The sequence below is a fragment of the Sander lucioperca genome, chromosome 17, assembly GCF_008315115.2.
Source record: "Sander lucioperca isolate FBNREF2018 chromosome 17, SLUC_FBN_1.2, whole genome shotgun sequence".
NCBI classification, from domain to species: domain Eukaryota; kingdom Metazoa; phylum Chordata; class Actinopteri; order Perciformes; family Percidae; genus Sander; species Sander lucioperca.
The window spans coordinates 12,567,554-12,638,262 of NC_050189.1; the positions used below are offsets into that span (position 1 = coordinate 12,567,554).

At 37.6% G+C, this 70,709-nt stretch overlaps 6 protein-coding genes and 1 long non-coding RNA gene across 22 annotated transcripts in view; 5 read left to right on the plus strand and 2 right to left on the minus strand.

Moving 5' to 3' along the window:
* Positions 1-5,273, plus strand: part of LOC116045163 (low affinity immunoglobulin gamma Fc region receptor II-like) — a 20,105-nt gene extending 14,832 nt beyond the window's left edge. Inside the window, exons 3-6 of the mRNA XM_035994249.1 lie at positions 3,210-3,473; positions 3,554-3,802; positions 4,053-4,112; positions 5,071-5,273. Of these exons, the coding sequence (XP_035850142.1) occupies positions 3,210-3,473; positions 3,554-3,802; positions 4,053-4,112; positions 5,071-5,273 (776 nt within the window). The remainder of the gene's footprint in view (positions 1-3,209; positions 3,474-3,553; positions 3,803-4,052; positions 4,113-5,070) is intronic.
* An 89-nt stretch (positions 5,274-5,362) lies between these two features.
* On the plus strand, positions 5,363-8,964 carry LOC116045165. Its single transcript, XR_004103868.2, has 6 exons — positions 5,363-5,441; positions 5,624-5,701; positions 5,999-6,073; positions 6,180-6,254; positions 7,824-7,887; positions 8,090-8,964. It is a non-coding gene; the product is annotated as an uncharacterized LOC116045165 (long non-coding RNA).
* Positions 8,965-10,941: 1,977 nt separating this feature from the next.
* Positions 10,942-17,469, plus strand: LOC116045164 (protein IWS1 homolog A-like). The gene is made up of 4 exons (XM_035994359.1): positions 10,942-11,043; positions 12,278-12,619; positions 13,533-13,658; positions 14,368-17,469. The coding sequence occupies exons 1-4, from the start codon at positions 10,950-10,952 to the stop codon at positions 15,912-15,914; spliced, it is 2,109 nt and encodes a 702-aa protein (XP_035850252.1). The 5' UTR covers positions 10,942-10,949; the 3' UTR covers positions 15,915-17,469.
* Positions 17,470-22,030: 4,561 nt separating this feature from the next.
* On the plus strand, positions 22,031-25,484 carry LOC116052100 (low affinity immunoglobulin gamma Fc region receptor II-b-like). Its single transcript, XM_035994250.1, has 5 exons — positions 22,031-22,061; positions 22,357-22,581; positions 22,914-23,177; positions 24,475-24,720; positions 25,036-25,484. Exons 1-5 carry the CDS (start codon positions 22,031-22,033, stop codon positions 25,149-25,151), a joined length of 882 nt encoding a protein of 293 aa, XP_035850143.1. The 3' UTR covers positions 25,152-25,484.
* Positions 25,485-26,965: 1,481 nt separating this feature from the next.
* On the minus strand, positions 26,966-32,705 carry LOC116052135 (low affinity immunoglobulin gamma Fc region receptor II-c-like). Its single transcript, XM_031302666.2, has 9 exons — positions 32,675-32,705; positions 30,724-30,969; positions 29,852-30,004; positions 29,661-29,696; positions 29,360-29,437; positions 28,983-29,057; positions 28,802-28,876; positions 27,437-27,495; positions 26,966-27,235 (listed from the first exon to the last, which is right to left on the minus strand). The coding sequence occupies exons 1-9, from the start codon at positions 32,703-32,705 to the stop codon at positions 27,212-27,214; spliced, it is 777 nt and encodes a 258-aa protein (XP_031158526.1). The 3' UTR covers positions 26,966-27,211.
* Positions 32,706-34,277: 1,572 nt separating this feature from the next.
* On the plus strand, positions 34,278-54,902 carry LOC116052086 (lamin-B1-like). Of its 16 annotated transcripts, XM_031302583.2 has the most exons (33): positions 34,278-34,307; positions 35,313-35,412; positions 36,088-36,429; positions 36,981-37,268; positions 37,862-37,996; positions 38,176-38,294; positions 38,999-39,071; positions 39,378-39,496; positions 39,724-39,750; positions 41,913-41,990; positions 42,712-42,744; positions 43,029-43,112; positions 43,260-43,376; positions 43,604-43,630; positions 43,842-43,919; positions 44,520-44,552; positions 44,820-44,927; positions 45,457-45,606; positions 45,882-45,989; positions 46,310-46,429; positions 47,682-47,840; positions 48,630-48,737; positions 49,042-49,161; positions 49,540-49,632; positions 49,919-50,026; positions 50,291-50,410; positions 50,724-50,816; positions 51,103-51,210; positions 51,475-51,594; positions 52,465-52,611; positions 53,032-53,139; positions 53,256-53,324; positions 54,291-54,902. In XM_031302583.2, exons 1-33 carry the CDS (start codon positions 34,287-34,289, stop codon positions 54,318-54,320), a joined length of 3,543 nt encoding a protein of 1,180 aa, XP_031158443.1. In that variant the 5' UTR covers positions 34,278-34,286; the 3' UTR covers positions 54,321-54,902. The 16 variants fall into 16 exon arrangements, with proteins under 16 accessions (XP_031158443.1, XP_031158436.1, XP_031158433.1 ...); XM_031302576.2 differs by lacking the exons at positions 41,913-41,990; positions 42,712-42,744; positions 43,029-43,112 and adding exons at positions 39,940-40,104; positions 40,731-40,847 and having other exon boundaries at positions 44,844-44,927; XM_031302573.2 differs by lacking the exons at positions 41,913-41,990; positions 42,712-42,744; positions 43,029-43,112 and adding exons at positions 39,940-40,104; positions 40,731-40,847 and having other exon boundaries at positions 43,260-43,361.
* Positions 54,903-61,862: 6,960 nt separating this feature from the next.
* Positions 61,863-70,709, minus strand: part of LOC116052092 — a 17,584-nt gene continuing 8,737 nt past the window's right edge. The window contains exons 7-12 of the mRNA XM_035994251.1: positions 69,009-69,028; positions 65,679-65,772; positions 64,336-64,677; positions 62,843-63,130; positions 62,647-62,766; positions 61,863-62,526 (exon numbers count right to left, since the gene is read on the minus strand). Of these exons, the coding sequence (XP_035850144.1) occupies positions 61,958-62,526; positions 62,647-62,766; positions 62,843-63,130; positions 64,336-64,677; positions 65,679-65,772; positions 69,009-69,028 (1,433 nt within the window). The 3' untranslated portion in view covers positions 61,863-61,957. The remainder of the gene's footprint in view (positions 62,527-62,646; positions 62,767-62,842; positions 63,131-64,335; positions 64,678-65,678; positions 65,773-69,008; positions 69,029-70,709) is intronic.

Consider the following 70,709-nt stretch of genomic DNA (forward strand, 5'->3'; position numbering starts at 1 on the left):
AAGAAAAAGGGACAGATAAAACAGGACTTCTCCATCAAACAGAGGGAGAAACACAAGAAAAGCAGTCTGTTAAAGATCAGCCAGAGAAGCAGGAGAAGAGAGATGGAGAGGAAGGCACATCATCTGCAAATAGCAAAAGAGAACATCATCTAGACGTTAACATGTGGCAGGAAGAGACACAAAATGGTGTGAATAAAGGAAAGAGAGAGAATGAGACTCCATCTGTGACAGAAGAAACAGGAAGAGAAGGAAAGAGTGATCAAGATAGCAAAAAAGAAGATTCACGGAGAAACGACAGAAATCAAAATACCACAGGAGTAGAAGGAGAAAATGATCCGAATAAAAGAGATGGTTCTAATTCTTCTTCTCCAAGGGACCTCAGATCCTCAGCATGTGAGGAAGGGACAAACAGACCAAGATTGAAGACAGTGGAGTAAAAATAATATAAAAGCAAGTCAAAGCCGCAGAAGAGGAGACAGCACTGACAAATCTAAAAAAAAAACTAGAGAAGAGAAACAAAATACAAAAATGAAATGTAAAGAAAATTTAAACTGCAGCTGGGGGAGGTATGTTAGATATCATGACAGGAAGCTTCAGTTAGGGAATACAGAGGTAGAAAAGATAGACCCTGAGACAGAGAAAGAAGCAGAGAAAGAGAAATAAATGATTTTTTTCTGGACTGTAGGGATTTTTTTCATTCTTATATCTAAAAGAAGAGAAAACAGACCTTTAGGACACAGCAAGAAGCAGCAGGGAGAGAAAACCAAGAGCTGCAAGAAGAGAGGAGCAGAAATCTAAAATAAAGAGAGGCTTTTTTATTGAGAAACTGACACTGATCAAACTCCAAAGAAAAGTAACTTTGAGTTGACTTGTTTATTCAACAATAGTTCCATCTTTCATTTCACATGACAATGATCTTTCTCTGTTTCACACATTCACATTCTAGGGTGTATACAAGTATAGAATTTTGCTTTTTGTACATTTTTGATTGATAAGAATTCACAAATCTTTATTGAATGTTTTCTGTATTGTGTCAGATGTCTTTTATTTGCTATTTCTACAGTATATGTATGTGAATGGATCCACTCGTTATTAGAAGGACTCCCTTTAAAACATTTAAAATGTCTGCTCGGTTTGAGTTGTTCTCAAAATGTTGCCGTATTCCTTGAAAACATTTATTGAAGACTGGATTTTCCATCAGCTGAGGTGTGTAGGTGCATTAGGTTTTCTTTTAACATTTTGGATGTTATAACGTTGAATTGTCTGATTTCCCTGTAAATAAAGACACGCCTGTTGCTGAGGTAAAAAAATGCTCTGACTGCACTCTTTCATTACCAGTTTTTTAGGGCAACGATTCTTTCCGATTAACCCTTCAGTGAATCCTCAACTGTGCTGTATGTCCTTTATGAAATAAACCCAAATATCACAGTCTGTCCAGCTAATATTCTGCAGTACTATAAATGTTTACACTAATAATTCCATCAAAGTTTAATGATATGTTATAAATAATGTCCAATGAGCAGGGACAGAGCCAGACGTTGTAAACATCTGGGCTAAGCCCATACCTAGGGCGGGTCTGGGGTATGCCTCATTTACAGCAGCTTTATGCACTATTTTTCATGCCATTTGATAATAGAATATCTAAAAATAATTTGGGAAAAATACAAGTGTTGCAACGATCCTATTTTGTATCAATTTGTTTTTCCAACTGTTAATTTCTGAAGTTCTTGTTTCATTATTTTTATTTTTTTTTTAAAAAATTTTTAACCTTTATTTATCCAGGTAGGTTGATTGAGAACAACTTCTCATTTGAAATGACGACCTGTCACATTCACACAGTTCCACATTCATACCTTGAAGCTGCCCAGTACAACCACAGTCTGATCTGCTGGCCACTGGGCAGCTCCACTGGAGCCGTTGGGGTTAAGGGCCTTGCTCAAGGGCCTTCTTAACCTCTAGGCCACCGCTGCAGTCAGTTCATTATTTTCATTGTAGAATAATCTGTCGATTATATTCTTGATAAATCAATCAGTTAAAAATAGTGAAAAATGTGGATCAGTGTTTCCCAAAGCCCAAGATGACGTCCTCAAATGTCTTGTTTTGTCCACAACAACAAAAATATTCAGTTTACTGTCACAGAGGAGAGAAGGAACTAGAAACATACTCACATTTAACAAGCTGGAAGAAAAGAGAGAAGTTTGCAACCTAATTAGCACCAGAAGTACTCGACACAGGAAGAGGAAGTTCTTACCTACATCACACAGTCAATGTGCTTCTCAGACAGTCAGCAGCAAGACACCATGGAGGTTACAGCTTTCTGCATCACACTGAGTGAGTACTACATTTGTCTGTTTTCCCCATTTATTGTTGCTCTACAAGTAACAGTACACACAACAGAAATAAAAAGGATAGCAACATAAACGTTTTAGAGATAAATGTTGACAAAAGTTTAACATATTTCTATTTTTGTGTGATGTCTGGATCCATCTATACATGTGGCATTAAAGAACTTCCTCTTCAGGAATTGGGTTTCAGCAAAGAGCCTATTATTTGTCTTTGATCTGTATTTGTTGAGACACCAACATTATCTGTATTTGTATTCAATTAAGTGTGGAAATAGGTGTAACAATCCTGGTTTTATGTTTATTACAATTATTATTTTAGAATATGTTTTGTTAGTATAGGTGTTCTTCAATAAATTAAATAGAATATTAATGAACTACAATGATAACTTTCCACTAGTTATATTTAGCATTTAAAGTTTAACAAGATAACAATGTTATATGACTTAGTGATTGAATATTAATTCTACGTACAGTAAAAGCATCTTTTCACATATCTCTCCTTTTTGTGTCTCTAGTGATGAATGCGTTGATGTTTGCCCATATTCAGCATGGTTATCCTCAGACACCTGGTAGGTAGAAGTTACCTGTTCCCAACCCTAACCCTAAACCCTAACCCCGCCGATCATCTGGGTAATTTCTGGCTCCATGGTGGCTTCATGCGCTACTGAGCAACTCTGATAGAAATAAACGGGGGTCCGCCTTTATTGCTGCATCCAGTTCTTATAATACATCTATGGCATAGACAAGGTCTTCTTTAGAGCCGTAGATTCTTCAATTGTTTTTTGATTTCCCTCTTATTATAGAATGCACCTTGTATTTGTCTGGGAATCAAGTTCTTCCTTAATTGTGTTCTCCATTTTTCAGTTTCAGACGCAGCTTTTCGTATTGTTCCAACCAGACTGCAGCTTTTTGAATACGAGTCTGTCCACTTTACCTGTGAGGGGTTTAATGTCCTAGCTGGGTGCAGAGTGAGAACCATCAAGGAATTAATTCCAGCATGTTCAAATGATATAGTAAAGTCAACAGTGACCTGCACCATTGACTTTGCCTTTCCATCAGACAGCGGAGAATACTGGTGTGAAGCTGGAGGAGGAAAGAGAAGCAACACTGTCATCATCACTGTCACCGGTAGGTTGATTGTGTGTAGATATCATCACACTCATGTTTAGCATTTATTCTGCTTCTAAACATTTTGTAATGCTGTTCAGCTGGTTCTGTGATTCTGGAGAGTCCTGCTCTTCCTGTGATGGAGGGAGAAGCTGTAACTCTGAGCTGTAGAACCAAGTTGACTTCCTTCTCCAGTCTCATCACCAATTTCTATAAAAATGGCCTCCTCATCGGGAGCAGTCCTACAGGAAACCTGACCATTGAAAGTGTTTTCAAGTCTCATGACGGCCACTACAAGTGCAACATCCCTGGAGCTGGAGAATCACCAGAGAGTTGGCTGGCTGTCAGAGGTAAATGTAAAAAAGAAATATATATATAACTTTCAGCCTTTCAGACATATCAATCAGTTAACTGCACACATGAACAAACTGCTAAATTGTTCAATGATTCAGTGGGCTATCGTTAGCCATGTGGTAGACTGGTGCATTCAATGCAATCACCTGCTCATCTTATCAGCATTTCTAGACTCTGGGTGAGTCAGTACAAATTCATCTAACGCAGCCAAACACTGAACTCACAGAACTTTATTTTAAATTCTAGAAGAGAAGTATGATGGCTCAGTGACACAAAGTGAGGACTCACAATGCGCAGACAGAACAGGTAAGGTAAAACTAAAGTTTACCAGGTCGTTCATCATAATAGTATTGGACAAAAGGTACGCAGTCAGAGCAGGCAACCTAAACCCAAAGGGTATAAGCAGGCAGGCAAGAATCTGGTATGAACAATTTTGTCTTTAGACGTGGTTGAACTAGGGCTGCAAAAATCCATTGAACAACTAATCGTGGAAGCTCTAAACCAGGGGCCTTCAATGTTTTTTAAGCCAAGGACCACTTAACTGAAAGAGAGTTGGAGCAGGGAGCGTGTACTACATATATTGTATAAAATGAAGTTGCATATTAAAATGGGCTTACAATAACGTATATGGTGGCCTAAAGCCTTTCTACATACCTTTTTAGTGCATGGATTACTAAGCTATTAAAATAGTGATTGTCGGCATGATTTTATGAGTCATCTTTTAATGTTACACATACATGTGACACAGTGAATCCTTAGAGATGAACTGTATCTGTGGATGCCCTTAGTGACTACCTTACCTATAGGCCAGTAAGCCTATCCTCTGTGGGGATTTATATTTGCTAATAATGTGTTGGTTTCATGTTAAGACATTTTCATTTTTTTAAAAAACTTTCAAAAATTGAAAATAATTTGGAATCCCCCCTGCAGAGAATCTGAGGACCCCCTAGGGGTCCCGGACCTCCTATTGAAGATCTCTGCTCTAAAACCTAAATAGGTCAGGCAAAATATTTAGGGAAATGTGTATACAATGATGCACAAGACATTTAAAATGTTTCCTTTGGATCAAATGGTACAGCATATATAACAAACAGTGTTACAAAACAACGTAAAGATACAATATTGCAAGTTTTGTGCAATTTTTCTGTTGCATATCTTTCATATTTACAAGTGTTTGTTAATTGTTTAAACATTTAAATAGGTTTTTCAAGTGTCTTATGTTTAAAAAATGTTTATTTAATTTTGATTTTCTAATATGTTGCAGCAAAAACCGCTTCTACCATCTCTCAATCACCAAATGAGGAGTCCCTCTCCGATGACTCTGACTCGCCTCCTCCCCAATCACCTAAAAACCGCCCTCGTGCCGTCATCCCGCTGTGGATCACTTTAATGGTGTTAATGTTGGCGTTGGTGCTGCTGGTGGTGGTATACCTTCATATGAGGAGAAGCAAAGGTGCAGAAAAGTAACTACCTCAACATTAGCTGTATGCCAAAAAAACAGTAACCAGTAAGCAGTAAAACCCAAAGTAACTGAACATAACTTTATGTTGCCTTCAACAAGCTCAACCTATCAAATACTTTTGCTTTTCTATCAAACAGCTTCCTTAAAGACAACAGCAGCAGCATCACATTCAGGTGAGGTGTTGTAGTTATTACATTTTTTCCTACTTTTATTTTTTAAGACCGTAGAACTAAGACTAAATATCATCCTAAAATCTGAATGCATAAAAAGGATCTTTGGGTAATATAATCATGCAAAACATGTGTACCTATCAACCGGTCAACCTTCTGCTTCTTTGCATGAAAAAATGTTTCAGTCTGTGGAGAGGACGCTGAAGACGATCCAGACGGTGTGACGTATGCAGTCGTCGTCACAAAACTGAAACAGGACAAAGGTTTACTTACTTATTAAGTTTTTTCTTTAATTTAACGTGATGTGAGTAACACAAGACTGTAATGAATAACTTGTGCATTCATTATTGGTGAGTCATATAAGCACATACGCTCCCTACTTTGAGAGATAAAGTGTTACTTTAACATCTTTAAGAAGGTTAACCACTGAGAAACGTTGCTGTTCCGCATGTTGAAGCTGTCAGTTGAGGTTATGGTTAAGACGTGTTGCACAGCAGGACTGAGGTGTGAATTATTTTGGCATCCTCTCAGCGTGTCACATACACTGTGTTTGGTTTTAGACACTGGAGACGCTGCTGATAATTTGAACATCTGCCTCGAGTCAAACCACAGCACCAAACCACAGAGTGAAAGAGGTAAGAGGCCTTTTGACCCCCTTCAGTCTGTCAATATGAGTATTTATAACGTGTTCTTTTAGGTTTATCAGACTGACTCTTACTTGCTGATGTTTCTCCCCTTCAGAAGAAGACGAATCCTCTTTACAACTGGTTTACTCTGCTGTGACCATACGTAAAACTCCACAAGCTCTCCAACGGGGTTTGTATTTCAGTTATTTGTCCCCAGCAAAGTAGGCTATCACCACTAATGGTCATGTACATTTACAACTAATTTAAAATATTTGCAGTGACTGTAAAAAAATCACAGAAGATTTAAAAACTATGGATATAGTACTGAGACAAATGAATATTTTAGGAACATTAACACAATGTAAGATCACATTTACCGGAATACTTTTTCATCATTGTATTTAGAAAAGTTAATGACACTCTAAAACCTACACCTTACAGCATCATTTACTGTAGAGGCTTTAATATTTGGTCCACCTCAATATACAAAAGTTATTTTAGATATATTAGTATTTTTTTAAGCTATCCAGTTGTGTTCAGATAAAAGGTCAGGGCAGTCTTCAATACAAAAAAGGGATTACCCTCGAGAATTGTGAATATGAATAACTTTAGATCATTCTTTTAAAAAAACTACATTATCATCATTTGGATCCAAATTTGTGAGTTTGTGTCTAAAAATGACCATAAGATTAAAAGCTTGCCTTAATCTTTTCTTGAAATCTTTTCCGAATAAATTCAGATTTTCATTTTCAACTATACTAGACAGTCAGGGCACCTTCATCCATAAATTTCACAAGGCACATCTGCGCTGCGTTTGGGTGCACCCCAAGTATATTTTTGACGGAGCAACAGGGCGTTCAATAGGCAGAGCAGGTAGTGGAACGGCTAGAACATCTGACTAATTTTCAAAATAAAAGCCTTGTGAAGATTCTTGATCAATATCACATCACTACACTATTTCAACAACTGAAACACAGCCATAAATATTTCTGGATGTTCATAACTGGACTAAATGGAAGAATCCATTTAACTATGTAAACTACTTACTTTTTTGTGCGATCAATTTTTTATTATTATTTTTATATTTTACAACATAGAACATACAGAACAAACAAATACAATCAAACAAGAACCAAAACCCTCTCCCACCCCCCACCCTCTGCGGTCTCAGGAAAAACAAAACAAACCAATATACAAGAAAACAAAAATCAGACCTTGCTTAGTCGCTCTCCTCTAACTCTTGTGGTGTTGAGGTCATTAGGACTGATACTTGAGCTGCTGCATTTTTCCATAGGTCTATAGTCGATGACTTGGCTTTGTTCATTCTTGCTGTAGAGAGCTCCAGTAAACTACTTACTTTTATGGTACAGTAGAAGCACCAATAACCAGGATAAATAAGCAAAAAACAACTAAATTTGTGAGTCGGGCAGCCGGACCGCAGCACACCTGTGCCTAGTTGAATTCTAGGGTCACATTCCCCATGTAAATTCTGTGTAAAGTATTTAGGATCCATACTGTGGAACAACATTAATCAGCGCCCCGGTCAGTCCCTACCAGTGTTTAAAAGGCAATTCAAAAACACAGTTTTGTCAGAATTGGCATTTGGGTAAGGTTTAGTCATTGTTCTTTTGTTTTCATTTTTATCGAGTAACTTGGTTGTTTTAATACCTTTTTCATAATGATTCTAAAAATGACTATGAAATGAATATTTCTTTTGTCTTACCATAATATATTGTACTTGTTTCTAAATCTGAATCAGAATCCAGCTCCACAGCAGCCAAAGTCTAACAGAGCAGGAACGTCTCTACTCACCTGTCCTGAAGGTAAGACCGACAGCAGCAGCTTCCTTTAATGTCACTAATTACTCTTTCTTAGTGATCGTGAACTCACCACACTGCAGGTGCACGGCTGTGTATGCTAATCTAACTGGGAACTGGACCTGATTCCTCAGACGCTATAAGAAAACGGCTTCAGTGACCCTTGAGTTTTACCACAGATATAATCTTTGTGTACTGTGTCTTACAGGCCACAAACAGCAGAGACGCCTGACTGAAGAAGGGAGGAGAGCCTGCGTGCTAATGTGTGCAAGAGAAGAAATCCTGTTGTGTTTTACAGCTTTGTGTTGAACTTATTTGTGTCTTTCTGAAGTCATTTATTCCATTTAAGTACAGTATGTATTCATATAATTTCACTTTCACTGAAAATGGCAAATAAAAAAACATGTTATCCAATATTATCCTGTAGCTATACGTCAAACCTTTCGTATTTCAAAATGTTTCATTTGTATATACTGTATATGTAATATAAGAAGTGTATAAATATACTAATGAAATAGCTATGTACTTGTGCACTTTGTGAAGCTTTAAACCCAGAATAAAAGATGGCAAAGTTTGTACATTAGATTGGACATATAGTTAAGGGTAGTACATTTTCACAGTTTCAACTTTTGTTTTACTATTTTCACAAATAGAAGAAGTTCAGCTGGATGATCTGGTCAGTCAGACAGTTTTATGTGACTCACAGTTAAAGTGTCTATTTTTATTATAATGTGACAGTTAAACCACATTGATCTCTCTGCTGTGTTCACATGTCTGGAGACGCTGTTTATTAAAAAAAAAGAACTGCTGCTGTTTCTAAAACTCTCACTGTGGTCAACCACCAACGTGATGCTTTTGCAGCAGTTTGACCTTATAAATAATATCTATCTGTATTTCTATATAGATTATCTTTTTTTCCCTAGAGTGGTGTTAACAGCTCCACACCCCGAGGTGGAGCTTGTCTTAATACTTTCTAAATAAGATGAACATAAATGTGAAGTGACTAGGAAGATACAAAAAAATGTATCTGCTCTATTTTACTCCATTGTTTGAAGTTTGTCTTGCAAATATATTAAGTGTTGCCAAAATCAGTTAAACTTACCTATAGTCACATTCAAAAGAACATCTGTTTCCAACAAACACAGCTGTTCAAAATAAAATAATAATACTAACATGACTGCAGTACCCCCCCCCCCCACTGCAGTAAAACAGCACACCTGTTGTCAGTCTCATTAACACTTCCCTTTTTCCATGGTGGAATGATATTACTCATGCTTTTTATGTTTGTTTTTTTTAAATATAGTTTTTATTGGTACAAGTTTAAAGTCTGTACAAATCACCACTTTATACAAAACATGCTCTCTTTAGTAGTATGTGTTAGTTAGTATTTTGTCATATACGCTTCTGTGAAAGATTGTTCCAAGACAAAACATCTACTTACATTTCAATTGCAGGATGGCAAACAAAGCGCAAAGCAGAAAATGTGTTTGTACTTTTGGTGCCTTTGTTTAAGGCATGGTTACAAAAGTAAAAGGTTTCAATGCTTTTGTCTAAGCATTAACTTTCAGTGTGTAAGGCAAAAACTGTATATGTATGATTTACGGCAGCTAGGGAACATCTGCACAGTTTAATGTAGAAAAGTAATTTGTTTGCATAAGTTTGATATCTTATAATTAAATGTACATTTGCTGGATTAGAATATAAAAGTAATGCATATTAAGCTCTGAACACAAATTGCACAACCAGTATCAGTCATTAACAGCAGAGATCAAAGTCTGCTTTTATTGCCTGATAATATAACATTGTTTCTGAGACGAGGTGACTGGCTGCGGAATAGAAACAGGTATGTTCACTTTTCCGAATACATTTCATAGTCATTATGACGTACTATAATTTCACATTAAAGTTTAAGTTGAAATTAAAATTAATGTAACATTAGCTATATAGTTTTCTGCAATAATCTCCATCCTATGTCTTTATTGTTTTAATTTTTTGCCTTTAATTGCATGAATGGATTTTTATTGCACCACAGGCATTGTTTTTTGTTTAAAACATCAATGAGACAAGCTGTTATGCATCTGCATGTCACACACTTTGTAAACTTTAAGCTAGATTATTGAACCACAAAAATCTATAACTGGAACTAAAACAGTGGAAGCTTTAATGTTATGGAAGGGCACAACAGATACTAATGTGCTAAACTAGTGTTAGCATATGAAAGTCTTGTGAAAATTTTTTAAGTACATTGTGCGGATAATGCCTTTTTTTTTACTCTTCACTTTAAAAGGGCTGTACTCGACAGTAACTTAATATTTGCTTTGTAAAGATATAGTGGAGTAATGGCGACAGAGAGTAAAGTCACACTCCCTCTTTGTGTGTTGCGATCCAAACTTCTCTGTTCTTTGTTTTCCTAGCATGTCTGGCTGCGCATCAGATGTGCATGTAAGTTCCTTGTGCATCGATGTCTGATGCAGAGGGCCATAACAAAGTGTCAGTATTTGTCGAGTTGGGGAACAACCTTTGAGAACCATGTGGAGGCAATCCCTACCTGCGTTTTTTGCAGTATTTTGAGTACATGCCTTAAAGTACAAATTGAATGTAGGACCTTTACTGTGCAGAAGTAATAGTTTTATTTTTTTGTACATGTGAAAAATATACTTAGAAGGGGTTACAATTTCCATATCGGCATATTAGTCGCTTGCTTTGGCATAACCACCACGGTTATGAAATAGATGGATTTAATTAGCTTTAACATTATTAGTGTTATAAGTTATTTGGCAAACTTACACAATTTGAGTTGCAATGGCAGTGTGGCACTGTTCCTGTAGGATATGGTCGTTGACTAGAGGAAAGTGAAGAGTTTGGTTGTAATGTAGTTTATCCAGCATCCAGCAGAAAAAGTGAACTGCAGACAATGAGCCTGGGCCAGTGAAGTAGCTCGGAAGAACGGTTCTCTATATATGCAACGGACACACATACAGAAAGACAGATTCCTTGCTTTATATTAAGATGGGCATGAGCTGCAACATTTTACTGCTTTGTGTCCATTTTCAGATCTAAACTCCGACATGATTCACCTGATCTCGACTAAACTCAGTGGCTTCAATGCTGTGGCTGTCTTATTTCTACTAACAGGCTCCTGTGGAGGTAGCATATTAGAAGGTAAAAGGTCCAGTGCTTCTAAAAAAAATTACAGAAATAGACAGAAAAAATGGGGGATTACAGAAACTATGTCCCCTAACATAAAGACTTGAGGAAGCACAGGATACTTATCATCATTGATAGTGATAGAGCCTATCTACTTGTCCAAGCTGATTCCAGTTATTTCTAGATGTAAATGCTCCTCAATCTGAGCTTGTTTTTTGCCACAAATCACAGTGTTTTAACCAAACACCTGTATAAATGGGTTGGCATTAGGGTTGATTTGACATACATCTGAATTGGATTCAATCTTACCTTCTCAAAAGAAGTTTATTCATTGTTAAAGGAACCCCCGGCCTTCCATATGCATCAATTCTAGATCCTCTTCTGTTTTCAATGCATGTTACTTTTGGGACACAGTGAAGCTACTAGTGAAGCATCTGGTTTCCATCAGGTTCAAATGTTATGGATGTATGTATTCCAGCCTATTTAATATTCTTATGAAAATAATTGAGACCCCAGGATAAGTAGCTTCTGTTTTTGATGGACAGAATCTCATAGGGATCTTAATAAACAAACAAACAGGTGATTGCAGTTATTCTGGCTGATTAAAAACCTCTGCTCAGGTTGAAGATGAACCGGAGCTTTAATGGGAATTCATTAGGTCAAAAATATTTTCTACCAATAATAATGATGAAGCTGTCGTTTGTCCTGCCCTAACAGGTGCAGTAAAGGTAACAAAAGACTCAGGAAGATGTCAATCAATCAGTCTAAACACACCCACACAGTCCTGGGAAGGGTTAGGGCTATTGTAATCAGCCAGATTACCTGAAATTGATTACCTGTGGGTGTTCAGGGCCTTTAAAGCCTGGTCACATAGTTTTAAATACACCTTTACTGTACAATGAAACTGTATATATTGTGAATCAGTCACATCATTGCCTATACCCAATGCTCTAGTTAATAAAGTCAGTACAAGCATTTTTGATCATTGAATCACAACTAAATATGCAACTTATTACCAAAGGTGCCAGATTTTAGTCTTACTCTTTTCATGGTGCACATATCGACTCAATACTGGGTAAACTTTACCAATACCACTTGGGTTGTTTTGACCCTGTGGTTTTCTACCCATGGTTAAAGTTAACCCAGTGGTTGTAGTTGGTGCTGAATTTGTAGGGGATGGAAAGCCCCTTGTGTTAATGTGAGACATTTTACACTACAGCAGCTAAAAACAGACCTGTCTCTTCCTCAGGTCAGAGCGAGCTGATTGGTCCACGTCAGCCAATAGTGGCAACAGTTGGGAATGACATAATTTTACCGTGCAACCTGAAACCTGCCGAGGATGCTTTTCCCATTGCATTTGAATGGACGAGACCTGACATGCAACCCAGATTTGTCCATGTGTGGCGTTCTGGTCAAAACCTTGAGGGTATCCAGCACGAGTTCTACGAGGGAAGAACATCAGTGTTTATCGACAAACTGAAACACGGAGACATTTCACTAAAACTCTCCAAAGTAAAACTGTCAGATGAGGGAAAATACAGATGCTTCATTCCAGAATGGAAGAAAGAATCTTTCGTTGTGCTTGTTGTTGGTAAATTGACACCTGGTATATCTACAAATACAGTATTAGATTTTTACTTTGTTTAACGTTGTCATTCTTTGGGTGCGCCTGGGTAGCTCACCTGGTAGCTCAGTCCTCGTCACAGCGGCCACGGGTTTAATTTTGCTTTGCTGCATGCCATTGCAGATTAACATGTGTATATTTAAATGAGGAAGGCAGCATTGCGGGATTGAAGACACAGTTAAACAAAAATGTGACAATTGATTTGTATTCAGCCAAAAAAATTATATCATAAAATGCATATGTTAAATCTATAAACAAACATGTTGGTGACCACAATGTGTATGCTAAGATTTGTTTTGTAAATCTTATGTCTCGTATATTGTGATTTCCCAAAGAAGTTATTAATAGAATTTTAGATTGTAACGAGCACATTTTTTGCATTATGTCATATCACTTCACTGCAAACAGACGGCAAAATACAAGAGGGGGTATGACAATAATGGATCTGCAGAACAGAAGTAACATTTTGACTCATTCCCTTTATCAGGTGCATTTTCCTCACCTGCTGTTACCTTAGAAGACAATAACAGCACTGACAACAGAGGAGTTGTTCTACAGTGTGAGTCTAAAGGCTGGTATCCAGAGCCTGAGTTGTTGTGGCTGGACGGTGAGGGAAACCTCCTCTCTGCTGGACCTTCAGAGACAGTCAGAGGTCCTGATGATCTCTATACTGTCAGCAGCAGAGTGACTGTGGAGAAGAGACCCAGCAACAGCTTCACCTGTAGAGTCCAGCAGAAGAACATCAACCAGACCAGAGAGACACACATTCTTGTTTCAGGTTGATATGAGTTATTTATTTACGAAATGATCACTTTTACTTTCAAACAGCTGATGTCTAGTTTAATTAAATACCATGCTGTTTTGTGTTTTATTCCTCCAGATGATTTCTTCACGGATCCATCTGATTCTGGTTCGACTGCTTATATCATCATCGGTTTGGTTGTTGGCGTTCTGGTGATTCTCGCGGTTGCCCTTGCTGCGTGGAAATGGAGACAAAACAAAATCAGTAAGTCAGGGAACTGCTGTTACAACCCTGAGATGGTTATAGTGGCATAAAGGAAAGGTTTTACCATAGACTGTAAAAATAAGGGACGAAGTGTTCAGCTCTGAAAGTGAAGCCAATGGGAAAGTAAGTTTCTTTGGAAGTCTATGAGAAAATGACCCAATTATCACTTGATTTATTACCTCAGTAAACATTTTCATAACTAGTTTATTATCTCAATCGCTAGTTTCAAGTCTTCTTCAATACAGCCGGATGTTCGTTTGGTAAATTATGGTCCCATTTCTTTTAAAATAGACGCAGGGGATGCTTTAGGACCTGTCAATCAGGACAAAGGCTTAGCAATGCTAACCATGATAACACTGTGTACATTAAAATTGCCATAAACTGGCCAAATTGCCAAACTGCAGTCCACAAACCAATGAGTGATGTCATGGATGCTACATGCATTAGTTTTACAGTGTTTGAGTTTTACACCTTTGTTCATTTTTACGGAACATTTGATTTTTTTTTTAATGTCTTGGTAAAATGTAAATGTATGTATTTATTTACATATTTAATATCCTCCTACAGCAGTGTTTATTGTTTTCAGCCATTCTAATGCAAAATATGTTGTGCTTTTGCAGCAAATGTCTTTTCATATCAACATCTTTACACTAGCACACACACACATGTATATTTCTGTGTAACTACAGTTCACTGTTTCTGCACACAGAGACCAAGAAGCAGCAGGAGGACGAAGAAACACAGAGAGGAGGAGAGAAAAACTCTACAAGTAATGATTCAGAACAGGAGGGTCTGTTAGAAAGAGAAACAGACAGTAAACAATCAAAAAAAGAAAGACAAATAATTAATAATCAGAACACGATGGAAGACAAAAATAACCTTGCACGTTTAGGTGAAGGAACAAAACTTTCATATCAAACAGAGGAGGAAACTCACCAGGAGAAGACAGAAGGAGAAACTAGCAATATTCTCATCCAGGGACAGGAAGAGAGCGAATCAATAACTGTAGAAATAGCAGCTCCAGGTCCAGCAGAGGTAGAAACACAGAAAGAGCAAGCAGGGAGGACAGAGTCTGTTAATACTGAAACAGCAACTCAGAGTCTGATGGATGGACATGGACAAGAACAGCAGGTCAGGGCAGCAGCAGACACAAATAATGAGACTGAAAAGGAAGAAAAAGAAGAGGACATCAAATCTACTAAAGACGAAGCATCAAGTCAGGGTCCAACTGACGACAAAAGACAACACACTGATCCAACAGCAGGAGGAGGGGTGATGAATGACTCGGACCAGACAGGAGGACAGGCAGGGAGAAGTGACGACCCTCCAGTTCCAGCAGAGAGAAAACAACAGCAGGTCAGAGCAGCAGGAGAATCAAGTAATGATACTAACACGGTTGAAAATAAAGACCTAACTCAAACTACAGAAAAGGAAGCAGCAGCTCAGGGTCCAACTGACGACAAAACACAACCCAGTGATCCACCAGCAGGAGGAGGGAGGCAGAATGATTCTGAATTGATAACTGGACAAAAAGACACTCCATGCACAGCAGAGAGCGGACACAAAGTAGAGAATGGAGACAGGAGAGATGGAGAGGGGAATCCAACCCTTCTTCCTCCTGTTAAACCAGATCGGCTCTCTAAATCAGAACAACAGAAGGATTTGAACAAACTGGTCAGACAAGAAGCAAGTAATGATACTAAAAAGGTAGAAAATAAAATACAAACCCAAACTAAGGACGACAACGCAGCAGCTCAGGGTCCAACTGATGACACAACACAACCCAGTGATCCACCAGCAGGAGGAGAGACAAAGATAACTGAAGAAAAAGACGCTCTGTGCCCAGCAGAGAGAAGACAAAAAGTAAAGAATGGAGACAGAGAGAGAGATAGAGGGGGGAGCCCAACCCCTCTTCCTCCTGTTAAACCAGATCGGCTCTCTAAATCAGAACAGAAGGATTTGGACAAAAAAAATAAGGACAACAAAACAGAATCTACAAATAACAAAGCAGCAGGTCCAAGTGAGGGAGAAACACAACAAAATGATCAACCAGCAGTAGGAGGGACAATGAATGAATCTGACCAGACAGGAGGACCGACAGGGAAGAGTGACGACACTCCAGTTCCAGCAGAGAGAAAAAGACAGAAAGAACAACAAGAGGAAAGACGAAAGAGTCTGATGGAAGGAGATGGACAACAACAACTGGTTGGACAAGAAGCAAGTAATGATACTAAAACGGTAGAAAATAAAATATAAACCCACACTAAGGGAAACAAAGCAGCAGCTCAGGGTCCAACTGATGACACAACACAACACGGTGATCCACCAGCAGGAGGAGAGACAAAGATAACTGAAGAAAAAGACAACAAAACAGAATCTACAAATAACCAAGCAGCAGGTCCAACACAACAAAATGATCGACCAGCAGTAGGAGGGACAGATAATACATTAGACCAGACAGAAAGACTGCCAGGGAATAAATTGACACGTGAAGACACTCCATGCCCAACAGAGAAACTGGGAAAACAGGTTAAGAATGGAGACAGGAGAGATGGAGGGGAGAACACATCACTTCCGTCTTCAGTAAAACAGATCTGCTCCATAACATAGAATAACAGAGAAAACCGGATCAGCCCCAAGCAGAAGCAGCAAGTGATGTGGCGAAAAAAGAAAAAGAGACAGATAAAACAGGACTTCTCCATCAAACAGAGGGAGAAACACATGAAAAGCAGTCTGTTAAAGATCAGCCAGAGAAGCAGGAGAAGAGCGATGGAGAGGAAGGCACATCATCTGCAAATAGCAAAAGAGAACATCATCTAGACGTTAACATGTGGCAGGAAGAGACACAAAATGGTGGGAATAAAGGAAAGAGAGAGAATGAGACTCCATTTGTGACAGAAGAAACAGGAAGAGAAGGAAAGAGTGATCAAGATAGCAAAAAAGAAGATTCACGGAGAAACGACAGAAATCAAAATACCACAGGAGTAGAAGGAGGAAATGATCTGAATAAAAGAGATGGTTCTAATTCTTCTTCTCCAAGGGACCTCAGATCCTCAGCATGTGAGGAAGGGACAAACAGACCAAGATTGAAGACAGACCGTGGAGTAAAAATAATTTTAAAAAAGCAATTCAAAGCCGCAGAAAAGGAGACAAATCTGGAGAAATAGATGAAAAAACCTAGAGATGAGAAACAAAATTAGAAATGAAATGTAAAGAAAAGAGCTAGAGAAGATCGATTTAAACTGCAACTGGGGGAGGTATGTGAGAGAACATGACAGGAAGCTTCAGTTAGGGAATACAGAGGTAGAAAAGATAGACCCTGAGACAGAGAAAGAATCAGAGAAAGAGAAAAATAGAAAAGAGAAAATGACTTTTCATTCTTATATCTAAAAGAAGAGAAAACAGACCTTTAGGACCAACACATTCTCACTCCCATCTTGTAAAATACAGACGATGGTCAGGTGCCTTTGTCGTTGTTATTGATGCTAAAAGTCACCTTTAGAGTCATATAACGTGCTTTAACTAAACGCGATTGGCTGGGACTATTGGCGTCCCTTTTAGTGCAGTTACGTTTAGGAAAAGGTCGTGGGTGGGTTTACGTTGCCGTGACACGCGGGAAGAACGAGACGGTTGAGTTTAGGAAAAGGTTGTGGGTGGGCTTGACACGCGGGAATAACGGGACGGTTAAAGAAGAAATCTACTTCAGGAAACGTGCCGGGCGGGACACAAACCCTGGTCCCCTGGGTGAAAGTCCTGTATTTGACCCATCCACCACCCTACGCGGAATTTCGGCCCTACATACTACTCAGTCCCTCCAGAAAAACGTGATTATGCGATCGCATAATTCAATGCATAATCAGCCAAAGTCTGCATATTTATGCGGGGGCCGCATTTTTTCAAATACGCCGCACTTTCGCCGCATAAATTGCCGATTTCCGCGCAAAATATTGCGTGATTTCATAATCCCCGCATTTTCGTTGCAAAAAAGTCACATATATCTTAGCAGAAAGTTGAAAAATGTTGCGTTTACTTCACACAAGAGCAGCTATTTTCCCCTGTTGCCATTTACGCAACATGAACATCATCGAAAAGCTGCAAACCCCGCGATGAAGCCATGATGAAACCGCAGTTTTTGCAAGTTCCCACAATTTGCAATTTCATCGCATAAAATTGCATGAATATCCCGCATATTCCATCACATTTTTTAAGAAAACATGTCGCATAATCAAGGACTTTTGCCCGCAACAATCACAAAAAAACTTTTTCTGGAAGGACTGACTACTCGCTAAACCCCGTGTAGGTGCTGCTCTCCCCAGTACGTTATACAAACACGCTGAAGGGCGCTTTATTCATCGCTTCAGACGCTGACAGCCACTGTCCAAACGTCCGTATTTTACGAGTTCTGAGTGAGAACGGGTTGTTAGGACACAGCAAGAAGCAGCAGGGAGAGAAAACCAAGAGCTTCAAGAAGAAAGAAGCAGAAATGTAAAATAAAGAGAAGCTATTTTATTGAGAAACTGACACTGATCAAACTTGTTTGAATAAAAAATTGAAATACTTGAATAATTGTCAGTTTATTCAACAATAGTTCCATCTTGCATTTCACATGACAATTATCTTTCTGTTTCACACATTCACATTCTAGGGAGTATAAAAGTATAGAATTTTACTTATTTTTTATTAATAAGAATTCACAAATATTTATTGAATGTTTTCTGAACTGTGTCAGATAGCTTTTTATTTGCTGTTAAAACTATATGATGTATTTTCATTTGCTGTTTCTACAGTGTATGTATGTGAATGGATCCACTCGTTAGAAGGACTCCCTTTGAAACATTTAAAATGTCTGCTCGGTTTGAGTTGTACTCAAAACGCTGCCGTATTCCTTGAAAACAATTATTGAAGACTGAATTTTCCAGTATCTGGCACTATTTGTAAAACTTAAAGCAAAGCAAACTGCAACTTGGTAACAATATTGTCAGTTTTTTTGTAATAAATTCAGTAAAGAAATGAAAAACAAAGTATTTGAAAATGGAACAATAGACTGTATTACAAAAAGCATCACCTGTCACTTAAAAATAATGTTTGTACTTTGTCTTATAATGTTATGTATGGTTATGTTAATATCTGAGGTGTGTGTTCTGTTTTACTAAAGTACATTTTACAAAATAATTTACATGGAACCTGTGACTTTATGATGCTTGTTTGCAGAATGTGACACTATAAACAATAAATGGCTTTTCAAAGCATCTCCAAAATGACTTTGTATCGTATCAGTTTACAGTTGAACCACCTTGCTGTACTAAAGCTACCAGTGCTGCTTTTAAATACACTCGTTATGGTGCAGGTTCTCCTTTTTTCACCATTAGCCATCCTGCTTTGTCTTGCAAAATTACTGTAAATATTTACAACGATCAAAAAATGGGTATAATATTAAAGGGTGGTAATAGAGATATGATATTGGAATAATGTTTTATCAAAACACATGGATGTATCAGTAAAGTAAAATTCTCTGCACTGTGCATTATTTGTTGTGGTCCACACAAGCAAAAGTATATGCAAAAGAGCAAAAGTGGCCTCCTGGAAGCTTTTATTTACAATATGTTAAAGTGCCCTACAGTGGCCCAATGGGAAAGAAAACATGAAACAGGATCCCCTATGGTTCCCTCCAGTGGAGAAAAGATGATACAGAGACATAGCCTATACTTAGGCTCCCCTAAATACTAAAACACTTTCTACGGGTTGGTGACCCACTGCACCAAGCTGGTGCTGTTTTTAGTTTTTTTTTGTTTTGTTTTTTGCCCCTGCCTGCCTAAAATGGAGTTTATAACCATTGAAAACTCTTTTATATATTGTAATCCATTTATTTACCCATTAGTTAACCTGAAATCTAGCGTGAACCCAGCAAATGTAGAGCAACCCCCTGAATTTGCATCTTAAATGAAATAGGTCCTATAAAAGGTCCTTTTATAGTGTACCTGTACAACTGTTGTGGACTCTGAGGGGTGATTGCACCTCAGACAGTCTGAGTCTGCCCAGTTAAAATTTTTTACAATAAACAATTAAAACCCTATATACATCAATTCATTCATTCTTTTGTCCAACAATGTATCTCAAATTTACATCTGAATTAAAAGGTAAACAATGAAGTGTAGGTAGTATCTGTCATGTTATTGTGTCGTAAAGTTTTTATTTATTTATTTTTTTTTTTATTGAAATATACTTGAATCCAAGGTGAAAGTTGTAAGATGAGATAAGATAAGTATATTTTTTATTATTCCAAAGGAAATTTGTCTTGGACAAATAAACAATATCTGCTGTTTAAAGAATTCAACACAACATAGTGCATACATACAGTACATACAGTACATACATACATACTGGCTTTCAATTTGAGCCAATTTTAATAACCCATATTGTTTAGTTTAAACATATTTTAAAGAAAACTGTCAACCATACTTTTTTTTTAATTTTTTTTTTTACCATATTTAGAGTCAATGTGTGAAATATAAGAAACTTGCAAATGGTAATTATTCAGTATTACTGTGGGCAGTGTTAACAGGAAATGCTTTTATTTTGAAGTGCAAGGAAGTGACCTGTGCAGTGATTTTGTCGCTAGTTTTAAATGATGCCAAGATTATGAGAGTGCTGTGCAGAAGTCCGTTTTTTAAAACTTTCTTTTTCTTGTGAAACTGCAGCATATTGGTAAGTAAAATGTTGAGTTTAAATGACACCCGTTTGGTTTTTACTAGAAGCTTGAACTACACAACAAAAAGTAAAATGCGGCACAGTGGATATTTTAGTGGTTAAGGAAAAAAAAAAAACGTAATTACTATTGTATTAGTTTGTGTACCTTTATCTCCCCGCCATTATTGCTCTGGTTATTATTATTAAAATGCTTTATGTAACTTGAAACACAGTAGAAAACTCACCTGCTCTTACATTAAGTAGCTTAATGCATATCATTCACCAGTAGATAGCAGTAGTGGCTTTGTTATGTTAGCAACTGGCGCAAATTCTTCCTCCTAAAGAGATGTAACGTTAACATTAGCTCGGTCTGAGCACGAGGCAGTCCAGACAGCAGCAAACAGAGAAGCTAATATTTATCAATCAATTTTATCAATATAATATTTAAAAGTTCTTTTGCTGTGTTTGCAGCTGAGAAAAGCACAATATGCATTTCAGTTTAGTTTATTCTCATTTAGTGGGGCCATGTTTTTTAATGTTTAGAGAGTCATTTATGTAAGAAAATAAGGCAGCTAACTAAATCTAGCTTAAATTGCTACTCTAGGCATGTTGTGCACGTTGTGCATGCTAACGTTAGCTGCATGGCTTTAAGTCAATGAACTTACTTTAGCTTTTTTTATTGTTCTCATGTAAGATGGTACATTACAGACAAATGTGTTCACTGGCGATATAAGCAGCAGTACAGTAGTAGTAGTGGGCTGCACATTTCATGTTGTGTCTTCCTAAATTTGATTTTTTTTTTGTTACAGTTTCATTGAGTACTGAATTACTTGTTGCTGTAATCCTGGTTCAGAAGGAAATTAGCCTTTTCTGAGCACAACACGGTCAGGACAGCAGCAAATTGAGAAGATGATATTTATCCAAGACTGTAAACGGTGTTTCTCTGCAGTTTGATGAAGGTGAAGTTTCTGCAGCTTCAGCCTGAACTTCATTCTCCCTCTGATTGTTAGCGTTGATCGGCCCTGAAGATGGTCCAGTGGTGAATGACTCCGACCGTTGACGTGGAGACGTGGGATCGAACCGTAGCTTGAATGCCCTGAGGTACGTCACTCAGGTGTGTGTGATGAATGTGTGTGTGGCTTCATTTCTTGGATCCAAACAACAAACACTAACATTTTCAATCGCAATTTCGCTTCTGTTTCAACTATGGGTTCAACTTTGAAGGCTGGGTTCAACTTGAACTTCAACTTAAGCCCTGACTCTGCTCCAAACACTAAAAATGTCAACTGTTGTGATTTTGTGTCAATTTCATCTTCTAAATTTCTGAATTTCCACCGTCGACCTATAAGCAGGGGACAGAGAAAAAGGTAACTTCATGTCAGCCTACGTGTGTCCAGCTAGCTAGCTTAGCAAGCCAGCTAGCTTGACGGGCTTTTGGCTGCTTTTGTTATCACTTTACATTATCTGCAGGCTGTTTAACCACTCTGCAGGGGATATATATCACATATCACAGAATTATACAGCAGTCCTGCCTTAAACCGACGATCGGCCCTCGGACAGCCTTATAGCTGATAGCTCAAACCTGTCATTACAAGAACAGTAGAAGAAACAACACAGGAAGAGGTTGTGACCTACATTGTATTTTTCTGTATTTCCGTCTGATGCTCAGTCGGCAGAAAGGCATCATGGAGGTCACATCTCTCTGCATCAGACTGTGTAAGTAGTCTTCTTTTCCGTCAGTTCATTTTTTATATATCAGAAAACCGCACAGAATGGGACACAATTAAAATAATTTTTCAAATGAATGTGATAAATCGAAACAAAAGTTAGTAGCAGTAAGTAGAGAGTAGATAGTACATCCTGGAGAAACCTCTTGCTCAGTTAGAGTAGAAAGTAACTTTCACTTGATTGTTTGTTGTCCTGATTCACATCTGAATAATTAACTATTTTGTTTAAGTGAAGACATTTTTTTGACATTTGAGATTATATGAATTGATGAAATTACATTAAGGTTTTAGGCTTCCGCAGACGTTTCAGCCATTTTATAACATCTATCAATATCCAAGAGCATCTCAAATCCTTTTATCTCTTTATACCAGTCATTATATCATAATTAAAATTAGAATTGTTTTTCATAAAACAAAGCATAAACAGTTCTCTTTCTCTGTCCCTCCAGTGTTGAATGTGTTGTTGCTGCTGGCTGCACATGGTCACCACAGTTATGCTGAGAAAGGCGGTAAGTGGCAAATAGTTAAACATTTGTAACCCATTTTCTGAAAAAATACAATGACAATTATTATTTGCTTTAACAAGAATAAGAAAGACATTTAAAGGTGGGAAAAGTCAGAGAAAAAAAATCTTCCTTCCAATAACCAATTATTTGGTTCTAAGAAAATAACTCTCCCAGCTGAAAACAATTGGTCTTATAGCATTACATACCTATAGTTTGGATTTGTTTGTCTTTTTAATTTTTTTTGTGTATGTGCCTTTTTTTTAAATTTAGCCTATTGTTTACATATTTAAGTGTTTTTTTATTTATTTATTTTCTATTGTTCTTTGCTGTCTCAGATGCAGCTTTTCTTTCAATCATTCCCACCAGACTGCAGTTCTTTGAATATGAGTCGCTCTCTTTTACCTGTGAGGGGTTTACCGGCTCAGCTAAATGGAGAGGGGTGAGGAACATCAAGGGATACATCCCAACGTGTTCTAATAGCACAGTGACCTCAACGGTGACCTGCACCATTTCCAGTGCCTTTGAAACAGACAGCGGAGAATACTGGTGTGAAGCTGAAGGAGGAGAGAGAAGCACCACTGTCAACATCACTGTCACCGGTAGGTTTACTTTAAGCGACAAATATATTGATTTATATTCAATTTTATTGAATCAATACCAAATTTGGTACATACCATATTTGAATGCGACAAAACAAATGGTAACATGGCAACAGTAAGCGTTTTGCAACCGTCTCCGGTCATCTTCATAACTATTTTTCTAACTTATGCACACAACCTACAACAATCGTCCCCCAAGTCCCCAGTACCGAAACTGTTGTAGCTAATTTGTACAGTACAATCGTGTTACGTATAAATACAAAATGTTATGAAGTGTAAAGTTTTCAATTTTGGAATACATTCTATTGAACAATAAATCATCAGTGGTGTTGAATATAAAGTAGTAGTTTAAACGAACCCCCCCCCATTGCAGAGTATTATTGAGTACAGTGTGGAATACAGTTCAACTGCCGCTGTTTGGTGAACGGGCCCCTGCAGAAAGACGGAGCGGGATGACGCCGCCTCTGGAGCTTGTTCAGAGAGTCAGGGAAATGCCGACAAAAGCGGTCAAAACTGTGGTAACGTTTTTCATACGTATTCTCGTACGGTTTGCATCAGGTGTTAAAACCAACTGAACCAAAACATAGAATTGGACTACTATTTAACGCGACTATCATACATTTTAAACCAGTTACGAAAACTGTCTTAACTTAATACTGATGCCATCAAGGCAGCGTAGCCTGACGTGTGGAGCAGCAGTCATGGCACTGGGCTGCACCGTGTTCGAGAGCAGCGGCTCCTGGCTGCGCTGGCGGTCCACAGGGCAGCATGGTCAACGGGAAAGTCCGGTACAGCCTGACTATGGACGGTAAAACTGGGATCCCAATTTTTATTTTACATTTTGCACAGTCACAAACACACCTTTGACTACAGTTGGTGATCCCTCTCTGTGCAATTTCATCTCTATAACTGCCCTCCTGTAAGAAAACATTTGAATTGTGTTTTACAATAGCAGATTGTTTGTACAAATTAGCAACAGATTGAAGTAAAATCATAACTTGGTTTTGGAGCGACATATTAGACGGCGCTCTCCACTCCCATCATCAAAACACCAAAGGGGGATGATATCTTTTGCAATAATGGTGTTCATCCTTCCTGTTGACTGCAGACACTTCAAGTCTATGCCAAAGAGCACTGACGTTACACTTATATTGGGTTTTATAATAATTTGTCAAGTATCTTTATGTGTGACTGGTATTCTTCATGTACTTGTACAAAATGTGTTTAGTTTTCCTTATTTATGCATACAGCAAAACTGTCAAGTTAACTTAACATTTATAAAAGTCTTGTTGTTCAGCTGGTTCAGTGATCCTGGAGAGTCCTGCTCTTCCTGTGATGGAGGGAGACGCTGTGACTCTGTGCTGCAGGAACAATACGTCGTCCACCAACCTTCCAGCTGTCTTCTCTAAAGATGGCCTCTTCATTGGGAGCAGCTCTGCGGGTACCATAACCATCCACAGTGTCTACAAGTCTCATGAAGGACTCTACAAGTGTAACATCTCTGGAGTTGGAGAATCAGCAGAAAGCTGGCTGGCTGTCAGAGGTGAGACCCAAACATGTTTCAAAATAAAAGCCCTACTTTTGATGCTTGACATAAAGTCAATTTAATATCTGAAGTCATTTCTCCAGACTGTACATTTAAGAATAGCTGAATCATTCACATCACTGACTTTATTACACTTTCATGCTATGAAAAGCAGCAGTTTTGCCACATTACAGTTAGCATTGTGAGTTGTGCTGAATATTTTATGTTTAGTAATCTGCAAAGGGCAGACAACTATTAGAAATTGAGCTTAGTCCTGGGGAAACTGCTAATATGAAATCATGTTACAGAAGATACTTTCTTTTGTCTGTGCAGCGCTTCACAAAGAGACTTTAAGGATTGTTTTAACCGTAGTGACGGTGGCTCTGCTGCTGCTGCTGGTGGGACTGCTGAACTGCGGGAAACTCAGTCACATCACATGTCCCACATAAATAAGGAACCACTTGCGTAAGTGAGAGACACAAATATACTGTTTTACTTTTACTTAGAGAGAAACTCCCCATTGACATCAGGGCAGCTGAAAGTCTACACATTTTCCGCCGCAGGTTAAAAACAGATCTTTTCCGACTGCACCTTGGCTAAGAAGATGATGGTTATTTAAAAAAAATAAAAAAGATTGCACTTACATGTTGCACTTTGTAATGTGGCTTGTTGAAGCTAATGTACTTCTTCTATGTGATTATTGCTGTTCTGAGTTTGTACATTAATGATTGAATGCATTCTGGACAGATTGGAAGTCGATTTCGATAAAAACGACAGCTAAATATAATGAAATGTAATTTAATGTGTGTTTCGATTTTAAAGTACCCAATATACTGTAAATCAGCAAAGAATGACTTGTAAAGTGTTGCATCAGATAAAGAAGTAAATATAAATAAATTGGCTGCTTCACAGTTATGCATGTGCAGGCTATGGTCACTGACTAGCAGACAAGCAGAACAAGTTACAAACCACAGAAGTGGTGGACAGACATAAGATCTATTCTCAAAAGGTGTGCTTTGAGTTTTCTCTTGACATATACTGGGTTTTATTCAGCAGATGCTACAGATGCAGTTTATAACTTGAGCGTCTCAGACACAAACCACATGAGAAAGTAACAGACAGAAAAAATGTTTGACTTCTTTATAGACTCGTTTTTTTTTCTTTACAGTGTTATAAACATACTGGAGATGTATTAATACATTTCTTTGAGCCCAACTACTAAACTCTACAGAAGGCAAAAGTTGTAGATAAGGTTTATGTACTTTATGTTCCTCATTTCTAGATGAAGCTGTTCGATAATATGTTTGAATAAGCAGGTCTATAAGCAGGTATGTAATGCACTGGGAATATACTGTATTTGCAAGTCAAACTTTTCAAACAATGGAGTAAAATAGAGCAGATACATTTTTTGTATTGTCCTAGTCACTTCACATTTATGTTCATTTTATTTAGAAAGTATTAAGACAAGCTCCACCTCGGGGTGTGGCGCTGTTAACACCACTCTAGGGAAAGGTTAAACTGCTGCAACAGCATCACGTTGGTGGATGACCACAGTGAGTGTTTTAAAAACAGCAGCAGTTCTTTTTTTTTATTGAACAGCGTCTCCAGACATGTGAACACAGCAGAGAGATCAATGTGGTTTAACTGTCACATTATAATAAAAATCGACTGTCTGACTGACCAGATCATCCAGCTGAAATTCCTCTATTCGTAAAAATAGTAAAACAAAAGTTGAAACTGTGAAAATGTACTACCCTTAACTATATGTCCAATCTAATGTACAAACTCTGCCATCTTTTATTCTGGGTTTAAAGCTTCACAAAGTGCACAAGTACATAGCTATTTCATTAGTATATTTATACACTTCTTTAGTCTGGGAAAACCCCTTCCGGCAAATTTGAGATTTGCTCTGCAAGTCAGTCTGGCCAAGAGCTCATTCAAGCCCATATCCAATTTTTCCAAATCGAGGCATCAATCACAACCGTTGAGGCGGGCTTTACACAATGATGATAGCGCAGTGACAGCAAGCAGCTTTTTGTTTACATTCAACATGGCGGTCACCAAAGCGCAGCAACCTGCTGATACCGCTGTCGCTGCTATGTCACCCGGATCGTTGGTCTGATTGGTTGAAGGACTATCCAATTGCGCCCAGAGGCATTTGAGCAGCGTTCGTTGGTCACGCCCCTTTGGAAATGGGCTATTAATGGAGCTTGCCCAGACCCACTCTCAGTTACAACTGAGAAGGGTCTGGTGTCTTCTTATATTATATATATAGAAATGCAACATTTTGAAATATGAAATGTTTGACGTATAGCTACAGGATAATATTGGATAACATGTTTTTTTACTTGCCATTTTCAGTGAAAGTGAAATTACATGAATACATACTGTACTTAAATGGAATAACTGACTTCAGAAAGACACAAATAAGTTCAACACAGAGCTGTAAAACACAACAGCATTTCTTCTCTTGCACACATTAGCACGCAGGCTCTCCTCCCTTCTTCAGTCAGGCGTCTCTGCTGTTTGTGGCCTGTAAGGCACAGTACACAAAGATTATATCTGTGGTAAAACTCAAGGGTCACTGAAGCCGTTTTCTTATAGCGTCTAAGGAATCAGGTCTAGTTCCCAGTTAGATTAGCATACAAGCCGTGCACCTGCAGTGTGGTGAGTTCACAATCAATTAGGAAGAGTAATTAGTGACATTAAAGGAAGCTGCTGCTGTCGGTCTTACCTTCAGGACAGGTGAGTAGAGACCTTCCTGCTCTGTTTTGGCTGCTGTGGAGCTGGATTCTGATTCAGATTTAGAAAAAAGTACAATCTATGATTCATGTTAATACACAAGAAATATCATTCATTTCATAGTATTTTTTATCTTTAAGAAAAAATAATAAAATAAACAAGTAACTCCAAGTTACTCCATAAAAACAACAATGACTAAACCTTACCCAAATGCCAATTCTGGCAAAACGGTGTTTTTGGATTGCCTTTTAAACACTGGTAGGGACTGACCGGGACGCTGATTAATGTTGTTCCACAGTATGGATCCTAAATACTTTACAGAGAATTTACAAGGGGAATATGACCCTAGAATTCAACCAGGCACAGGCGTGCTGTGGTCCAGCTGCACGCTGGTTTTGTTCCATCTTCCGCCATGCATCATACCACACTGGGAGCGTCTCAGTAGCAGAGCGTCTTAACTGCCCGACTCGCAGATTTTGTTATTTTTTGCTTATTTTGCCTTTGTATTGGTGCTTCTACTGTTCCATAAAAGTAAGTATTCTACATAGTTAAATGGGTTCTTCTATTTAGTCTAGTTATGAACGTCATCCAGAAAGATTTGTGGCTGTGTTTCAGTTGTTGAAATAGTGTAGTGATGTGATATTGATCAGGAATCTTCACAAGGCTTTTATTTTGAAAATTATTCACTGTCTGCCCGTTTGCTCCTTCAAAAATATACTTGTCGTGCACCCAAACGCAGCGCATTGGGATTTAGGGGTGAAGGTGCCTTGACTGTCTAGTGTAGTTAGAATGAAAATCTGAATTTATTCGGAAAAGATTTCAGTAAAAGATTAAGGCAAGCTTTTAATCTTATGGACGGTTTTATACACAAACTACACAAAATACACAAATTTGGATCCAATTGATGATAATCTAGTTTTTTTAAAGAATGATCTAAAGTTATTCATATTCACAATTCTCGAGGGTAATTCCTTTTTTGTATTGAAGACTGACCTGACCTTTAATCTGAACATAACTGGATATCTTAAAAAAAAATACTAATATATCTAAAATAATTTTTGTATAATGAGGTGGACTAAATATTAAAGCCTCTACAGTAAATGATGCTGTAAGGTGTAGGTTTTAGAGTGTCATTAACTTTTCTAAATACAATGATGAAAAAGTATTCCGGTAAATGTGATCTTACATTGTGTTAATGTTCCTAAAATATTCATTTGTCTCAGTACTATATCCATAGTTTTTAAATCTTCTGTGAATTTTTTACAGTCACTGCAAATATTTTAAATTAGTTGTAAATGTACATGACCATTAGTGGTGATAGCCTACTTTGCTGGGGACAAATAACTGAAACACAAACCCCGTTGGAGAGCTTGAGGAGTTTTACGTATGGTCACAGCAGAGTAAACCAGTTGTAAAGAGGATTCGTCTTCTTCTGAGGGGGAGAAACATCAGCAAGTAAGAGTCAGTCTGATAAACCTAAAAGAACACATTATAAATACTCATATTGACAGACTGAAGGGGGGAAAAAGGCCTCTTACCTCTTTCACTCTGTGGTTTGGTGCTGTGGTTTGACTCGAGGCAGAGGTTCAAATTATCAGCAGTGTCTCCAGCATCTAAAACCAAACACAGTGTATGTGACACGCTGAGAGGATGCCAAAATAATTCACATCTCAGTGCTGCTGTGCAACACGTCTTAACCATAACCTCAACTGACAGCTTCAACATGCGGAACAGCAACGTTTCTCAGTGGTTAACCTTCTTAAAGACGTTAAAGTAACACTTTATCTCTTAAAGTAGGGAGCGTATGTGTGCTTATATTACTCACCAATAATGAATGCATAAGATATTCATTACAGTCTTGTTGTGTTACTCACATCACGTTAAATTAAAGAAAAAACGTAGTAAGTAAGTAAACCTTTGTCCTGTTTCGGTTTTGTGACGACGACTGCATACGTCACACCGTCTGGATCGTCTTCAGCGTCCTCTCCACAGACTGAAACATGTTGAACATGGAAATGTTGGTAGAAAAATCTAAAAATCAATGATTTTTGTCATGCAAAGAAGCAGAAGGTTGACCGGTTGATAGGTACACATGTTTTGCATGATTATTGTACCCAGAGATCGTTTTTATGCATTCAGATTTTAGGATGATATTTAGTCTTAGTTCTACGGTCTTAAAAAATAAAAATAAAAGAGTAATAACTACAACACCTCACCTGAATGTGATGCTGCTGCTGTTGTCTTTGAGGAAGCTGTTTGATAGAAAAGCAAAAGTAGTTGATAGGTTGAGCTTGTTGAAGGCAACATAAAGTTATGTTCAGTTCTTGGAATTGTTTCACACAGTTACTTTCTTGTTTAAGTGGTTCTTTGGCATACAGCTAATGTTGAGGTAGTTACTTTTCTGTACCTTTGCGTCTCCTAATATGAAGGAATCCCACCACCAGCAGCACCAACGCCACCATTAAAACAGTGACAGCGATCCACAGCAGGATGAGGGCACGAGGGGAGTCAGAGTCCTTGGAGAGGGGGTCCTCATTAGGTGATTGAGAGATGGTTTTTGCTACAACATATTTGAACGTTAAAATGAAATTAAATTAAAAAAATGTAAACTCAAGACACTTGAAAACCCTATTTAAATGTTTGAAAAATTAACAAACAGTTACTTATGAAAGTTATGCAACAGAAAAATTGCACAAAACTTGCTATAATGCTGTCTAATTAATTCATATATTACACTACTGTTGTGAAGACTTTGGTAAACTCACAATTAAATTAGTAAATTAAATATTAAACAAATTGTGATGTAAAATACATATCAGTATATATTCAAAAACATTTGAAAGGTGAATTTAAGAAGATATTTAAAAATCGAGAAAATGCCCTTAGACTTCTGAGGGTTAAAAGCATATCTATTGCTATTTGCATGGGGCGTTGTGTCTTTATACATTTTGTTTGATGAAGGTTTGATGACCAAAACATCTTTTTAAAATGTGTTCAAGTGATGGACAGTATGTGGGTTTATTTGGATCCCTTTTAAACTCTAAGGCACATGCTCAGATTTCTCTACATGAGGAGTAGATTGCATCTTCGCAGCAGTCATTTTTTAACCAGCCAATTATTACAATTGTAGCAACACTGGCACGTGTCATAAGCATCAAACAACTGGAGTTTTCATAAGTAGGGGTGCCATCGCCATTTGTAATCTGCACCCGCCCTGACCATACAGATGATATTGCAACATTTTATCTTTACGTTGTTTTGTAACGCTGTTTGTTCCACCTCTGACAGCCAGCCAGCTCTCTGGTGATTCTCCAGCTCCAGAGATGCTGCACTTGTAGAGTCTTTCATCAGACTTGGAAACATTCTTAATGGTCATCTCTTCTCCAGAACTGTTCTTCATGAGGCGGCCATCTTTATAGAAATCAGCTGGAAGGTTGGTGGACGACGTCTTGTTTCTGCAGCGCAGAGTCACAGTTTCTCCCTCCATCACAGGAAGGACAGAACTCTCCAGGATCACTGAACCAGCTGAACAGTAAAAATGAACTGTTAACACATATCTTTTATGTACAAACCTGGATACAATAATATAAGCTACACAAAAGGAGCCCAAAGGAACAAGAAATAAAATACTAATGTACTGTATAACAGTGCACATCATATCTATACATCTGCTAAGTGATGAATATTTAACACAAGTTAATATATCCCAGTGGCACCATTAAAAGCTGAACAAATGCATAGTTCGGTAGAAGGATGCTGTACATATGTGAATTTTAATTAATTAGTCTTAAAACAGAACAAGTCCCCTAACCTTAACCTTACTTTTCTTCCCAAAACCTAAATAACGCTCAGCACCCAGGAAGTAAACCCCGATTTCTGATGTCAAAGTCTTGCTCTTTGTATCATACACCCCAACCACCTCTCTGCAAATCTTGTGTGGTATGCTTTATTCACTCACAAAACGTTGACAGTGTATGTGATCCCATTTGAAAATGTAATATGTTTTTTAGTGGTTTATAAGACAGAGTTGGACAGCATAAAACTTAACAAAGAGTTCAAAAAAGCAGCCTCAAGTATCACTACAAATGGGAACCAAGCATTCGGAATATATATATATATATATATATATATATATATATTGCACATTTTGCATGATTCTCAAAAATATACTATGTCTTTATAAATACTATTTAAGTAGGTTGTACATTTTTATTTGCCACTTGTATACGTTGATACATTCTTTCATTTTTTTTCATCTTTATTTTTGAATAGTTGTTTGTGTATTCTATCCTATTTTTTATTTCTTGTAAATTCTGTATGTGCGCTGTGTGTCTTCTATTTTGCTGCTGTAAAATGTGTCATTTCTCAATTTGGGTCTATCTAATCTAATCTAAAACAAAATATAGGTTATAGATTTTTAGTCTAAACTTATTTTATCGATGAGTTTCATATTGTACATACTATAAGAGAAACATCAGCTATATAGTGGTTTTAGATATACAATAAACATACCAGTGACAGAGATGTTGACCGTGTTCCTTCTCACTCCTTCTTCAGGCTCACACCAGTATTCTCCACTGTCTCCTTGATAGATTTTATCAATGGTGCAGGAGGACCCTGATGGTGTCTTCTTAATATCACATACCGGTTTAAATTCCTCAGAATTCCTGATTCCTCTCAATCGAGTGGAACCACTAATCTCCTCACATTTAAAAGTGACAGAGTCATATTCAAAGTGTTGCAGTCTGTTTGGAGTGATACAAAGAAAAGCTGCATCTGAAACTGAAAAATATTTATTATTTTCAAATCCATAACTGGAAAATTGTTACGTCTATGACAGGTGGAGCTAAATCAACATGACTGACGGATAACGTTTTTTACATACATTCTGGTAATTACTAGCAATGTAGCATTAGCTAACCAAAACTAATTTTAAATTTGAGATCAGGATCAGTTATGAAAAACACTAAATTGTAATAACCTAAATTACATCATAGACATATTTAGCAGGTTAAGGGAAATCTTTAACCTTGATTCTGCAGAGAGAGTAATGCAAATAATCTTAAAAAGGAGCATTTTCAGGATTTTCTTTTTAGTACTTACCAATTTGAATGAATCCAAGCATCACTGGATAAAAAAAGGAGCAACATTGAATATCAGACGCTGATGGTTTGATATATAGGATGTAAAACTTAGAATAAAAGAAGAAAACCTGAGAGTCCATACTCACACAGCCTGAAGCAGAGAGCTGTAACCTCCATGTTGTCTTGCTGCTGACTGTCTGAGTATCAGACTGAAATACAACTCAAGTATGTAGATGGCAACTTCCTCTTCCTGTTCAATCTATTTCTGATATTGATGCAAAAGCCGGAGCCAGACTCACAGTGGCTTCAACATACAGTTTGTCACAATTGAGTAGTCTCGCTTTGCCAGACCCTCCTCCAAAGCAAGCTGAAGGAGGGTCTGGCTACTCCACATAGCATTCTGGGATGGGAGGAAAACGTGCTGTGGTTTAAAGGCATTTCTTTAAACCAATCAGAATCGTCTTGGGCAGCGCTAAACTCCGCACAGAGCCGCTGCAAAATACTCATGTGTGAGAAAACTCAGATTGGACAGATAGTCTAGCTAGCTGTCTGGATTTACCCTGCAGAGATCTGAGGAGCAGTTAACCATAGTCCTCAGAAATTCACCAGAGTTAAAATTCCAACACAAAGAAAGCGGAAGGAAATGGAAAATACATGCATCTGGCGGAATTTCGTGCACAACCGGAGCAATCCCGGAAGGGGAATGCAAAGGATATAGACTACTCTTGAGTTATAAGCTCTGACTCAAGTACCCATCCCTGCCCCTACGTCTGGCTCAAGTATCCCTGTAGTTATTAGTTATAGCTTCAAAGATAGGATCACAATTTCTAAAATCTTTCTTAAAGAAATGCTTTCACCCCCATTTACATTGAAACGGTTTTCGGTAACTGTTGTTTTTTCTTTTGTTCATACTATACAATACCAATGTAAGAGAGAGAGGAAAAAGTCTGTGGTCTGCAGTTCTGATTCTGCGCACAAGTAGTACCATGGCCCACAAAACTGTATAGCTTCTGTGGTTCTGGAAGAACTGTCTAAGACAATAACCTCAGAGATGTTGTGGTACAAACTGCAGTTGTGAAGTGGACAGATGCTGGTATTTACCATTCAGGGAAGGCCTTGCAAAAGACGCTAATCAGTATGAGTGCAGTATGAATTATGGGAAATGTAGGATCCAGTGTTTTTGGAGCTTGCACTTTACCTGGGACTAAAAGTCAGGATGTCTCATTCCTTCTTGCTGTTTCAATTTTGACCAAGCTTAGACACAACAGAACTATTGTCATTGCTCCTGGTGGTTTTGATTGCCACTGTAATATATTATACTGCTGATCAGATACCTAGCAACAGGCTCAAAGTTCAGATGTTTACAAAGAGACTCAAAGTGAAACTGAGCTTGGTTATTAAAACCAGACAGAATCACAATCTCTGTTTAATGTTCTACGTACAGCACGTTGCCAGTTTAGCCATTCATGATTAAGTACATCATTCTTTCTAAATTTAAATTTATTTTTTCTTAGCACATTACATTTACATTTAAATTACAGAATACAGTGTTTACTTATTCTGCTAAACCTGAAGGCCTTCTTATTGTTGTGGGTTTAACCTTGACTTTGTTTTTATATTTCCACATTAAAAACAATGAAAGAAAAACACAATCATCCATGGGGAAACACCGCAGCAAGCTGCATTGATAAACAGAGTGAGTTAAGGTAACAGCATATCAATGATTTACAGACTTTAACAGCCGTGCAGTCTCATGAAATGACGGACACCGTGCAGCAGGTACGTCGTGTTTCAAATGTATTCTTGACTATTTTACAAAAATAGTTCAATAAATGATCACATTCTAGAAAGAAGGTAGGTCTGCATTTAGACAAAGTATTAGAGTAAAGTATAAAGTAGTTTTTAAAGCCTTTGTGTCAGTCACAGCGTTGTGTCCAAACGTGTTAAAAACAGTTTTGTCCCAGCGGCAATCACTCTATTAAACAAACTGTAAAATTATTTGCACAAAACGCACAAGCACTTTGGTCATGTACTGTTTTCTATTCTTTTTATCCATGTTTTACTACCTGTTTTTATATGTTTTAATGTTTTGTGTGTTGCATGTTATGTGGTGGTCTACAAAGTTTTAAGGGTGTCCTGCCTTTTAGACTGTAAACCTAGTTTACCTACGGGTACCAATAAAGTAACCTGACCTGACCTGACCATACAAGGAATTTATTTCAAATGAATGTTATCTAATCGTTTTAAAATATAGCTTTTAATCTTTAGTTATTTAGTTTTCTCATTTAGTTATCTTTAGGAAATCTGCTAGTTTAACACAAAACAGTCAGATATCTTAAGTCTTCTATCATTTTATGAACTATTATAGACATGGACTTTGTTCTAAGGGTTGTGGCATATGCTCAAGTATTCAACAATTCTGGCAGAATCAAGTCTTTACCACAACAAAAGTACAAGTATTAAAAGTAAAAGTAAGGCTTACACAATTTCACCTGCGATAGAATTTTCTTTAGGTCTGTCTGTGTTGACAAAAGTGAAAGTATAACTCCATGACATGGATATGTTTTATAATTTGTGTAAAAATGAGAATACAGTCAGTGAACGTGTTCACACAGCTGTAGGACTGTTGTTTAGATTAAAACTTGAATATTTATCCTCTATAATATAATATGTATAACTAACATAGATACACACATATATACTTTATTTATTTCCATGGGGAAATCCAATATCTTTTCCATATAATAATGGTATCAATGTATCGTGGTTTCTGTCCATTTCCAGAACTTCAGGATGCTTCACCAGATGGCTGGACTGTCCCTTCAATCTCCGCCCAGAACCATCAGTGTTTTAGCTGTCCTCCTCCTAGCACACTCTTGTCGAGGTAACTTACGCATAAACAAAGTTATATAAGGTCACAATAAGGGTTTGGATGGAATAATACTACCAAAGTATATATAATAATATATATATTAATCAATACTCACACATACTCACACATTTGATCAATAGATCAAATGAGTATGTGTGGGACTATGGGCCCTTTGTCTGGGGCCAACCCACATAAAAGGCTCAATATGGTTGGCTGAGCATGTACAGTAGAACACGTTTGCATACGTGTTTCTTTTACACTATATGATACTATACTATAACAAATGAGAAAGAATGTGGAATTAGCCAGTCTCCCGTTCATTTACTTAAAACATGACCACATGATCAATGCCTTGGAGAACAATTTAGTGTCCTATGCTCTGCCAGAAGATGACTTGTGGCACTACTATGCTAAAATGTATTCCAGATGTATGCAAACTCTGAAAGAAAAAACAAGGAAAACTTCATGACAGGATGTTGGATCAAGCAATTACCTTGCTTGAGACCAAGGTCTGCACTATGCATTGTTGAGATTCGGGACCTAGGCGAGTTATGGTTGCCCATTACACCATTCTTACGCAAAGTTTCGCAAAGACATGTATGTGCATCTCTGCTTTATTCAGCTAAACTAATTTTTAGTATCTTAACTTTCTGCAATAGCCAACACATTTTTTGTTTTCCTTTCCAGGTCAGTCTCAGTTAATTGGTGCACCTAAGCCAATAGTAGCAGCAGCTGGTGATGACGTCATTTTACCATGTCACTTGCAACCGACAGAGGATGTTGCTGCCAAGACGTTGGAGTGGACAAGACCCAATCTTAACCCTAGATTTGTCTTTGTGTGGCGTGCTGGTCAGGACCTCGAGAATGTAAAAAATCCATCTTACAAAGGAAGAACATTACTGTTCCCTGATGAGCTGAAGCAAGGAAACATGTCACTGAAACTGTCCAAAGTGAAACCTTCTGATGCGGGGAGATACAAATGCTACATTCCAGATATGAATATAGACTCTTTCATTGAGCTTGTTGTTGGTAAGTGGATATATAATGTATGTGTAGCCTACATAGTGCACTTTGGTGTAGTTTTTGCAGTGTCTAGTTTGCTTTTGTCCTGATTTGATTCTTTCACGATACACGGGTGCCGATTCGATTTGTATTTCAATTTTTATTTATTGTGATTCGATAGGATTGAGTCAACACAGCTTTCAGCCATCATGTTGAGAGATTAAGGGTACACACACAGTCCTCAAACATTGGCGTACATTTTCTGGGAGGAAACAAGTTCCCAGTTGGTTTTAGTAGCATGTATAATACATATCGTAAGATACACAGAATGACATATACCTTCAATTCATGACAGACTTTCGTATAAATGTCAACCAACCCTTTATTAAGTCCCACATCTGTTAAGACTCTACTCAGTACTTTCAGCGGTCTACAGCCACACTCACAAATGGCTGTATATTTGGCACAGTGGTGCATCAAGATAAATGCATGCTTACATGCACACAATGTCCAAACTAATATGCTGATATTTAGCAGATATTTACCAATTTAAAATGTTTCCTTTTGCTCCACATCAGGTGCTGTTTCCTTGCCCTTCATCAGTTTAGCGGGGACTGACCGAGACAAAGGAGGAGTGGTGCTACAGTGTGAGTCTAAAGGCTGGTATCCAGAGCCTGAGGTGTTGTGGCTGGACGGTGAGGGAAACCTCCTCTCTGCTGGACCTTCAGAGACAGTCAGAGGTCCTGATGATCTCTATACTGTCAGCAGCAGAGTGACTGTGGAGAAGAGACCCAGCAACAGCTTCACCTGTAGAGTCCAGCAGAAGAACACCAACCAGACCAGAGAGACAGAAATCCATGTTACAGGTAAACATGATTTAATAGATGATAGCTATAGTCCAGTTTAAAAAAAATATCATGTTATTCCAGCAACTCATAACGACCGAGAATTACGTTTCTTGTTATGTGGCCAACTCTCATGGCTATCATTAGAACAAACAAGAGTGAGGTGACAAAGTATAAGAGCGCCAAATTCTGCAAAGAGATGGGTCAACAAACTACTCAGGGGTTCGTGTCCTATGTGAAACTAAAAGTCAATTATCATTTTAAAATTAACTGAGTTTTACGGACCTAAGTCTGTGACACTACACCGTCACGATACGGCCTCATTGTAGTAGTTTTATGTGGTACATTTTACTCCAATCACTGATGTTTATCTAACTCTAACTAAGTGAAGTTGCTGTCTAAACTAGTTTAATTTCACGTTTACTATGCGTTTAAAACTGTGGCCGTTATGTTGAAATAGAAAAGGCACATGACTACAGTTACATGATCAAACTGCCACTATGCGGCATTAAATAGAACGGTCGTACATGCCGTTTTGCGAGTCTTTGGAAATTGACCTTTAATGTCGTTTAGGTATGAGGATGTGATGGTTATTGTGTTTTTTATGATTTCAGATGATTTCTTTGAGGTCCAGTCCAGTTCTTCTGTTCCCATCATCACTGGTTTGGCTGTTAGTTTGTCTGTTTGCATCATCCTGTTTATTCTGTTACTTCTCTTTTCTGTGTGGAAATGGAGACAAAACAAAATCAGTAAGTCACAAATTAATTTCAGTGTTTTGTACATGTCAAATGATTCTGATGTTTAGGGGAAATCAGTCAAATTTGGCTGTTTTATATTTCATTTTAGACTCAAATGTCTCATATGCTGTGATTTCCCAAAAATAAAGTAAATGTATTTTAACACTACTGCATTCTTTTTTAAAACATAGACATGAAGATAAGCCACGGGGATGAAACTGATAAAGAAAGAAACAGAACTAAAGATCCGTCTGTCACTGCAGAAGAAACCAAGGCTTTGACAGGAGAAAAGGTAAAGAAGATCAAACTTGTAAGTAAAGAAACAGGAAGGACTTTCAGGAAGAGAAAAAAACTAAAGCAGGTAAAGTTTGATCTGAGCTAGAAGGATAGAAAATGATTACATCAAGAAACAGGATCTGTGTTTCCAAAGGAAGTAAGAAGAGTACAGAAGCAGCTAAAACTACTAACTTTAACTAGCTTACTTTAATCAATGTTGGGACGTTCAGAGGTTCAAGAGAAATGAGACAGAAGAGGCCCAGTTCAGACAGACAGTCACATGAGGATGAAAGCAAACATCAGAGGAGATTAGAATAACAGAAGAGAGAGATTAACCAGAAATACAGGGGCAACATCTGATAAGAAAGATGTGGTCAACAGAAGAATTTGAAATTCTCAAATGTTTTTATTTTGACAGTGACTAACTTCTGTTGTCCATAAGTCTTGAAATAGAGGGGGTTAAAACTGTGGGAGGGTTGATTTGGTGAAACCAGTCTGAACCACTGCAGACATATAGAGTATTTATCAAACTGAAACTAAAAATTCACCTTCCAAATACTTCTCATAGATACTTATGTTACATTAAAGGCAGATCCACTCAATTGCAGTTACGTTCAAATGTTGCAAAAACAAGAATTGAGTTATGATTAATTTTGACATGTGCCATTGTGTGGTATATTTACTAACCTGCCCTAATAAAATGATGACCCACATGTCACACTGTTCATCTCTCTCCAGGAGCAGCAGAGGAGGGAGGAAGCTGAGAGAGAAGTTCAGACTCTGAAAGAGGAGCTGGAGACCAAGAAGGAGGTTTGTCTTTACTTTAATAATAAAATACACTGATTTCAGTTTAAAATCACATTTATGCCATACATAGTGTAGACACGTTCAAACTAGTGTGTGCAGGTCAATTACAAGTCCAGAATCAGATCAAATTTATTTATGTAAATGTACACATCAAAACCAAACACAAAAACATTTTAAAACATGACACGTTTCTTTTTATATTCATGTTAATCAATTTACAGCAGCTTTAACTGCTGCCTTTATTTGTAGAATAACTTTGATAAACAAACATGTCTCTCATTTTATTCCCCTTTATCTTCTCTCTCCTCCCAGTTTGAAAGTAAACTAGCTGAAGTCCAGCAGCAGCTCAAAGATGAAAAGCAGAAACATGAGGATGAACAGAAGGCTCTTCAAAAGATGAAAGATGACATGCAGGCCAAGATCAAGGAGGTTAGACTATTAAAATGAATCTCTCTGTATTTACTTTACTTTGAACATCCTACTCATCCATGTTTCTCAAGACAGAAGTTTCTCCAGACATTGCTGTTTAGAGAAATGTATAATGCTCCTGAGTAGAGAGGGTTTAACCTTTAGTTGGGTGTCTTTGTGTTGTATATTTACTGACCTGCTTTAATAAAAGAACATGTCTCTCTTTACCTCTTTCTCCTTCGTACCAGTTGGAGGGAAAAGCTGGCCTGTCTCTGGTAAGTAATCCTGGTATTGTGAATGAGAATGAATGGACTGTATTACTCTTAATGGTCAAACAAGAGAACTATGATTTTCTCTTACATGAGTTTCTGACCTCAGTATGTCATTAGATTTAGAATATGATCCTGTAGAATATAACATGTATGTTATTGTGCTGCTCTTCATATCTCTCTTCCCCGTCTCAGTATGAGTTGAAGATTTTTAACAAGAAGACACTCGAGGAAGAGCAGCAGAAGAGGGAGGATGCTGAGAAACAAGTCCAGATCCTGACCCAGAAGCTGGATGAAGAGGAGAAGCAGAGGAGTGAGAACGAGCATCTGCAAAAGGAGCTGGAGGACAAGATAAAAAAGGTTAATCTATTATGGATATTATGTCCATTTATTTGTTCATTTTTTAGTTTAAATCTCTGCTTCATTTTATCTTGAGTGTATTTAAATGTTTAACATAATCCACACAAAAACAATATATTAAAATTGTTAAATTAAATTGAAGCTGTTGGATTTTACTGTTGTTGGTCTATTTATTGATGCTCAAGAGCAGGAATGAAGAGATCAGCACGCTTAAGAGAGAAGTACACACAAACACACACACACACACACACACACACACACACACACACACTAGGCACAGTTAAACACAATTTGCCACTGTAAGTTGTGCAGGAGCAAAAGATGTATAAAAGTACATTTTAATACATGTTTCATAACAAACCTGGTCTGGTTCTGTAATATTTGGTTTAGAAGCTTTTATTGGACCAGATCCACAGGGATTTGACCAAGTCCAGAATCAGATCAAATTGATTTACGTAAATGTACACATAAAAACTAAACACAAAAACATTTTAAAATATGACACTTTTTCATATTCATTTTAATTAATTTACAGCAGCTTTAACTGCTGCCTTTATTTGTAGAATAAATTTGATAAACAAACATGTCTCTCATTTTATTCCCCTTTATCTTCTCTCTCCTCCCAGTTTGAAAGTAAACTAGCTGAAGTCCAGCAGCAGCTCAAAGATGAAAAGCAGAAACATGAGGATGCACAGCAGGCTCATCAAAAGATGAAGGATGACATGCAGGTAAAGAACAAGGAGGTTAGACTATTAGAATGAATCTCTCTGTATTTACTTTCCTTTGAACATCCTACTCATCCATGTTTCTCAAGACAGAAGTTTCTCAAGACATTGCTGTTTAGAGAAATGTATAATGCTCCTGAGTAGAGAGGGTTTAACCTTTAGTTGGGTGTCTTTGTGTTGTATATTTACTGACATGATTTAATAAAAGAACATGTCTCTCTTTACCTCTTTCTCCTTCATACCAGTTGGAGGAGAAAGCTGCCCAGTCTGTGGTAAGTAATCCTGGTATTGTGAATGAGAATAAATGGACTGTATTACTCTTAATGGTCAAACAAGAGAACTATGATTTTCTCTTACATGAGTTTCTGACCTCAGTATGTCATTAGATTTAGAATATGATCCTGTAGAATATAACATGGATGTTATTGTGCTGCTCTTCATATCTCTCTTTAGAGCTGAAGATCTTTGCCCGAACCCGACGGGACCCGACGGGTTCGGTCAGGTTTGGTCTTCATTTCTATCATGTTACACGGGCTCGGGCCGGGCTCGGGCTTGCGCTCCGAGTTGCGCAGTAAATGAGCGGTCAGGTGAAGCGTTTCGATTAGCGTGTAAATGGATGCTGAAGAGGTGAAACAGAGGCTGGCTTCTGGAGGACTTATTTTATTTCTTTGTTCCAACTTCCAACTGGCCGATAGCCTCCGTTAGTCATGAATAAATGAATTTAAAAAATTTATAAATTACTCATTCTTGATGGAAGACAAAAGAGCTGTGTGCGTGCGGCGCAGTCTCTTTTTTCTTCCTCTCCCTTTTTCGCCGAGTGGTGCGTGTGCCCGCTCGCGGCGTGAAGAGCGTGTCCGCGTTATTTTCCGACATGCAGTCTAATCACTGCTGATAGACGGCCTTTTGTACAGTCAGGCTGTAAACGGGTTCGGGCTTTTAAAAATCTGTCAATCAAAATGTACTTGTCGGGCTCGGGCCGGATTCTGTCGGGCTCGGGCCTTGTCAGGCCGAACTTTTAAGGCCCGATTACAGCTCTATCTCTCTTCCCCTTCTCAGCATGAGTTGATGATTAAGACACTCGAGGAAGAGCAGCAGAAGAGGGAGGAAGCTGAGAAACAAGTCCAGATCCTGACCCAGAAGCTGGATGAAAAGAATAACAAAGTTTGTATTTGTACCTTCTTGACATATGATTTATTTTTATCTATTTGTTTGTTTTGAGTTTTCCTGCTTTAATTATAGTTTCTTTGCACTTTTAAATTGTTAAAAACCAGATAGTGAATGCACTGAAGCCAAGCTTTTCATGTCCTTTAACACAAATAGGCTCTATTTTAATCACACAAACCCAATGACTAGCACACAGTGGTAGTGGTCGCACTGACGTCATTTTGGGCGTTTCTAGTACACCTGTATTTTAGTGCAGAAGAACTGTGTGAGAGCCACTATAAATGGGAGGGTTTGGTGATAAAGAACTCTCTCTGACTGTCACTTTACTGGTATCTGGCTCAGAAAGAGCTGAGCCAATCAGAGTTACATGACAACTAGAGTTTAACAAATGAAAAAAAGCTTCTCTAGTAAAGTTATTAGTGTTTGCATGGTGCAGAAAGGCAGCACATGAACACAGCACCAAACGTGTTTTTTTTCTCTTCCAAAGTTAACTAGTGAAATGATGATGGAAATAAAATAAAATATGTTCGGTGTAGCCGTTTATATGATGTCATCCATCCAATGCTTTTTTTTTTTTTTTTTTTTTTTTTAAGAATTCTTAATTCTGCTGTATCTAAAGTACTTTTCAGTCTGATTCATGTGTGTTTGTGCTGTATATTTGCTGATTTGCTTTAATACAAGAACATGTCTCTCTTTACCTCTTTCTGCTTCGTACCAGTCAAAGGAAAAAGCTGCTCAGTCCAAGTCTTTGGTAAGTAATCCTGATATAAGTGTAATAATACACTCTGAGGTCAATCAGGATGCCTCATTGTGTATTGTATAATTTACATAAACCTTGTAGTGATTGTGAATGAGAATGAATGGACTGTATTATTCTTTATGGCTGCTTGATGTTGTTTTTGATAGTCCTAGTGTTTTCATATTAGTCACTGTGTTCACTCACATTACACTCAAATGATGTAAAAGAAACCCGTCTCTTATTGTACTGCTTTTCATATCTCTCTTCTGTCTCTTAAATGGAATATATTTTCCAAGTCAACACGTGAGAAAGAGCAGCAGAAGAAAGAGGAAGCTGAGAAAGAAGACCTGACACAGAATCTGGATGACAAAAATAAGGAGGTTCTTATTTGTACCTTCTTAACACATGATTTCTTTCTATTTATCTACTTTTTTTTTAAATATAACTGCTGTCTTTATTTGTAGAATAACTTTGATAAACAAACATGTCTCTCATTTTATTCCCCTTTATCTTCTCTCTCCTCCCAGTTTGAAAGTAAACTAGCTGAAGTCCAGCAGCAGCTCAAAGATGAAAAGCAGAAACATGAGGATGCACAGCAGGCTCATCAAAAGATGAAGGATGACATGCAGGTAAAGAACAAGGAGGTTAGACTATTAGAATGAATCTCTCTGTATTTACTTTACTTTGAACATCCTACTCATCCATGTTTCTCAAGACAGAAGTTTCTCAAGACATTGCTGTTTAGAGAAATGTATAATGCTCCTGAGTAGAGAGGGTTTAACCTTTAATTGGGTGTCTTTGTGTTGTATATTTACTGACCTGCTTTAATAAAAGAACATGTCTCTCTTTACCTCTTTCTCCTTCGTACCAGTTGGAGGATAAAGCTGGCCTGTCTCTGGTAAGTAATCCTGGTATTGTGAATGAGAATAAATGGACTGTATTACTCTTAGTGGTCAAACAAGAGAACTATGATTTTCTCTTACATGAGTTCCTGACCTCAGTATGTCATTAGATTTAGAATATGATCCTGTAGAATATAACATGTATGTTATTGTGCTGCTCTTCATATCTCTCTTCCCCGTCTCATCTCATCTCATCTCACACTCGAGGAAGAGCAGCAGAAGAGGGAGGAAGCTGAGAAACCAGTCCAGATCCTGACCCAGAAGCTGGATGAAAAGAATAACAAAGTTTGTATTTGTACCTTCTTGACATATGATTTCTTTCTATCTATTTGTTTGTTTTCTTTTTTCCTGCTTTAATTATAGTTTCTTTGCACTTTTAAATTGTTAAAAACCAGATAGTGAATGCACTGAAGCCAAGCTTTTCATGTCCTTTAACACAGATAGGCTCTATTTTAATCACACAAACCCAATGACTAGCACACAGTGGTAGTGGTCGCACTGACGTCATTTTGGGCGTTTCTAGTACACCTGTATTTTAGTGCAGAAGAACTGTGTGAGAGCCACTATAAATGGGAGGGTTTGGTGATAAAGAACTCTCTCTGACTGTCACTTTACTGGTATCTGGCTCAGAAAGAGCTGAGCCAATCAGAGTTACATGATAACTAGAGTTTAACAAATGAAAAAAAGCTTCTCAAAAAATAAAATATGTTTGGTGTAGCCATTTATATGATGTCATCCATCCAATGCTTTTTTTTTTTTAAGAATTCTTAATTCTGCTGTATCTAAAGTACTTTTGCGTCTGATTCATGTGTGTTTGTGCTGTATATTTACTGATTTGCTTTAATACAAGAACATGTCTCTTTACCTCTTTCTGCTTCGTACCAGTCAAAGGAAAAAGTTGCTCGGTCCAAGTCTTTGGTAAGTAATCCTGATATAAGTGTAATAATACACTCTGAGGTCAATCAGAATGCCTCATTGTGTATTGTATAATTTACATAAACCTTGTAGTGATTGTGAATGAGAATGAATGGACTGTATTATTCTTTATGGCTGCTTGATGTTGTTTTTGATGGTCCTAATGTTTTCATATTAGTCACTGTGTTCACTCACATTACACTCAAATGATGTAAAAGAAACCCGTCTCTTATTGTACTGTTTTTCATATCTCTCTTCTCTGTCTCTCAGCGTAACTGGAATATACGTTCCAAGTCAACACGTGAGAAAGAGCAGCAGAAGAAAGAGGAAGCTGAGAAAGAAGACCTGACACAGAAGCTGGATGACAAAAATAATGAGGTTCTTATTTGTACCTTCTTAACACATGATTTCTTTCTATTTATCGACTTTTTTTCTGTTTCACTGCTTTACTTTTAGTTCATTTGCACATGTAAAATATTAAAAACAGATAGTTAATGCACTGTGGCCAAGCTCTTTGTGAGCTTTATCACCCATAGGCACTATTTTAAACTAAACCTCATGTTCTCCTCCACAGTTAACTAGTGAAACAATGATGGAAATAAAATAAAATAGTAGTTCAGATTTCTTTATGTTCTTTCACAAGACTTACTAAAATATTACCCCTTTTTGTTTGTTCATATTAGGTCTAACTCTCCAACAGTCACCTTATCTATATTGTGTTTCTAGTCTTTTATTGATCTCTTTTGTGACATTACTGACTAATATGGATATATGTGCAGTTACTCAACAACTGTTTAACATGTCTTTAATGGCCAGTCTATTCTTTGTGTGTGTGTGTGTGTGTGTGTGTGTGTGTGTGTGTGTGTGTGTGTGTGTGTGTGTGTGTGTGTGTTTTTGTCTCCTAAAGCAAGTAAAAGACTGTGAAAGTGCTCTGAGTAAGTCCCAGGATCACACCCTGACCAGCCCATCCTTTCAGGACTCAGCCACAGAACACATCATTGTGGATGAGGTCGATCTGGAGGGCAAATATGTCCGTCTAAGCAACAAGTCCAACAAGGTAATGCTGTTGTGTGTGGCTGAACTCTGAACCAATATGTGAGCATATGCATTACTTTACATGAACAAACAGTGTTCCAGAGGGCCATTCAAACTTCAAACAAAAAGTGTACATATTTGTTTCTGTATTTATTGTTTATTTCATAATAATGTTTAATATGTTTATGTATGCACCAACAACCAAGGCAAATTCTTTGTAAGTATTACTTACTTGGCAATAAATCCTTTTCTGATTTTGAAACCTCTATAGTGATGTCAACAATTTTCCTCCTGCAGGACATACCACTGGGAGGCTGGGAATTACATTTACACGTCGACAACAGAAAACCTATCAAATACCAATTCGTGCAAACATTCGAACTCAAAGCTGGAGAAGCTGTCACTGTGAGTTTTTCCTGACTGTTTAATGATTTTTTTTCTTCTCTGTTTCTTTTTATTTATTCCTTTATATCCAACTATACCTCTACACCTTTGAAGACATTGTGTGACTGATCTCATATCAAGCTTTCATAGCTTTCAACATAACTTTGAGTGATATAAGAAAAGAAAACAACTAGTCATAGTTGACAGTCAGCCAGTCATAGTCCAACCTGAAAACGTTCCTTTTTATTCATTAGTGATAGACATTGTTCCTGTAATTAGTGGAGAGTTCCATATGTGAATGTATACTTGTATGGTGAATTTGTGGAGTTTGTTTTTTTCAGATCTGGGTTTCAGGTTGCGATGTCTGGCGTGATACGTCCACTGAGCTGGTGTGGTTTAGCCAGACATCCTGGGGCACTGGAGAACAACTGCTGGTCTGTCTCTACAGCAACACTGGAGAGGTCTGACTTCATCTCGCAACACACACATTTACAAATGCACTATATAACCAAAAGTATGTGGACACACACACACACACACCTGTCCATATGGAGCCGGCAGCAGTAATCCCGTCGGCACTGCTCCTACATTTCTTTAAAGATTTTGTAAAGTTGGAAGTTTTGGAATAGTGAAGCCTGTCTATCATCTCCATGCATCAGGCCTGGAATTTCACTATTTAGGGGCAAGGCCACTTAGCCTTTGGTGTTGTCAATTTTTAGAGGGCTTGAAGGCAAAAGACCAGGGCTGCAAGCAGGCCTGCCTTAACCTGCCATTAGGCCCTGGGGCTAAGAGGTTTTGTATATAAAACATAACAACATAATGTACTAAGGCTCTCAGATATTTATTTGATGTTGATCAACTTCTCATTTAATGTTATCTCTGCTCAGTCAACACACATCTTTCCCTCCTCTTTTTGTTGGGGATCTAATGCACATGCATGTGCATGTGGCACGTATTCACCTCAATCATATATTAATTCATTTTAATTAATTAATAAACCCCTGGACTGTAATAGCTCAGATGTGTTTCAGCAGGATTTCTGCTCTTGTTTAAAACATTGTGCACATTCAAAACTCATCCCATCTGTGTTCTGAGATTAACTACCTGGTACAGTCACAATATGTTATGAAAAAATCCACCTGCCCTACAGTCTGCTGTGCATTACGTTATTCCTTTGCTGTATGATAATATCCATACCGTCTGACAGACACAGAGCCCTGTTTGGGTCTCTGAATGAGACAGAGTTTGGGGAAGTGGCTGCTCTGCATCAGAGGTAGAAATCTGCAACTACGGCAGAAATAAATGAAGAAGGCACGCATCGCGACACTTCTCCTGCAGCATGCACAGCAGAGCACCTCCATTATAATCAACAGAAGCTGCTACACAGACTAAAGAAGCTGCGCTGCTCGTCTTTATTTGTTCAGACAGGAGACATAGAGTGACAGGCAGGTCTGTCAGTGCTGTGTGTGTTTGTGCCTGAACCACAGAACGATGTGTAGCCTACAAAAATGATAACACAATCAGTGAAATTCTGAAAGCCCGCCTCCAAAGTTGCACATTGCCCACTGCCCCGCTTTCTCCTCACATTCAGGTTTATGTGAAAAGTCAATCAAAGGCAAATTTATGAACTTGATGATGGTGTTGGAGTCAAAGGTGGCAACCAACTTGGATATGTTCATTATCTGTCAGACTGTCACTTCCTGCCTCTTTCAGGTAGAGGTAAGACAAGGTCTGCAGTTTGTGACCTCTCAGAATACATACCAGGAAACGGACCCCTCTCTGACCAATCAGGACTCAGCAAAGAGACACATCATTTTGGATGAGGTCGACCTGGAGGGCAAATATGTCCGTCTCTGCAACATGTCCAATAAGGTAATGATGTTGTGTGTGGCCAAACTCTGTGTGAGTACTATATGAGCATGTACAGTATGTTTTATAGCTTTACATTAACAGAGTGTATCAGGTATATTCTAATTGACCGTTCAAATTCAGATAGTGATAATGCCATGACCAAACCACAAAGAGTCCTAGCAAACTGAGTCACATACTGTACAAACTACTCTGTTAGACTCAGTCGTGTATAAAGTACTTGAAAGCAATACTTGACTTTGGTAGAAGTTAAAGTCACCTTATAGAATATTACTTGAGTAAAAGTCTTAAAGTATCTGATATTTACTGTATTTGAGTATCAAAAGTCATTTTCTGATATTAAATGTACTTAACTATTCAAAGTAAAAGTTAAAGTAAAAAAAACAGCTTTAATTATGAACTTTATTGTGGCTTCTTTATAGTAAAGTATAGTAATTCAGGGTTTCCACACCTTCTTAAACATCAAATTCAAAGTCTGACATCAACAAAGAGAAAAACAGAAACAGATTTTTAAGTTTTTGTTCACTCCAACGTAGGAAAACATTTCTTGTAAGTAACGAGTAACGAAGAAGCTGAGGGGAAGTGTAATGGAGTAAAAGTTTCCAATAATATAAATAATGAAGTTAAGAACAGATACGTGTACATTCTACCTAAGTACAGTAGCGAAGTTTTTGTTATTTGTTACATTACAACTATGGTTAGACATAATATGTTTTGGAGGAAAAAAAGCATGAATTTATTAAGCATCTTTTTGTCTCATCTTCCATTTTTCGCCCAATTTCTGCCCTGCAGGATCAACCACTGAAAGACTGGGAATTATATATACACGTCAACAACAGAAAACCTATCTTGTTTAAATTTCCGAACTTCTTCAAACTCACTTCTGGAAAGACTGTCACTGTAAGTTTTTCCTGTTTGTTAAATTCTTCTCTTTTTTGTTTATTCCTATTGGTCCAACTCTCTCTTTAAACCTATATGAAGACTTTGTGTGACCGTTTTTATATGAAACTCATACCATGCTGCCAAAAGCTTCAACCATAACTTTGTTCCAGTTAAATGAGAAAAAAAGAAAAATATTTTTTCTTTAATGCTGTGTTTTAGCAATGCAACAAAACCTAAAACTTTTTCTTTGTAAGTGACAGACATTTTAACTTATACTTAGTGGTTAGTTGTATGATGAATCTGTGAGGTTTGCTCCTTTCAGATCTGGGCTTCAGGTTGTGATGTCAAGCGTGATACACCCACTGACCTGGTGTGGAAGGACCAGACACCCTGGGGCACTGGAGAACAACTGCTGGTCTCTCTCTACTCCCAAAATGGAGAGGTCTGACATCACCTTACACTACACATGTTAAGATATACAGTATCTCGCCAAAAGTATGTGACACACACACACACACACACACACACACACACACACACACACACACACACACACACACACACACACACACACACACACGTCAACATTTTTGTTCTGTTCTTTCTGGGTCTGTTTTTCTGGTTTGGTCAGCTTGGACCATTTTTTGCTCAAATTCTCTGCTCACTTCCTGAAGTAAACTACTGCTGAAAGATTAATCTCCATCTCTCAGTCTGTTAGCTGGAGAAATTTCATTTGATAGCAAGTTTAAGCAAGTGTGTGTGTGTGTGTGTGTGTGTGTGTGTGTGTGTGCGTGTGTGTGGTCTGTTGTCTCTCTATCAGCTAGGGGCACGCAAATTTTCGGAGGGACGCATCATTGTGAATGAGGTCGACCCAGAGGGCAAATATGTCCGTCTCACCAATAAGTCCAACAAGGTAATACTGTTGTGTGTGGCTGAACTCTGTGTGCGTACTATATGGACATTTACTGTAAGTTTCAGAGCTATACATTAACAAAGTGTATCCGTATACACTTTGTTAATGCAGTTTGTGATGCCGCCATGACCCAATAAAACCACAAAGACTTCTAGCAAACTGAGTCACATCCTGTACAAAGTACTCTTTGTTACACTTAATATGTTTTGGAAAGATGATCAATGTTAAATATGAATATATATTTAGTGTATCATCCTCCCTTTCCCACTCTCTTTCCATACTGCAGGACAAACCACTGGAAGGCTGGGAATTACATTTACAGATCAACAACAGAAAACCCAGCATGTACAAATCTTTCTATTCATTCATACTCAAGGCTGGAGGGACTGTCACTGTGAGTTTTTCCTGATTGTGTTTGTTGAATTCTTCTCTTTTTTTGTTGTTCTCTCCCTCTAACTCTACATGAAATCATTGCAGGCTGTCAAATCTTAAACCATAGAAAAGAACTATTATTGTTTCTTCTATTCTGTGTTTTGGCACTGCAACCAGTCAGTTGTAGTCCAACCTGAAACCTTTCCTTTTTATTCAAGTGACAGACATTTTAACTTGTGGTTAGTGGTTAGTTGTATGATGAATCTGTGAGGTTTGCTCTTTTCAGATCTGGGCTTCAGGTTGTGGTGTCGATGATAATCCCTCCACTGACCTGGTGTGGAGGAACCAGAACCCCTGGGACACTGGAGAACAACTGCTGGTCTCTCTCTACAGCAGCAATGGAGAGGTCTGACATCACCTTACAACACACATGTTAAGAAATACAGACTATAGACCAAAGTATTTTGACACACACACACACACACACACACACACACACACACTCACTATCAACATTTGTTTTGTTCTTTTCTTTCTGGGTCTGTTTTTCTGGTGTGGTCATTTTAGATTTCCTCAAATTCTCTGTCAGACTGTCACTTTGTGAAGTAAACTACTGCTGAAAGATTAATGTCCATCTCTCAGTCTGTTAGCTGGAGAAATCTCATTTGACAGCAAATTTAATGTGTGTGTGTGTGTGTGGTCTGTTGTCTCTCTATCAGCTAGAGGCACGCAAATTTTCAGAGGGACGCATCATTGTGAATGAGGTCGACCCGGAGGGCGAATATGTCCGTCTCACCAATAAGTCCAACAAGGTAATACTGTTTTGTGTGGCTGAACTCTGTGTGCGTACTATATGCACATTTACTGTAAGTTTTAGAGCTATACATTAACAAAGTGTATCCGTACACACTTTGTTAATGCAGTTTGTGATGCCGCCATGACCCAATAAAACCACAAAGACTTCTAGCAAACTGAGTCACATCTTGTAGAAACTACTCTTTGTTACACTTGATATGTTTTGGGAAGATGATCAATGTTAAATATGAATATATATTTAGTGTCTCATCCTCCCTTTCCCACTCTCTTTCCATACTGCAGGACAAACCACTGGAAGGCTGGGAATTACATTTACAGATCAACAACAGAAAACCCAGCATGTACACATCTTTCTTTTCATTCATACTCAAGACCGGAGGGACTGTCACTGTGAGTTTTTCCTGATTGTGTTTGTTGAATTCTTCTCTTTTTTTGTTGTTCTCTCCCTCTAACTCTACATGAAGTCATTGCAGGCTGTCAAAGCTTTAACCATAGAAAAGAACTATTATTGTTTCTTCTATGCTGTGTTTTGGCGCTGCAACCAGCCAGTCGTAGTCCAACCTGAAACCTTTCCTTTTCATTCAAGTGAAAGACATTTTAACTTGTGGTTAGTGGTTAGTTGTATGATGAATCTGTGAGGTTTGCTCTTTTCAGATCTGGGCTTCAGGTTGTGGTGTCAATGATAATCCCTCCACTGACCTGGTGTGGAGGAACCAGAACCCCTGGGGCACTGGAGAACAACTGCTGGTCTCTATCTACAGCAGCAATGGAGAGGTCTGATGTTATCTCAGAACACACACAATAACAAATGCATCAAAAGTATGTCTCACACCTGTCCACACACTTTAGTGTACTTTCATTCTCTGTGTGTTTTTCTGGGTTTGGTCAAGGTCCTGTAGTTCCAATGAAGAAAAATGTTTAATGCCACAGCATACAATGATATGTGTTCTTCTAACTCTGTGGCAACAGTTTGGGGACAAGCCTTTCCTTGACACACAGACCCATGTTGGGTTTTGGTTCCTTAGAAAAGAGTGAACGTGTGAAGACTTCTAATGTTGCCTGTTCACCAGACCTGATCACCAACACCAGTGTTGGACCTCACTGATGCTCTTGTGTCTGAATGACAACAAATACCTGCAGCAAACATGAGGTGGAAAGACTGAAGCCAGAGGAGTGGAGGCTGTTAGAGCAGAAGATTAATTATCATGGTTTGGGAGATATACTTATATTAGAGTTTGGTCCACTGTGTAGGCCTATGGCTTTTGATCTCTTCTGTCACATCTGCTTTCTTCTGTCATCTAATTTTATGCTGTTGTATAGGCTACATGCAAATACAATTACAAGTCAAACATACTGCTAACATCAACAACTACTGGAAGTCTATTATTATTAATAATAATAATAATAATAATACATTGTATTTATATAGCACTTTTCATGGTACTCAAAGACACTTTACAGTAAAAACCAGCACATATATCACATTTAAAACAGATAAGTAATAAAACCAACACATAAAACAAGCATATTAAAAGCAATTAAAAACAATAAAACCAGTAGCTATCAGGTGAGAAATGTTTGAAAAATCTACTCCAAGAGCAAGTTCATTATATACAGTATATGTGTGTGTTGTCTATCTCTCAGTTGGAGGCAAGCAGAATGCTTAAACCAGAGAAGTCCCAGGGACAGATCAGTCACCAGACCAGTCAGGACTCAGACAAGGGACGCTTCACTTTGGATGAGGTCGACCCAGAGGGGAAATTTGTCTGTCTCTGCAACGCCTCCAACGAGGTAATGTTGTTAATGTGTGGATGAACACTGCGTGAGTTATATATGAGCATGTACAGTGTGTTTTATAGCTATACACTAACAGAGTGTATCCAGTGGTATTCCAAATGGGGCATTCAAGTATAACTTATGTCCTGCCTAAAGGCAGCTTAGGAAAGGTTATAGTTGTGGAAGGCTGCCGTGGTTAAAGGAAACTAATGAAGCAAAAACCCACATGAATGAATTGTGAATTGTGGCGAAACAGAACGTAGACTAATGTAGACTCTAGGAATATTGAATTTTGCTGCAAAAAAAGTGAACTGATGAGCCACCAACATATTTAACAAATTGAATCACATACTGTTACACTATGACTGCCTGGGGTGATTTGTTAGTGTCTCTTTGTCTACTTTCCTTTTCTCTTGAACAAATTGTCTCACACAGGACCAAGAACTGCAAGGCTGGGAATTACATATACGAGTCAATAACAGAAAACCCATCATGCGTACATTTAACTATGGTGATGTACTTAAGGCTGGAATGACTTTCAAAGTGAGTTTGTCTTAATTTCTCAAATTGTGATTGTCACATGTATTTTCCTTCTTGAGTTAAATCTTATTTTATGATCTTCAAATAATAATGTCAGATACAATCTCTCCACTGACCAGGTGAACATGAAGAAATCCTGGAGCGATGGAGACCAACTGCTAATCTTTCTCTACAGCATCACTGGAGAGGTCTGACATCACCTCTCATCACACACCTTGACAAACACACTGTATGGCCAAAATGATCAACACACTCACCTGATCACATACCTTAGTGAACTTCCATCTGGATTATTTTTTTTTTTAGGTTTGGTCAGAGCATTTAGTTCCAGTGAAAGGAAATCTTAATACAGCACCTGGCAAAAGACCCTTTCCAGTTTCAACATGCATAAAGCCAGCTCTAAAAATAAATGATTTTCTCAGTTTGGTTTGGTCTTGAACTTTGGGATAAACTGAAATGCCCTGTGAGCTCTTCCTGTCCAAAATGTTGGGCCAAGTCTGAAATAGACTTTACCTGATCCAACATGCATGAGTTAATTTTTTTTAAAGAGAGAGAGCCATGAGCCCAAGGGAACCCGGGCACAGTGACACCTGATCAGATCAGACCTAAAGATAATTAGACCTGATTCAAAATGTGGTCAACCTGAACAGACCCTAACAAAGAGAGAACACAGAAAGCAGCTGCATGGTAAGCTATTACTTAACACACTGAAGAGCAGCAATATGATACAATGTCCCAAGAATACCACAAATGGTTTTTGGTATTCTTCAGAGATGAAGTCCTATTTTTACCTCCTGCACCAACAGTAATTCTACAGCAAACTACGCAATAGATGGCAGATCATTATTTTTATTATGATGTTAAAGTACACTCTGATTCATTATATCACAATCCATTTGGGTTAAAGAAAAAACTTAAAAAATTTAAACCCAAACCCATGTCAGGTCTCGGTTCCTTAGAACGGAGTAGAAGAAGACCTCTAATGTTGACTGAGAGCCAGATCTGATCACCAACATCATGTTAACACATTTTATTTTGTTGTCCACATACATTTGGCCATATAATGTAGTTATTAACCAACACAACTTTTTTTGTCTTTTAGCCACAGTACAACAGCATAACTTTCACAACTTTGCTTTCTCTGTCACCAACAGGAAATGGCCATGAAGAAAGTTGGATTCTGATCTGCAAATATGAAAACAAGAAGTCATATACACCAAACAGAATTGAATTTTACATGAATTTGATTCAGAATCAAATCCAACATGATTACTGTTTTGCTCTTGTGGATCATTGAACAATTTGCAAAAAAGTTTTGCTCAAAATGTGTTTGAACTGCAGTACTTTATCTCATTTTATGTTTTTATTATAAACCATTGCACTGAAAACAATGTTTTATTTCTACACACATTTTACCGAAAACATTCTCTTCATTATAAAGGCACAAAATAACTTTAAAATGTCAAATATTGAACTGGTATAAAGACAAAGGGTAACATTAATTAATATCAAAATCAAAACTTGAACTACTGTAACTTATTATGAATGTTTGCTGATTTAATGTATATATTAAATGTCTTGCACATTTACAGTAGTCACATTTTTTCCTGAAAGTCTAGATATTTTATTTGTTTTATTTGTGTATATGTTTTGTATTGTTTGTAATTCAATTCATGCTGTCAATATACAATTCCCTACTCTATTTTCTGTAATAAATAAATCTAAATACATGTTTGATATTTAATTTTTAAGAGTTCAGATGATGAGAATATTTGCTTCAGAAATATCAACTTCCAGTTTTTTTTTTTATTTGTTCTGTGAGATACAACTTTACAATATATAAAAAAAAGATTATTTTTGTATTTACGAAGTGATATTTGTACATTCTCTTACTTTTTTTTTAAATAAATTGTGCTGATAAATCTTTCAAACCTTTTTATTTACACTTTCTACCTATTCCCTACTCCAGTTTCTATAATACAGAGAAAGAGAAATACATTTTAAATATTTGACGATATTTTCTTTCGGAAAAAATTACTTTCCAGGTTTTTTTTTATTTTTTTAATTGGTCCTGTGAGATACATCTTTATATGATATAATTTTGTATTTACAGAGTGATATTTGTACATTCTTTTATTCTATCTACCGAAATAAACAAATAAGATGATTATTTGTATTTTTCTTCAATTGCCTTTGACTCTGTCAACATGCAGAGAGGACAGATATGCTTGCGCGTACTACACACGTGGGTGCTGTACTGGTCATGTGTGGTTACACAAAGAAAGTTCCCGATTTATAGATAGATACACTGAATTCATGTTCTCATGTGGTTTGTGTCTGAGAAGCTCACATTTTCAGCAAAAGGACCCTCCAAGAAGGCAGTTTTGCAGTTTTCATTCTAACGTGGGAACACAAGGGTCCACCAGTGACCTGTAATGGTATTTTGTACATTTTTAAGTTTTTACCCCTAAAACATGTAATCAAATAATAAATATGTTTAAAGTTGTAAGGTGACTCAAAGACCATTTGGTACATTTTAAAGACGTGTAAGGTTTACAAGTTAATCCATATATTTGAGTTAATTTACTTAAAATATATTAACAATGTTTATAGCGTTATCTACATATTTGTGTTTACACGGTAGGTATTTACATATTGCATGTTTAATTATTTACATAAGCAGTTATTTCCAGAATCCTCTGTTGCTAGCGTCTGATTTAGCCTGGTCCTACCAGACTCATGTATATTTCATTAGTACAGAGAGTCTGGCCACTCTCCATTGACAAGTGTTAACTTCCTTGAAGTACTCTGTTGAAGTTTAAAACTATTGGATTGTGTTTCATAATGGATTTTTTCATGACAGTTTTAGTTACATTTAATTTAATTTATTAGAAACCCCATTAGCTGTAGCCGAAGCAGCAGTAAATTGAGTTGCTGAATTACTTGTAGCTGTAATACTGGTTTAACCTGGTTGTCCTTCTGGGTCAAAAATTAACACTTTTTTTTAACCTTTTTATAAATTATATTTTTGACACATTTGACGTGTTTGTCACTTTTTCTTTGTCACTTTTTTCAATGTTTTTGTCACTTTTTTTCCCCACGTTTTCGATGCTGTTTTTCACTAGCACCAACTTATTACCAATAGTTTTACACGTATTTTTGGAATTCATGATCAATAAATCTCATTTATAGGACCTAATTTTCAAATAATTAATGATTTTGACTAATATTAGAGGAAGTATGTTGGTGGAGAATCACAGACGTGTGTATGTCAAAGTTTAGTCAGGTTTTGAAACCTTTTAAATTTTTTCAAATGCTATGAAATTGAATACCCACAATTCAATGAAAGTAGTAATCGAGTACTTGCAATTGTACTTAATTTTTTGAGTAATTTGGTTAAAAAGAAACCCATATTTCTGATATAGAAGTTTTGAGAACGGGTCAAATCTGACCCGAGAACAACATGGGGGATAAAAAGAAGTTAGCCTGGTCTGAGCATAAGACAGTCAGGACAGCAGCAAAAAGAGAAGATGATATTTATCTAAGACTGTAAATTTTGTTTGCAGGTTGATGAAGTTTCTGAAGCTTCAGCCTGAACTTCATGTTCATGGGTGAAGGACAACAACCGGTGACCGCAACTTGGATGCCCTGAGGTACGTCACTCAGGTGTGTCTGCTCCATACAGCTAACACTAAAAAATTTCAATCGCAATTTTGCTTCTTTTTCAACTCTGGGTCCAACTTGAACTTCAACTTACACCCTGACTTGGTCAGATGACCTGAGGTACGTCACTAAGGTGTCTGTGATGAATGTGTGTGTGGCTTCATTTCTCTGCTTCAAACACGATTTTGCGAGAATTTCAACTTCAACCGTCAACCGCAGGGGACAGAGAAAAGGTAAGTTTATGTCAGCTCAGGTGTATTCAGCTAGCTAGCTTAGCAAGCCAGCTAGCTTGACGGGCTTTTGGCTGATTTTGTTATCACTTTACATTATCTGCAGGCTGTTCTACTGAACAGGGCACGGCGGCTGATAGCGGGTCAGCTTTCATCTAAATTTCAGTCCTGGGTTATTGGATATCAGATATGTTTGTTCAATTTATATATGCAGTCTATTGTTTTCTGCAATAATTTAAACAATGTACTGTGGTTTTATTGATTTCACTCTCTATCTCTCTCTCACACACAAAAATATTAAAATATACAGGAACAATTTATTAATCATGTTATTTTGAACATACTGATTTACGGCAGCAGTGAACTTCTGCACAACTGATTTGGACATTTATTTACTTTTGCTGATATAAAATGTTTTGATACGGTACAATATGTTGTGTTGAAAGCATGTCATTGTTACAATCTAAAAGTCCTGTAAATTACTCAGCAGCACAGCAGAGTGACTACACAGTGTGTCCCATTATTATTATTAGTCTGACTGAAAGTACGCAGCTCATTTCATTGAACTGTACATCAACACACAGGCACAAGTTAATGATGAATGAACTCTAGCCATAACCCCAGACATCATCCGTTATCATCACGTTATCTAACTGACCAGTCAAGTCAAACAAGCCATATCAGTTAAACAAACAAGAAGCATTTTCACTTTCACTTTGAGTTTATCTGCACAGTGAGAGTCTGGGAAAGGGTTGTTTACTTTAATTCCAAAAAAGTTACAATTTCCTGTAAATTAATACAGTCAATTAATTCCAGAATCCAGTTTTTAAAATGCATGGCCATATCTTAACAATAACATAACATTGCATCTTTTAAGCCAAATAAATATACTGCGCCTTCCAAGTCTTCAGAGAACCCACTTAAATTAAATTAGTTTTAAAATGGAAAAGCATAAAACAACAATTCATCCAATACATGATGATTGTTAGGGGTCAGCAGTGGAATAATCTAGAGAAATAATCACTGCAAAATTACAGCTGACTACAAAGATTTTAACCTGCTAATTTGTCAAACCAGTGAGTTTTGACTAAACATACTGGCTCTGTGCTGTAGCCTTTAGCTGATCTTAAACTTGCATTCAGTGTATTTTAGTTAATATGTTACATATAAATAAGAGGCTAAACTTTGATCCAGTTGCCAGGTAGCTGCTAATCAGCAGTTTTGTATTTGTTTGGCAACCTAATAGTGAAGCATGAGATAGATGACATGTCTGCAGGGGGCAGAATAAGACTTAGCATTGATTGCCTGCTCTTTGTCTCCTAATTCCATCACAGACTTGAGTCACAGGGTTTGTCTCTGTGTGCACACAGAAATACATTTAAGTTTAAAGTTGCTGCTTAGCTTAACCAGTACTTACATGCCCTTTTATTAAACTTGGAATACTTTTTCTTTTCTCTACACTACTATCTTGTAATACACTGACAAAAATGCAGTGTTACAAGAAACATTGAACGCACGTATATGTTTTATATTGAATACCACTATAACCATCAAAGAGCTGTTATAAAAACTTAAAATGAATTCTGTCTCAATAACGCATAACATTTCATTACAGTTTTAGTTACATTGACTACTTGTGGATGTAATCCGGGTTTAGAAGGAAGTTAGCTCAGTCTGAGCATAAGACTGTCAGGACAGAAGTAAACCGAGAAGATGATATTCATCCAAGACTGTAAACAGGTTGATAAATGAGCAGTTTCTGCAGCTTCAGTCTTAGGTCCTTTTCCTCCTGGTTGTTTGTGTTGATGGGCCCTGAAGATGGTCCAATGGTGAAGGTCTTCGACTGGTGACGTGGATGACCTGAGGTATGTCGCTCAGGTGCGTGTGTGTCAAGAATTTGTGTGGCTTTATTTCTTTGCTCCAAATAATTGATTTTGCTTCGATTTGAACTTGTGAATTTCCACCGTTTACCAACGAGGAGGGAACAGAGAACGGGTAAGTTCATGTCAGCCCAGGTATGTCGAGCTAGCTAGCTTAGCCAGCTAGCTAGCTTGACAGGCATTATGGCTGATTTAGTTTTCTTTTCACATTTTGTGCACAGAGCAGAATTAATTTAGGCATCGTATAGAAAAGAAAAACTAACTAGTTGTGTATATATACCATAGACTAATTCCCTGTGTGTATCAGACTGAAATAAAGCTGAAGTATATTGTAAATAAAATGTCCTAATCCAGTTTATTTCTGATGTTATTACAAACTGTAATCCGACTCACTTTGGCTTCAACGTACAGTAATGTGGTGCAACCCTGGGTTAGTGGACTAGACACTGACCATACAACGTCCCCAGTTTAAATCTGACTGGGACTTAACTTTGTTGTATATCTTCCCCGTTTCCTTTCATCTCTACTGTAGCCAGGTTATGTTCAGTGACAACGTTATTTAACATTCTCGCTTCATACAACACCTTTCACATTGTCATGTGATAGTTTATTAATATAAAAGTATTGATTATGGCAGGTTTAATCATTAAATGTTGAAATTAAGAACAAGTAAATTGATCTCTTTTTAATTAATTGGTCTTGTTTAATTGTCTTCCCCTCTCTTGGTCTTTATGTCCTGCAGTTGTTTCTTAATTTGCTCCATGCTGTTCTCTTTACTTTCTTTTACTTTCTCTGTACTTTGTCCTTCTTTTACTTCCTTTAGGTTCCATGTAATTATATTAATGTCATCATATGTCCTCTTCATTAGTTTGTCTGTGTTTATTTGCAGGTTTTGAAGTTCTCTCTCCTCCAGGTTCTCCGTTATGATCTCTCTGAGTTTTAAGTATCCCTGAGCTTAGTTAGCTGTTTTATGTCCCGCCGTCTCTGATACTTCTTTCATCACTAAATTAACCATCTCTTCATTCTCCCTCACCAGTGTCTTTTCCTTCTGCATCTGCTCGTTGAGTTTTTCAGTCCCTTACTCAGTTTTTTCTCTAACCTCTAATTCATTTTCTTGTTTTCTATCATGAGCTGCTCTCTGCTTCCTTCTGCTTCCATCAAACCCTGCTACTCTGTGGTGTTATTAAAGCGTGGTCTTCTTTTCTTTCTCTTCTTTTTTATCCTTCAGTTGTGTCTTGATGTCTGTGTAGAAACAGAAGCAGTGTTATACAGTTCTGTTTTACTGTGTTGTCTTATGTTATCAGAACCATAAGCCTAAGAGATAGAATTACATGATTTTTTTAAGGCAAGTAAACATGTTTAACCATTAGGCATGAGGACATGCTGGATATGTAGTTAATAAGCATTTTCTAATTCAGTGAGTCAGGTTACCCGTGGTTACTGGCAGGCTGCAGAGGACAAAAAAGCCAGAATCCAAACCAGTTGAACAGACGCATAATAAATAAAAAGGTTGCTGGAACACATTCAGTTTACTTTTATTCAAACTTAAACTTATTGAAGGTTTAACAAAGTTTCAAAAAGTTACCTGACAAATACCCCAGAAACCAGGATCAGTTAAAGCTGCCACATTCTGAATGTCAATATATGTTCTTAACTTTAATCTCTTTAAAGCCGCTGCTGGATGAAATTAAAGGAAGAATTCAGTCACAATGGTTTGCAGTTGGATCATAAAATACTTTAAATGGTGGTATTTGTCTATCTTTCTTAAACCAGTTTACTTATTTCAACACTGTAGATTTACAGACACAGCAGCCTCCATGCTGATTTAGTTTGCTTTAACTTGGTCTGATAATTGCTGTAACGATGCTGCAAAACTAAGTTGTGATAACATAAAGGATCATTAGAAGAGTGTCAGGTAGAAGTATAATTATTTCATTTCCATTAGACTGTATTAAACTGTGATTCAAAGTAATTCAAAGTCTGCTTACCTTGAAATAAAGCTGCATGTTGTTTGTCCAGATTGGACTTTAGACAGTTTGTGATTTTATGGTTTTATAACCAGATAAACCATGACAGCTGGCTGCTTACTGGTTTTATACTGTATTAACTTAAACTTTTCATCCTACAGATACATCAACCAACGGCTGCAGTGAAGAGTTTCTTTTCTGCTCAAACTTTCTATTTTTACTCCACTTTGATTAACTTTTTTGAAAAAGCAAACCACAAATTTAGAAAACTAAATACACAAATGTTGACGAGAGTAGTTTTACTTGGAGTACAATGTGAATGTTGGAAAACCGTACAAGAGCAGAACATACACTATGTAGCATTTTAGCATTTGTTTTCCTGTTTTTTAACATAACACTTCAAAAAATAAATAAAGGAAAACTTCACATTGTTGTGTTTTGTCTGAACTGAATGACTGTTATGTTTTACTCTATTTGTAATGATTTGATGTTTGATTATATGTCAGCTAGAAGAATAATGAAGTTGAATTAATTGGGCATAGTGCTGCTATATATTTGTTGGTCTATTTAATATTAAATATATGTCTCATGGTGAAACTGTGACATGATTTTGAACAGACGATGAAAAATCAAAGTTTATTTATACATCTACAGCAGACTGTTGGCCCAAACTGTTCAAATTCACTCACACAATAAGAACAATTTGACCAATGAAAACTTGAAGTAAAAACAGAGCATATATTAAAAAAACAAAAAACATAGTCAGTAAAAAAATTGAAACAATAAAAAAAACATGCAAACAAAAAAACATCCGCAGATACAGATATGTCACATACTAACTGCACAAAATGTTCCTCATCTCGATAACTAAAGTACAGTTCCTAACTAGGCCATCCAACATTTAAATCATCTAAAGCTGGTTTTCAAATGCCTGCCTTTGTTTGTTTTAATTCTCTGTAGCTTCATCACCATGTCACACCTTTCACATTGTCATGTGATGATACATGATTTATGTAAAAGTATCGGTTTATAGCCTATTTAATAATTACAATTGAGTAAACCCCTCTCTCCTTTCTCGGAGTCAAGTTTCCTCTAAATGTCCTCTGTCTTGTCCAGTTGTTTCTTTATTTGCTCCATGTGGTTTTGTATGTTGTCCTTCTTTTAGGTTCTCTGTAATTCTTTTAAAGTCATCATATGTCCTCTTCATTAGTCTCTCTGTGTTCATTTCCAGTTGTATAAGTTCTTTCTTTCTCTCCTCCAGGTTCCAGTTGTTCTTTGTTATGATCTCTTTGAGTTTTAAGTATCCCTGAGCTTTGATAGCTGTTTTATCTCCCTCCTTCTCTGATACTTCTTTCTCCACTGAATTAACCTTCTCTTCATTCTCCTTCGCCTGTTTCTCTGCCTTCTCCTTTTGGTCATGGAGTTGTTCTTTCTGCTTCTGCACTTCCTGTCCCATTTCAGTCAATGTATCAATAACCTGTGTAATGTCTTTATCTTTCTTCTGTAACTCCTCTTTTATTTTCTTGTTTTCTTCCATGAGCTGCTCTCTGCTCACTTTTGCTTTTATTAAACCCTGCTGCTCTGTGGCCTTATTAAAACCTGTGGTCTTCTCTTCCTCTTTGTTTTCATTCTTGAGTTGCTTCTTGATCTCTGTGTTGAAACAGAAGCAGTGTTGTACATTTCTGTTATACTGTGTTGTATCATGTTATCAGAACCATAACAATAAGCGATAGAAAATCCATCATTAAAAAATTCAAATATTTTGCTCACCGATTTTGTTCTGTCTCCATTTCCAGACAAAAAGGACGACTGTGAGAGCAAACATGAGGCCAAACAACACGCTCATGGCAACAGATGCACTACAGCTAGATGGAGACACGAAGAAATCCTCTGAAATAATAAAAGAGAAAACATTTATAGAAAACAAGACTTGATGTTTGACTGAAACCTATGAAAAGTTTTCTACCTGGAACATGGATTTCTGTATCTCTGGTCTGGTTGATGTTCTTCTGCTGGACTCTACAGGTGAAGCTGTTGCTGTGTCTCTTCTCCACAGTCACTCTGCTGCTGACAGTGTAGAAATCATCAGGACCTCTGACTGTCTCTGGAGGTCCAGCAGAGAGGAGGTTTCCCTCACCGTCCAGCCACAACACCTCAGGTTCTGGATACCAGCCTTCAGACCTGCAGTCTAACATCACTCCACTGGTGGCCTTATGGATGCCTGCTAAACTGATAGCAGGTGAGGAGGCAGCACCTAATGATGTCAAACAGACATTATTGGTCCAATCTTTGGATGATGTACAGCATCCTTTATACCTCAATCATCACATCAGTGTACAGATACTGTACAATTCTAAGTTAGAAGAGTTCTATATGTAGAACAGTGTAGTCAGTAGGGCTGGGACGATTTGTGGTCGACGTCATCGACGCCATCGATTACGTAAATGCGTCGACACAAATAATTTGCGTCGACGCGTGACGTGTAGAAATCTAAAAATAACATGACTGCCTCCAACAACAGCGCAAGTATGGATTCAAGTTCAATAACACGTTGAGAAAAAGGCTCGCACACGGTCTTCTAAAGTGTGGGAGTATTTTACTCTTAATGCCAACAACGTGGTAGTCTGTAGACTTTGTAAAATGATCCCTGAGTCAGAATAACAGCAGCAAAACACTGTAAGTTCTGCTCACCTATGCCTCTCCAGCTTCTCCCGTAGCTCACCCGTATACAGTATGTCCTGCACTGACTTGAGTGTGAGGTAAACTGTGCTGTGTCTCCCCCATCTGTAGCACTGTCTTCGACAATTGCGCAACCAGGACAGATTGTTTCAGATATCTCACGAGTCCTTTATAACATCAGTTATAACGGCCCACGTATTAAAAAATTGTCGGGTTTAAATCGGGCTCATAATTCCCTTAGAAAATAGAAAGAAAAATTGCACTTTTTTTACTGTTTCTTTATTTTTGAAGTTTTTTATTTGTGTATTCCTCCTGAAAGTGACTTTAAATGTTAATTTGTTTTATTGTTGGATTTATTTGATACATCAGATTTCATATGTTGCTAAAATTGCACTTTTTATTGCAGCTTGGATGTTAAACAAGAGCTTATCCATTATTTTACCTACTACTGTTAAAAAAAGCAACTTGCTCTGTTTCCTTGAAATTTTTTGTATTCCTCCTGAAAGTGACTTTATTATGGATCTGGCGTCAGGTTGCACTACACATTAATTTTACTTGAACAGTGCAGTGATAAACAGAGATTTGAACCTTATTGAAATTTGTTTTGTGTAAATTGTTAATGATTGAGCAATGGGAAAATAATCGCTAATTGAAAAGTTAATCGTTAGATTAATCGAAAAATTAATCGTTAGATTAGTCGACTAATCGAAAAAATAATCACTAGATTAATTGTTTAAAAACATAATCGTTTGGTACAGCCCTAGTAGTCAGTTTACCTACCAACAAGAAGCTCAACAAAATATTTTTTATTCAGTTTTTGGATGTAGCATCTGTATTTCCCGTTGTCAGAGATCTTCACTGAGGACAGTGTCAGTGAAAAGTCTCCGAGCATCAAATTGTTGATGGACACTGATGCTCTTCCCTTGTAGGCCTTGTTTTGGACGGTCAGAAGTTCCTGACCTTTGTGCCATAAAAGGACAAATCTGGGTTCCAGGTCATGTCTTCCCCACTCCATCGTCATAGAAACGGCATTCATCGGAGGTTCCAGTTGACATGGTAAAATGATGTAATCACCGAGCATCGCCATGACGAGCTGAGGTGGACCTGTCTCCTGAGACTGACCTGGAAGACAGTAGGTCTGTTTGAATACACATTTACCGCCGTGAGGTTGAATATTCACAGTAAACATGAACTGTTGATTGCAGCTTCTGACGCGTCTTTAGAGATTCAGATCTACAAACATTTCAAGTAGCACAAATAAAGTCAAAGTCACATAGCTACAGAATTTCAGTGTTTGTAATGCAGCGTTCAGGGGTTTTAAAAATGCTGATCACATTCCTTTTTAACACTATCCGATCTAAAACAATACATGTTCAAATGTTGTTGATAAGCAGGCAAAATATCATTACTCATGACTATTCACATTCACTGTTTGTATTATGCCTACGAAAGTAAATGCACAATTTAATGTCTATATAACCCACGTAATCGTGAGCCAGCACGTGCAGGTGTGCAAGAATGTCTGTGTAGGTAGGGATGGGTCAACCAAACAGGCCTTTTACCCAAGAGACTGCTCTTTATGTCCTGTGTGATACCACGAGTCAGCATTGACTTAATTTAACTTACTTTTAATTTAGTAAAGTAACTTACATACTCAACTACTGCTACGTGCAAAAGTTACATAGCAATTTTGTTTTTATCTTTTCCTAAACTTAACCAAGTAGTTTAGTTGCATTAACAGCAGGTGTACTTATTGCTCATGTTGCTCGACATTTGTAGGATAACACAAAAAAAAATGTTGTGCAGGTATGAACCGTTAGGATATGTTAAAAAAGGACATTCATTCATTTTGTTTCTAAAGTGATGAATTTCGACAGAAAGCAGCTCACACAACTAACACAGAAAAGACAGATTAATTAAATGTTCTGTCGAAGTGTTTTTACTGTCTATGCATGGAGTAAAAGTCTTTCTGATTAGAGCAAACTGTGGTAATCTACCAAACTACAGCCAACAATTGCTAAATAATGACAATGACTCAATGGTGCCTTACGTGTGTTTATGTGTGTGTGTGTGTGTGTGTGTGTGTGTGTGTGTGTGTGTGTGTGTGTGTGTGTGTGTGTTACCTCCACGTAATTGGTTTAGGAGAAGTAAGACAACGATGTGTCGGAAAACACTGACAGGTCTGAGAAGTCCATCCTTGATGTAAACCATCCTGTGCTACAAATTCAAATACACTTTTATGAAATGTAAATTTGTAGAATAAAGGTATTTAAAGCAATATTGTTTCAATAAGTGTTTAGCAGCATTATCTAGGTGTGCAGCATCTGAAGTAGTATGCATTAACAATGATAACCAATAGATTTGGCTGTCAAACGGTTAATTTCAAGGCCTTCAGACAGGATTAACATTACAGGAGGAGGTGGGAAATGAAATGCGCTTTGTTTTTTTTTGTGTTTTTTTTAAGATTATTTCTTGGGCTTTTCCGCCGTCATTCAACAGACAGCTAGGTGAGAAAGGGGAGAGAGACGGGGGGAAGACATGCAGGAAATCGTCACAGGTCGGATTCAAAGCCTGGACCTCTACGTCGAGGCATTAACCTCTAAGTATATGTGCGCCTGCTCTACCCACTTAACCAACCCGGCCACAAAATTCACTTTTTTAGGTTTGCTTCTGTATAAAATAAATCCAGTGATAGTTGGTTTGGTTTGGTTAGGTTTTATTTATGGATATAGAAAGACAACAGGGGGGGGACGGGGGGAGGGGGGGGTGTATCCAAGGGATAACATGTAAAAGCGAGAAACACTTTTTTCCAACATGGTCCCTGATGTAAGAGAAACAGGACATACAACACATGCAACACATACAATCCTTCTGAGGTTAAAACAATAAAAATAAAAAATAAATAAACTACACATCAAAATACCAGATAAAACACCATGAACTACAAAGCAATAAATTACCCTGTCCCCAGTCTAGATTTTATTTTCCCCTAATTATCTATTTTATTCCACAAGTAGACCCTAACTTTATATCTAAAATCCCTTTTCGTTTATGCCATCTTAATATGAAGTGGAAGACTATTCCATAAAATAATTCCTGTATAAAAAAAGGATTTTCTTGCTTCACTATTCACACATGGCACCTTACATGAACGGACACTGGCCCTAGTCTCATGTATATGTTGAGTGTGCACCATAAAAATCTGAAATCCCATATACTTTGGGGCTACACCATTAATAATACTGTACACATGATTGAGTTTAAGTTGTTCAACCCTAAGCTTAACAGGCAAGAACTCAACCCTCTTAAACTCATTTCTTCTCACATGATACCTAGAAGGTTTAGACAGTATGAAGCGGATCATATTATTTTGCATAATCTGCATCTTGTTTTTCATTTTCATCGTCAGACCACTGTACCATGCTGAGCATGCAGTCAAAATGACATTGAATAAGTGCTGTGATGAGTCAAACTGCCTTACGGTATAAGAATTTCAATTTGCAGGCACTCTTGTTCAGTAATTTCTCTACAATGGAGTATTCTGACAGTGTCTGATCCAGTGTAATACCTAGATATGTAACAGAATTCTTTGCTTTAATTTCATTTTCATTACATGTGACTTTTAGTGCAGGTGCCTTTTGTAGCTTACGTTTGGTGCCTAATAGGATGCACTCAGATTTCCCTAGGTGCAATGACAGTCTGTTGTCGATCAGCCACTCTCTTACATTTTTCAGCTCTTTACTAAGAATGTCTTCAATTCGGTGGATGTCTTTTCCAGACACTAGTAGTGAGGAGTCATCGGCATACAATAACAACTTACATTTGACTGCAGCTGGCATGTCGTTTACATATATAAGGAATAACAAAGGGCCTAATATCGAGCCTTGGGGTACACCACAAGTTATTTTCATGGGTTCAGACAGGACTCCATCAAAATCACAAGTTTGATTTCTTTCTGATAAGTATGATTTAAACCATTTTAAAGAAGCCTTCCCAAAACCCTTGCATTTCAATTTGGATAAAAGAATAGAGTGGTCCACTGTGTCAAATGCTTTTTGTAAGTCCAGTAACACCATGCCAGAATAGTTACCTTTTCACTTTCTTGTCTGATGTAATCACAAAGATAAGTGAGGCATGTGTCAGTGGAGTAAGCAGATCTGAATCCAGATTGGAGGTCATATAACAAATTATTCTGGATCAAATACCTCTCCACTTGATCAAAAACCACTCCAGTATTTTGGATACGCTTGGTAGTATTGACGCTGGTCTATAGTTTTTCATATCTGTCCTACTGTTCTTCTTAAACAAGGGGAGTACCCTGGCCCTTTTCATCTCAATTGGAACCTTACCTAGTTGTATGGACAAATTTGTAATATGTGCAATAACCTCACCAATAGCATTAGCACTATCCTTTAGGAATCTGGCTGGAATGTGATCCATGCCAGTAGCTTTGTTAGTAGATAAAGAAGCTAACATTTCTATAATCCTCTCCTTAGATACTGGACTCAGATTGAATGTATCTGGTGACACATCTTGATAAAAGGACTTCAGGAAGGATACCCCAAACTTTCCAGCTCCTGTTGGTAAATGTGAAGCCAAGTTGGCAGCAACAGTAGTAAAAAACATATTGAAATGATTTGATATCACCTTTTTGTCAAAGCAAATAGCATTATCAATGTCAATCCCAGTGTTACAGCTGTTACTATTTATTTTCCCTGCACCTACATTTTTAAGGATTTTCCATAATGTCTTTGGTTGGTGAATATTCTCTGTCACTGCTTCAGCATAGTAGTCAGCCTTAGCCTTCTGTATATGATATCTTGTGCGAACATACATGGGTACAATTCAATCAAAACTGCTAATAGCTAACTTTACGTACTTTAAAATGTAAATAAATATAGGCTACAAACAGGACTCAAAAGAGAAATCCTGTATCCACTTGTAGCCGACATTACAACAACACATTTGATTAGCATTTGCTCTCCTGATGTCTTTAATCTTTTTGGTCGTCATATTGGTTCTCAAATAGGTCTATATCTTGGTGTTTGCATGTTCAGATTAGGAAAACATTTTTGACCTGCTCCATTTTAAAAAAAGTTTCACACTGACTTGATAAAGGAAAGTAGGACAAGCACCTCTTCATAGAAGAAGAAGAACTCAGAGATCCACTTTGAAATGGACGTCACCTAAACCAGCCAGTTCACTGCAAAACAGGCTGTTGCTGCTGTAATTACAGTATAACAGGGTAGGGCTGTCAAATGACCCACATACGCTCCGGACTGGAATAAAATCACGGAGCGGTGGAGGTAATATTAAAACCACCTCCCTAAAGGCATTAATCTAGGCTGAGTGAGGCATAACAATCTCACACTAATGTTCTAAAGGAATACCTCCTTTATTTCTATATTTATATGTGAATATAATAAATAATAACATTTGAGAATCCCACATACCTGTTGTGTGTGTGTGTCGTCTCACCTCTCAGTAAGCTGGGCGCTCAAAGTGACGAATGTGTACTTTGAACCTGAGCATGTATATCAAGATAAGGTGCGTTCACTCTGCAGCGTTTATATGCAGGTTTGTATGAAAATGCGCTTGTTATATTTGTATACTAGTAAGACTTAAAAGTATCACAAATTTTGAGAATGCCTGCTTTTATGCTTGGATCTTTAAGTAGACTGTAAAAGGTCCATCCACAGCTGTAGGAAATCATTTCAGTTCAGCGTTTACAATTATGTAGAAAACAAAATATAATACAATGCAAACAACATCACAATAGATGTTAGGAGTTGCAGGCTGCTGGTTTTTATATTAGAGTGAACAGCACTGAGTGGTTAATATTTAATCTTATGCCAGTCTCCGCACTGTAAACTTGAGCTGAGCGTCTGCTTCCTTTAGCACCCTTCACCATTTCATGTTGATTGGAATTTGTTTTTGATTCAGGAGATGAAGGCTTGTTCAAAATGTTCATACATTTCTTACTCTCTGCTGCACACTAAATAAACTGACCACAGACCAGATGACTGGCATTTTGGCTGATTTTGTTATCACTTAACATTATCTGCAGGCTGTTCTACTGACAGCTTTCATCTAAATTTTGGTCCTGGGTTATTGGATGCATATCAGTTATGCTTGTTAAATTTATATATGCAGTCTATAATTGTTTTCTGCAATGATTTGAACAATGTACTAAGGTTTTATTGATTTCACTCTATCTCTCTCTCTCTCTCACACACACACACACACACACACACACACACACACACACACACACACACAGTTTTGGGAAGGATACTTTCAAAATGTTTTCCATTACAGAATACAGAATACATCCCCAAAAAATGTAATTTGTAACGTATACCGTTACATTACTCAATCTGAGTAACGTATTCTGAATACTTGGATTACTTCTACATGGAATTGCATTTTATACGTGCCATCAATTCCTGCTTATTAAACGGGCCTATTCTGGTGTGTTCTTCTGTTCCAACTGGCTGAATGTGTACCTAAACAAGCAAATAGATTGTTGTATTTGTAGTCCCAAACTGCATACTACAAAAATCTAACCGCAGTCTAAGCTACCATGAGCTAATTTTAGCTAACGTTAGCTAGCATGTCAAACGGGGCTAGTCAGTCTTTCAACGGCTCTGGGGATAGTAAATCAGCACTTATCAGAATGTAAAGTCGCACGTCAACTAAGCAGGAACTACTTGATACACCTATGAAATAGCAAGGTTACCAGTAAAACTACAGCAGACGACTATATTGTGGAGTCTTTCCGCTTCCTGGGAACTATCATCCCCCAGGACCTCAAGTGGGAGCTGAACATCAGCTCCCTCGTCAAGAAAGCACAACAGAGGATGTACTTCCTGCGGCAGCTGAAGAAATTCAACCTGCCAAAGACAATGATGGTGCACTTCTACACAGCCATCATTGAGTCCATCCTCACATCCTCCATCACCATCTGGTACGCTGCTGCCACTGCCAAGGACAAGGGCAGACTGCAGTGTGTCATTCGGTCAGCTGAGAAGGTGATTGGCTGCAATCTGTCGCCGCTCCAGGACCTATACGCCACCAGGAATCTGAAAGGTGCTGGAAAGATTGTGGCTGACCCCTCCCAACCTGGACACAAGCTCTTTGAGCCACTCCCCTCT

What these genes read in the sequence shown, in the direction of transcription:
- LOC116045164 (XM_035994359.1), top strand. Translation starts at nt 10,950, where the DNA reads ATGATTCACCTGATCTCGACTAAACTCAGTGGCTTCAATGCTGTGGCT. An exon ending in TGGAGGTAGCATATTAGAAG is followed by an intron (nt 11,044 to 12,277) that starts GTAAAAGGTCCA and finishes TCTCTTCCTCAG; the next exon opens with GTCAGAGCGAGCTGATTGGT. An exon ending in ATGGAGACAAAACAAAATCA is followed by an intron (nt 13,659 to 14,367) that starts GTAAGTCAGGGA and finishes TTCTGCACACAG; the next exon opens with AGACCAAGAAGCAGCAGGAG.
- LOC116052100 (XM_035994250.1), top strand. Translation starts at nt 22,031, where the DNA reads ATGGAGGTCACATCTCTCTGCATCAGACTGT. An exon ending in CAGTTATGCTGAGAAAGGCG is followed by an intron (nt 22,582 to 22,913) that starts GTAAGTGGCAAA and finishes TTGCTGTCTCAG; the next exon opens with ATGCAGCTTTTCTTTCAATC. An exon ending in AAGCTGGCTGGCTGTCAGAG is followed by an intron (nt 24,721 to 25,035) that starts GTGAGACCCAAA and finishes TTGTCTGTGCAG; the next exon opens with CGCTTCACAAAGAGACTTTA.
- LOC116052135 (XM_031302666.2), bottom strand. Translation starts at nt 32,705, where the DNA reads ATGGAGGTTACAGCTCTCTGCTTCAGGCTGT. An exon ending in AGCTCTCTGCTTCAGGCTGT is followed by an intron (nt 30,970 to 32,674) that starts GTGAGTATGGAC and finishes TTTACTGTTCAG; the next exon opens with CTGGTTCAGTGATCCTGGAG. An exon ending in TCCTCAAGCTCTCCAACGGG is followed by an intron (nt 27,496 to 28,801) that starts GTTTGTGTTTCA and finishes AATCTGAATCAG; the next exon opens with AATCCAGCTCCACAGCAGCC.
- LOC116052086 (XM_031302572.2), top strand. Translation starts at nt 34,287, where the DNA reads ATGACGGACACCGTGCAGCAG. An exon ending in TGCAGGTAAAGAACAAGGAG is followed by an intron (nt 43,377 to 43,603) that starts GTTAGACTATTA and finishes CCTTCGTACCAG; the next exon opens with TTGGAGGATAAAGCTGGCCT. An exon ending in TCTACTCCCAAAATGGAGAG is followed by an intron (nt 49,162 to 49,539) that starts GTCTGACATCAC and finishes TCTCTCTATCAG; the next exon opens with CTAGGGGCACGCAAATTTTC.